Genomic DNA, 71,423 nt, shown 5'->3' with positions numbered 1-71,423 from the left:
GTGCTTTTTCTAGTTTTTAAAAATCAAGCTATTTTGGTGTCCTGGGAAGGAAATTCCTGTTGCCGGGGTCAGGGATTTTTGTGCCCAGGAGGCAATTTTTTTTTTGACCCAAATTTTAAAACGGACACCAGAATGAGATTCGGGGTTGAATTTCATGGTGAAAAATGGTGCTTTTTCTAGTTTTTAAAAATCAAGCTATTTTGGTGTCCTGGGAAGGAAATTCCTGATGCCGGGGGGGGTCAGGGATTTTTGTGCCCAGGAGGCAAAAATTTTTTTTGACCCAAATGTAAAAACGGACACCAGAATGAGATTCGGGGTTGAATTTCATGGTGAAAACTGGTGCTTTTTTTAGTTTTTAAAAATCAAGCTATTTTGGTGTCCTGGGAAGGAAATTCCTGCTGCCGGGGTCAGGGATTTTTGTGCCCAGGAGGCATTTTTTTTTGACCCAAATGTAAAAACGGACACCAGATTGAGATTCGGAGTTGAATTTCATGGTGAAAAATGGTGCTTTTTCTAGTTTTTAAAAATCAAGCTATTTTGGTGTCCTGGGAAGGAAATTCCTGATGCCGGGGTCAGGGATTTTTGTGCCCAGGAGGCAAAAAATTTCTTTGACTGAAATGTAAAAACAGACACCAGAATGAGATTCGGGGTTCAATGTCATGGTGAAAACTGGTGCTTTTTCTAGTTTTTAAAAATCAAGCTATTTTGGTGTCCTGGGAAGGAAATTCCTGCTGCCAGGGTCAGAGATTTTTGTGCCCAGGAGGCAAATTTTTTTTTGACCCAAATGTAAAAACGGACACCAGAACGAGATTCGGGGTTGAATTTCATGGTGAAAAATGGTGCTTATTCTAGTTTTTAAAAATCAAGCTATTTTGGTGTCCTGGGAGGGAAATTCCAGATGCCGGGGTCAGGGATTTTTGTGCCCAGGAGGCAAATTTTTTTTTGACCCAAATGTAAAAACGGACACCAGATTGAGATTCGGGGTTGAATTTCATGGTGAAAAATGGTGGTTTTTCTAGTTTTTAAAAATCAAGCTATTTTGGTGTCCTGGGAAGGAAATTCCTGCTGCCGGGGTCAGGGATTATTGTGCCCAGGAGGCATTTTTTTTTACCCAAATGTAAAAACGGACACCAGATTGAGATTCGGAGTTGAATTTCATGGTGAAAAATGGTGCTTTTTCTAGTTTTTAAAAATCAAGCTATTTTGGTGTCCTGGGAAGGAAATTCCTGCTGCCGGGGTCAGGGATTTTTGTGCCCAGGAGGCAAAAAATTTTTTTGACCGAAATGTAAAAACAGACACCAGAACGAGATTCGGGGTTCAATGTCATGGTGAAAACTGGTGCTTTTTCTAGTTTTTAAAAATCAAGCTATTTTGGTGTCCTGGGAAGGAAATTCCTGCTGCCAGGGTCAGAGATTTTTGTGCCCAGGAGGCAAATTTTTTTTTGACCCAAATGTAAAAACGGACACCAGAACGAGATTCGGGGTTGAATTTCATGGTGAAAAATGGTGCTTATTCTAGTTTTTAAAAATCAAGCTATTTTGGTGTCCTGGGAGGGAAATTCCAGATGCCGGGGTCAGGGATTTTTGTGCCCAGGAGGCAAATTTTTTTTTGACCCAAATGTAAAAACGGACACCAGATTGAGATTCGGGGTTGAATTTCATGGTGAAAAATGGTGGTTTTTCTAGTTTTTAAAAATCAAGCTATTTTGGTGTCCTGGGAAGGAAATTCCTGTTGCCGGGGTCAGGGATTTTTGTGCCCAGGAGGCAAATTTTTTTTTTGACCCAAATTTTAAAACGGACACCAGAATGAGATTCGGGGTTGAATTTCATGGTGAAAAATGGTGCTTTTTCTAGTTTTTAAAAATCAAGCTATTTTGGTGTCCTGGGAAGGAAATTCCTGATGCCGGGGGGGTCAGGGATTTTTGTGCCCAGGAGGCAAAAAATTTTTTTGACCCAAATGTAAAAACGGACACCAGAATGAGATTCGGGGTTGAATTTCATGGTGAAAACTGGTGCTTTTTCTAGTTTTTAAAAATCAAGCGATTTTGGTGTCCTGGGAAGGAAATTCCTGCTGCCGGGGTCAGGGATTATTGTGCCCAGGAGGCATTTTTTTTTACCCAAATGTAAAAACGGACACCAGATTGAGATTCGGAGTTGAATTTCATGGTGAAAAATGGTGCTTTTTCTAGTTTTTAAAAATCAAGCTATTTTGGTGTCCTGGGAAGGAAATTCCTGCTGCCGGGGTCAGGGATTTTTGTGCCCAGGAGGCAAAAAATTTTTTTGACCGAAATGTAAAAACAGACACCAGAACGAGATTCGGGGTTCAATGTCATGGTGAAAACTGGTGCTTTTTCTAGTTTTTAAAAATCAAGCTATTTTGGTGTCCTGAGAAGGAAATTCCTGATGGTCAGGGATTTTTGTGCCCAGGAGGGAAATTTTTTTTTTGACCCAAATGTAAAAACGGACACCAGAACGAGATTCGGGGTTGAATTTCATTGTGAAAACTGGTGCTTTTTCTAGTTTTTAAAAATCAAGCTATTTTGGTCTCCTGGGAAGGAAATTCCTGCTGCCGGGGTCAGGGATTTTTGTGCCCAGGAGGCAATTTTTTTTTTTGACCCAAATGTAAAAACGGACACCAGATTGAGATTCGGAGTTGAATTTCATAGTGAAAAATGGTGCTTTTTCTAGTTTTTAAAAATCAAGCTATTTTGGTGTCCTGGAAAAAAAATTCCTGATGCCGGGGTCAGGGATTTTTGTGCCCAGGAGGCAAAAAAAAATTATTCACCCAAATGTAAAAACGGACACCAGAACGAGATTCGGGGTTGAATTTCATGGTGAAAAATGGTGCGTTTTCTAGTTTTTAAAAATCAAGCTATTTTGGTGTCCTGGGAAGGAAATTCCTGATGCCGGGGTCAGGGATATTTTTGCCCAGGAGGCAAATTTTTTTTTGACCCAAATGTATAAACGGACACCAGAACGAGATTCGGGGTTGAATTTCATGTTGAAAAATGGTGCTTTTTCTAGTTTTTAAAAATCAAGCTATTTTGGTGTCCTGGGAAAAAAATTCCTGATGCAGGGGTCAGGGATTTTTGTGCCCAGGAGGCAAATTTTTTTTTGACCCAAATGTAAAAACGGACACCAGAACGAGATTCGGGGTTGAATTTCATGGTGAAAAATGGTGCTTTTTCTAGTTTTTAAAAATCAAGCTATTTTGGTGTCCTGGGAAGGAAATTCCTGCTGCCGGGGTAAGAGATTTTTTTGCCCAGGAGGGAAATTTTTTTTTGACCCAAATGTAAAAACGGACACCAGAACGTGATTCGGGGTTGAATTTCATGGTGAAAAATGGTGCGTTTTCTAGTTTTTAAAAATCAAGCTATTTTGGTGTCCTGGGAAGGAAATTCCTGATGCCGGGGTCAGGGATATTTTTGCCCAGGAGGCAAATTTTTTTTTGACCCAAATGTATAAACGGACACCAGAACGAGATTCGGGGTTGAATTTGATGGTGAAAAATGGTGATTTTTCTAGTTTTTAAAAATCAAGCTATTTTGGTGTCCTGGGAAGGAAATTCCTGCTGCCGGGGTCAGGGATTTTTGTGCCCAGGAGGGAAATATTTTTTTGGACCCAAATGTAAAAACGGACACCAGAACGAGATTCGGGGTTGAATTTCATGGTGAAAAATGGTGCTTTTTCTAGTTTTTAAAAATCAAGCTATTTTGGTGTCCTGGGAAGGAAATTCCTGATGCCGCGGTCAGGGATTTTTGTGCCCAGGAGGCAAATTTTTTTTTGACCGAAATGTAAAAACAGACACCAGAACGAGATTCGGGGTTGAATTTCATGGTGAAAAATGGTGCTTTTTCTAGTTTTTAAAAATCAAGCTATTTTGGTGTCCTGGGAAGGAAATTCCTGATGCCGGGGTCAGGGATTTTTGTGCCCAGGAGGCAAAAAATTTTTTTGACCCAAATGTAAAAACGGACACCAGAACGAGATTCGGGGTTGAATTTCATTGTGAAAACTGGTGCTTTTTCTAGTTTTTAAAAATCAAGCTATTTTGGTGTCCTGGGAAGGAAATTCCTGCTGCCGGGGTCAGGGATTTTTGTGCCCAGGAGGCAATTATTTTTTTTTTGACCCAAATGTAAAAACGGACACCAGATTGAGATTCGGAGTTGAATTTAATGGTGAAAAATGGTGCTTTTTCTAGTTTTTAAAAATCAAGCTATTTTGGTGTCCTGGAAAAAAAATTCCTGATGCCGGGGTCGGATTTTTGTGCCCAGGAGGCAAAAAAAAATTATTCACCCAAATGTAAAAACGGACACCAGAACGAGATTCGGGGTTAAATTTCATGGTGAAAAATGGTGCTTTTTCTAGTTTTTAAAAATCAAGGTATTTTGGTGTCCTGGGAAGGAAATTCCTGCTGCCGGGGTCAGGGATTTTTGTGCCCAGGAGGCAAATTTTTTTTTGACCCAAATATAAAAACGGACACCAGAACGAGATTCGGGGTTGAATGTCATGGTGAAAACTGGTGCTTTTTCTAGTTTTTAAAAATCAAGCTATTTTGGTGTCCTGGGAAGGAAATTCCTGATGCCGGGGTCAGGGATTTTTGTGCCCAGGAGGCAAATTTTTTTTTGACCCAAATGTAAAAACGGACACCAGAACGAGATTCGGGGTTGAATGTCATGGTGAAAACTGGTGCTTTTTCTAGTTTTTAAAAATCAAGCTATTTTGGTGTCCTGGGAAGGAAATTCCTGCTGCCGGGGTCAGGGATTTTTGTGCCCAGGAGGCAATTATTTTTTTTTGACCCAAATGTATAAACGGACACCAGAACGAGATTCGGGGTTGAATTTCATGGTGAAAAATGGTGCTTTTTCTAGTTTTTAAAAATCAAGCTATTTTGGTGTCCTGGGAAGGAAATTCCTGCTGCCGGGGTCAGGGATTTTTGTGCCCAGGAGGCAATTTTTTTTTTGACCCAAATGTATAAACGGACACCAGAACGAGATTCGGGGTTGAATTTCATGGTGAAAAATGCTGATTTTTCTAGTTTTTAAAAATCAAGCTATTTTGGTGTCCTGGGAAGGAAATTCCTGATGCCGGGGTCAGGGATTTTTGTGCCCAGGAGGCAAAAAAATTTTTTTGACCCAAATGTAAAAACGGACACCAGAACGAGATTCGGGGTTGAATTTCATGGTGAAAAATGGTGATTTTTCTAGTTTTTAAAAATCAAGCTATTTTGGTGTCCTGGGAAGGAAATTCCTGATGCCGGGGTCAGGGATTTTTGTGCCCAGGATGCAAATTTTTTTTTTGACCCAAATGTAAAAACGGACACCAGAACGAGATTCGGGGTTGAATTTCATGGTGAAAAATGGTGCTTTTTCTAGTTTTTAAAAATCAAGCTATTTTGGTGTCCTGGGAAGGAAATTCCTGATGCCGGGGTCAGGGATTTTTGTGCCCAGGAGGCAAAAAATTTTTTTGACCCAAATGTAAAAACGGACACCAGAACGAGATTCGGGGTTGAATTTCATTGTGAAAACTGGTGCTTTTTCTAGTTTTTAAAAATCAAGCTATTTTGGTGTCCTGGGAAGGAAATTCCTGCTGCCGGGGTCAGGGATTTTTGTGCCCAGGAGGCAATTATTTTTTTTTTGACCCAAATGTAAAAACGGACACCAGATTGAGATTCGGAGTTGAATTTCATGGTGAAAAATGGTGCTTTTTCTAGTTTTTAAAAATCAAGCTATTTTGGTGTCCTGGAAAAAAAATTCCTGATGCCGGGGTCGGATTTTTGTGCCCAGGAGGCAAAAAAAAATTATTCACCCAAATGTAAAAACGGACACCAGATTGAGATTCGGAGTTGAATTTCATGGTGAAAAATGGTGCTTTTTCTAGTTTTTAAAAATCAAGCTATTTTGGTGTCCTGGAAAAAAAATTCCTGATTGCCGCGGTCAGGGATTTTTGTGCCCAAGAGGCAAATTTTTTTTCACCCAAATTTTAAAACGAACACCAGAATGAGATTCGGGGTTGAATTTCATGGGGAAAAATGGTGCTTTTTCTAGTTTTTAAAAATCAAGCTATTTTGGTGTCCTGGGAAGGAAATTCCTGATGCCGGGGGGTCAGGGATTTTTGTGCCCAGGAGGCAAATTTTTTTTTGACCCAAATTTAAAAACGGACACCAGAATGAGATTCGGGGTTGAATTTCATGGTGAAAAATGGTGCTTTTTCTAGTTTTTAAAAATCAAGCTATTTTGGTGTCCTGGGAAGGAAATTCCTGATGCCGGGCGGGGTCAGGGATTTTTGTGCCCAGGAGGCAATTTTTTTTTTGACCCAAATGTAAAAATGGACACCAAAATGAGATTCGGGGTTGAATTTCATGGTGAAAAATGGTGCTTATTCTAGTTTTTAAAAATCAAGCTATTTTGGTGTCCTGGGAGGGAAATTCCAGATGCCGGGGTCAGGGATTTTTGTGCCCAGGAGGCAAATTATTTTTGACCCAAATGTAAAAACGGACACCAGATTGAGATTCGGGGTTGAATTTCATGGTGAAAAATGGTGCTTTTTCTAGTTTTTAAAAATCAAGCTATTTTGGTGTCCTGGGAAGGAAATTCCTGTTGCCGGGGTCAGGGATTTTTGTGCCCAGGAGGCAATTTTTTTTTTGACCCAAATTTTAAAACGGACACCAGAATGAGATTCGGGGTTGAATTTCATGGTGAAAAATGGTGCTTTTTCTAGTTTTTAAAAATCAAGCTATTTTGGTGTCCTGGGAAGGAAATTCCTGATGCCGGGGGGGTCAGGGATTTTTGTGCCCAGGAGGCAAAAATTTTTTTTGACCCAAATGTAAAAACGGACACCAGAATGAGATTCGGGGTTGAATTTCATGGTGAAAACTGGTGCTTTTTTTAGTTTTTAAAAATCAAGCTATTTTGGTGTCCTGGGAAGGAAATTCCTGCTGCCGGGGTCAGGGATTTTTGTGCCCAGGAGGCATTTTTTTTTGACCCAAATGTAAAAACGGACACCAGATTGAGATTCGGAGTTGAATTTCATGGTGAAAAATGGTGCTTTTTCTAGTTTTTAAAAATCAAGCTATTTTGGTGTCCTGGGAAGGAAATTCCTGATGCCGGGGTCAGGGATTTTTGTGCCCAGGAGGCAAAAAATTTTTTTGACTGAAATGTAAAAACAGACACCAGAATGAGATTCGGGGTTCAATGTCATGGTGAAAACTGGTGCTTTTTCTAGTTTTTAAAAATCAAGCTATTTTGGTGTCCTGGGAAGGAAATTCCTGCTGCCAGGGTCAGAGATTTTTGTGCCCAGGAGGCAAATTTTTTTTTGACCCAAATGTAAAAACGGACACCAGAACGAGATTCGGGGTTGAATTTCATGGTGAAAAATGGTGCTTATTCTAGTTTTTAAAAATCAAGCTATTTTGGTGTCCTGGGAGGGAAATTCCAGATGCCGGGGTCAGGGATTTTTGTGCCCAGGAGGCAAATTTTTTTTTGACCCAAATGTAAAAACGGACACCAGATTGAGATTCGGGGTTGAATTTCATGGTGAAAAATGGTGGTTTTTCTAGTTTTTAAAAATCAAGCTATTTTGGTGTCCTGGGAAGGAAATTCCTGTTGCCGGGGTCAGGGATTTTTGTGCCCAGGAGGCAAATTTTTTTTTTGACCCAAATTTTAAAACGGACACCAGAATGAGATTCGGGGTTGAATTTCATGGTGAAAAATGGTGCTTTTTCTAGTTTTTAAAAATCAAGCTATTTTGGTGTCCTGGGAAGGAAATTCCTGATGCCGGGGGGGTCAGGGATTTTTGTGCCCAGGAGGCAAAAAATTTTTTTGACCCAAATGTAAAAACGGACACCAGAATGAGATTCGGGGTTGAATTTCATGGTGAAAACTGGTGCTTTTTCTAGTTTTTAAAAATCAAGCGATTTTGGTGTCCTGGGAAGGAAATTCCTGCTGCCGGGGTCAGGGATTATTGTGCCCAGGAGGCATTTTTTTTTACCCAAATGTAAAAACGGACACCAGATTGAGATTCGGAGTTGAATTTCATGGTGAAAAATGGTGCTTTTTCTAGTTTTTAAAAATCAAGCTATTTTGGTGTCCTGGGAAGGAAATTCCTGCTGCCGGGGTCAGGGATTTTTGTGCCCAGGAGGCAAAAAATTTTTTTGACCGAAATGTAAAAACAGACACCAGAACGAGATTCGGGGTTCAATGTCATGGTGAAAACTGGTGCTTTTTCTAGTTTTTAAAAATCAAGCTATTTTGGTGTCCTGGGAAGGAAATTCCTGCTGCCAGGGTCAGAGATTTTTGTGCCCAGGAGGCAAATTTTTTTTTGACCCAAATGTAAAAACGGACACCAGAACGAGATTCGGGGTTGAATTTCATGGTGAAAAATGGTGCTTATTCTAGTTTTTAAAAATCAAGCTATTTTGGTGTCCTGGGAGGGAAATTCCAGATGCCGGGGTCAGGGATTTTTGTGCCCAGGAGGCAAATTTTTTTTTGACCCAAATGTAAAAACGGACACCAGATTGAGATTCGGGGTTGAATTTCATGGTGAAAAATGGTGGTTTTTCTAGTTTTTAAAAATCAAGCTATTTTGGTGTCCTGGGAAGGAAATTCCTGTTGCCGGGGTCAGGGATTTTTGTGCCCAGGAGGCAAATTTTTTTTTTGACCCAAATTTTAAAACGGACACCAGAATGAGATTCGGGGTTGAATTTCATGGTGAAAAATGGTGCTTTTTCTAGTTTTTAAAAATCAAGCTATTTTGGTGTCCTGGGAAGGAAATTCCTGATGCCGGGGGGGTCAGGGATTTTTGTGCCCAGGAGGCAAAAAAAATTTTTGACCCAAATGTAAAAACGGACACCAGAATGAGATTCGGGGTTGAATTTCATGGTGAAAACTGGTGCTTTTTCTAGTTTTTAAAAATCAAGCGATTTTGGTGTCCTGGGAAGGAAATTCCTGCTGCCGGGGTCAGGGATTATTGTGCCCAGGAGGCATTTTTTTTTACCCAAATGTAAAAACGGACACCAGATTGAGATTCGGAGTTGAATTTCATGGTGAAAAATGGTGCTTTTTCTAGTTTTTAAAAATCAAGCTATTTTGGTGTCCTGGGAAGGAAATTCCTGCTGCCGGGGTCAGGGATTTTTGTGCCCAGGAGGCAAAAAATTTTTTTGACCGAAATGTAAAAACAGACACCAGAACGAGATTCGGGGTTCAATGTCATGGTGAAAACTGGTGCTTTTTCTAGTTTTTAAAAATCAAGCTATTTTGGTGTCCTGAGAAGGAAATTCCTGATGGTCAGGGATTTTTGTGCCCAGGAGGGAAATTTTTTTTTTGACCCAAATGTAAAAACGGACACCAGAACGAGATTCGGGGTTGAATTTCATTGTGAAAACTGGTGCTTTTTCTAGTTTTTAAAAATCAAGCTATTTTGGTCTCCTGGGAAGGAAATTCCTGCTGCCGGGGTCAGGGATTTTTGTGCCCAGGAGGCAATTTTTTTTTTTGACCCAAATGTAAAAACGGACACCAGATTGAGATTCGGAGTTGAATTTCATAGTGAAAAATGGTGCTTTTTCTAGTTTTTAAAAATCAAGCTATTTTGGTGTCCTGGAAAAAAAATTCCTGATGCCGGGGTCAGGGATTTTTGTGCCCAGGAGGCAAAAAAAAATTATTCACCCAAATGTAAAAACGGACACCAGAACGAGATTCGGGGTTGAATTTCATGGTGAAAAATGGTGCTTATTCTAGTTTTTAAAAATCAAGCTATTTTGGTGTCCTGGGAGGGAAATTCCTGATGCCGGGGTCAGAGATTTTTGTGCCCAGGAGGCAAATTTTTTTTTGACCCAAATGTAAAAACGGACACCAGATTGAGATTCGGGGTTGAATTTCATGGTGAAAAATGGTGCTTTTTCTAGTTTTTAAAAATCAAGCTATTTTGGTGTCCTGGAAAAAAAATTCCTGATGCCGGGGTCAGGGATTTTTGTGCCCAGGAGGCAAAAAAAAATTATTCACCCAAATGTAAAAACGGACACCAGAACGAGATTCGGGGTTAAATTTCATGGTGAAAAATGGTGCTTTTTCTAGTTTTTAAAAATCAAGGTATTTTGGTGTCCTGTGAAGGAAATTCCTGCTGCCGGGGTCAGGGATTTTTGTGCCCAGGAGGCAAATTTTTTTTTGACCCAAATGTAAAAACGGACTCCAGAACGAGATTCGGGGTTGAATTTCATGGTGAAAAATGGTGCTTATTCTAGTTTTTAAAAATCAAGCTATTTTGGTGTCCTGGGAGGGAAATTCCTGATGCCGGGGTCAGAGATTTTTGTGCCCAGGAGGCAAATTTTTTTTTGACCCAAATGTAAAAACGGACACCAGATTGAGATTCGGGGTTGAATTTCATGGTGAAAAATGGTGCTTTTTCTAGTTTTTAAAAATCAAGCTATTTTGGTGTCCTGGGAAGGAAATTCCTGTTGCCGGGGTCAGGGATTTTTGTGCCCAGGAGGGAAATTTTTTTTTTGACCCAAATGTAAAAACGGACACCAGAACGAGATTCGGGGTTGAATTTCATTGTGAAAACTGGTGCTTTTTCTAGTTTTTAAAAATCAAGCTATTTTGGTGTCCTGGAAAGGAAATTCCTGCTGCCGGGGTCAGGGATTTTTGTGCCCAGGAGGCAATTATTTTTTTTTTCACCCAAATGTAAAAACGGACACCAGATTGAGATTCGGAGTTGAATTTCATGGTGAAAAATGGTGCTTTTTCTAGTTTTTAAAAATCAAGCTATTTTGGTGTCCTGGGAAGGAAATTCCTGATGCCGGGGTCAGGGATTTTTGTGCCCAGGAGGCAAAATTTTTTTTGACCCAAATGTAAAAACGGACACCAGAGCGAGATTCGGGGTTGAATGTCATGGTGAAAACTGGTGCTTTTTCTAGTTTTTAAAAATCAAGCTATTTTGGTGTCCTGGAAAGGAAATTCCTGCTGCCGGGGTCAGGGATTTTTGTGCCCAGGAGGCAATTATTTTTTTTTTGACCCAAATGTAAAAACGGACACCAGATTGAGATTCGGAGTTGAATTTCATGGTGAAAAATGGTGCTTTTTCTAGTTTTTAAAAATCAAGCTATTTTGGTGTCCTGGGAAGGAAATTCCTGATGCCGGGGTCAGGGATTTTTGTGCCCAGGAGGCAAATTTTTTTTTGACCCAAATGTAAAAACGGACACCAGAGCGAGATTCGGGGTTGAATGTCATGGTGAAAACTGGTGCTTTTTCTAGTTTTTAAAAATCAAGCTATTTTGGTGTCCTGGGAAGGAAATTCCTGCTGCCGGGGTCAGGGATTTTTGTGCCCAGGAGGCAATTATTTTTTTTTGACCCAAATGTATAAACGGACACCAGAACGAGATTCGGGGTTGAATTTCATGGTGAAAAATGGTGCTTTTTCTAGTTTTTAAAAATCAAGCTATTTTGGTGTCCTGGGAAGGAAATTCCTGATGCCGGGGTCAGGGATTTTTTTGCCCAGGAGGCAAATTTTTTTTTTGACCCAAATTTTAAAACGGACACCAGAATGAGATTCGGGGTTGAATTTCATGGTGAAAAATGGTGCTTTTTCTAGTTATTAAAAATCAAGCTATTTTGGTGTCCTGGGAAGGAAATTCCTGATGCCGGGGGGGTCAGGGATTTTTGTGCCCAGGAGGCAAAAAAATTTTTTGACCCAAATGTAAAAACGGACACCAGAATGAGATTTGGGGTTGAATTTCATGGTGAAAAATGGTGCTTTTTCTAGTTTTTAAAAATCAAGCTATTTTGGTGTCCTGGGAAGGAAATTCCTGATTTCGGGGTCAGGGACTTTTGTGCCCAGGAGGCATGTTTTTTTGACCCAAATGTAAAAACGGACACCAGAACGAGATTCGGGGTTGAATTTCATGGTGAAAAATGGTGCTTTTTCTAGTTTTTAAAAATCAAGATATTTTGATGTCCTGGGAAGGAAATTCCTGATGCCGGGTTCAGGGATTTTTGTGCCCAGGAGGGAAATTTTTTTTTGATCCAAATGTAAAAACGGACACCAGAACGAGATTCGGGGTTGAATTTCATGGTGAAAAATGGTGCTTTTTCTAGTTTTTAAAAATCAAGCTATTTTGGTGTCCTGGGAAGGAAATTCCTGATGCCGGGGTCAAGGATTTTTTTGCCCAGGAGGCAAAAAATTTTTTTGACCCAAATGTAAAAACGGACACCAGAACGAGATTCGGGGTTGAATATCATGTTGAAAAATGGTGCTTTTTCTAGTTTTTAAAAATCAAGCTATTTTGGTGTCCTGGGAAAAAAATTCCTGATGCCGGGGTCAGGGATTTTTGTGCCCAGGAGGCAAATTTTTTTTTGACCCAAATGTAAAAACGGACACCAGAACGAGATTCGGGGTTGAATTTCATGGTGAAAAATGGTGCTTTTTCTAGTTTTTAAAAATCAAGCTATTTTGGTGTCCTGGGAAGGAAATTCCTGCTGCCGGGGTAAGAGATTTTTTTGCCCAGGAGGGAAATTTTTTTTTGACCCAAATGTAAAAACGGACACCAGAACGTGATTCGGGGTTGAATTTCATGGTGAAAAATGGTGCTTTTACTAGTTTTTAAAAATCAAGCTATTTTGGTGTCCTGGGAAGGAAATTCCTGATGGTCAGGGATTTTTGTGCCCAGGAGGGAAATTTTTTTTTGACCCAAATGTAAAAACGGACACCAGAACGAGATTCGGGGTTGAATTTCATGGTGAAAAATGGTGCTTTTTCTAGTTTTTAAAAATCAAGCTATTTTGGTGTCCTGGGAAGGAAATTCCTGATGCCGGGGTCAAGGATTTTTTTGCCCAGGAGGCAAAAAATTTTTTTGACCCAAATGTAAAAACGGACACCAGAACGAGATTCGGGGTTGAATATCATGTTGAAAAATGGTGCTTTTTCTAGTTTTTAAAAATCAAGCTATTTTGGTGTCCTGGGAAAAAAATTCCTGATGCCGGGGTAAGAGATTTTTTTGCCCAGGAGGGAAATTTTTTTTTGACCCAAATGTAAAAACGGACACCAGAACGTGATTCGGGGTTGAATTTCATGGTGAAAAATGGTGCTTTTTCTAGTTTTTAAAAATCAAGCTATTTTGGTGTCCTGGGAAGGAAATTCCTGATGGTCAGGGATTTTTGTGCCCAGGAGGGAAATTTTTTTTTTGACCCAAATGTAAAAACGGACACCAGAACGAGATTCGGGGTTGAATTTCATGGTGAAAAATGGTGCTTTTTCTAGTTTTTAAAAATCAAGCTATTTTGGTGTCCTGAGAAGGAAATTCCTGATGCCGGTGAAAAATGATGCTTTTTCTAGTTTTTCTAGTTTTTAAAAATCAAGCTATTTTGGTGTCCTGGGAGGGAAATTCCTGATGCCGGGGTCAGGGATTTTTGTGCCCAGGAGGCAAATTTTTTTTTTGACCCAAATTTTAAAACGGACACCAGAATGAGATTCGGGGTTGAATTTCATGGTGAAAACTGGTGCTTTTTCTAGTTTTTAAAAATCAAGCTATTTTGGTGTCCTGGGAAGGAAATTCCTGATGCCGGGGGGGTCAGGGATTTTTGTGCCCAGGAGGCAAAAATATTTTTTGACCGAAATGTAAAAACGGACACCAGAACGAGATTCGGGGTTCAATTTCATGGTGAAAACTGGTGCTTTTTCTAGTTTTTAAAAATCAAGCTATTTTGGTGTCCTGGGAAGGAAATTCCTGATGCCGGGGTCAGGGATTTTTGTGCCCAGGAGGCAATTATTATTTTTTTGACCCAAATGTATAAACGGACACCAGAACGAGATTCGGGGTTGAATTTCATGGTGAAAAATGGTGCTTTATCTAGTTTTTAAAAATCAAGCTATTTTGGTGTCCTGGGAAGGAAATTCCTGATGCCGGGGTCAGGGATTTTTGTGCCCAGGAGGCAAAAAAATTTTTCACCCAAATTTTAAAACGAACACCAAAATGAGATTTGGGGTTGAATTTCATGGGGAAAAATGGTGCTTTTTCTAGTTTTTAAAAATCAAGCTATTTTGGTGTCCTGGGAAGGAAATTCCTGATGCCGGGGGGTCAGGGATTTTTGTGCCCAGGAGGCAAATTTTTTTTTTGACTCAAATTTAAAAACGGACACCAGAATGAGATTCGGGGTTGAATTTCATGGTGAAAAATGGTGCTTTTTCTAGTTTTTATAAATCAAGCTATTTTGGTGTCCTGGGAAGGAAATTCCTGATGCCGGGCGGGGTCAGGGATTTTTGTGCCCAGGAGGCAAATTTTTTTTTGACCCAAATGTAAAAATGGACACCAAAATGAGATTCGGGGTTGAATTTCATGGTGAAAAATGGTGCTTTTTCTAGTTTTTAAAAATCAAGCTATTTTGGTGTCCTGGGAAGGAAATTCCTGATGCCGGGGGGGTCAGGGATTTTTGTGCCCAGGAGGAAAAAATTTTTTTTGACCCAAATGTAAAAACGGACACCAGAATGAGATTCGGGGTTGAATTTCATGGTGAAAAATGGTGCTTTTTCTAGTTTTTAAAAATCAAGCTATTTTGGTGTCCTGGGAAGGAAATTCCTGCTGCCGGGGTCAGGGATTTTTGTGCCCAGGAGGCATTTTTTTTTGACCCAAATGTAAAAACGGACACCAGATTGAGATTCGGAGTTGAATTTCATGGTGAAAAATGGTGCTTTTTCTAGTTTTTAAAAATCAAGCTATTTTGGTGTCCTGGGAAGGAAATTCCTGATGCCGGGGTCAGGGATTTTTGTGCCCAGGAGGCAAAAAAATTTTTTGACCGAAATGTAAAAACAGACACCAGAACGAGATTCGGGGTTCAATGTCATGGTGAAAACTGGTGCTTTTTCTAGTTTTTAAAAATCAAGCTATTTTGGTGTCCTGGGAAGGAAATTCCTGCTGCCGGGGTCAGGGATTTTTGTGCCCAGGAGGCAATTATTTTTTTTGACACAAATATATAAACGGACACCAGAACGAGATTCGGGGTTGAATTTCATGGTGAAAAATGGTGCTTTTTCTAGTTTTTAAAAATCAAGCTATTTTGGTGTCCTGAGAAGGAAATTCCTGATGCCGGTGAAAAATGATGCTTTTTCTAGTTTTTCTAGTTTTTAAAAATCAAGCTATTTTGGTGTCCTGGGAGGGAAATTCCTGATGCCGGGGTCAGGGATTTTTGTGCCCAGGAGGCAAATTTTTTTTTTGACCCAAATTTTAAAACGGACACCAGAATGAGATTCGGGGTTGAATTTCATGGTGAAAAATGGTGCTTTTTCTAGTTTTTAAAAATCAAGCTATTTTGGTGTCCTAGGAAGGAAATTCCTGATGCCGGGGGGGTCAGGGATTTTTGTGCCCAGGAGGCAAAAATATTTTTTGACCGAAATGTAAAAACGGACACCAGAACGAGATTCGGGGTTCAATTTCATGGTGAAAACTGGTGCTTTTTCTAGTTTTTAAAAATCAAGCTATTTTGGTGTCCTGGGAAGGAAATTCCTGCTGCCGGGGTCAGGGATTTTTGTGCCCAGGAGGCAAAAAATTTTTTTGACCGAAATGTAAAAACAGACACCAGAACGAGATTCGGGGTTGAATTTCATGGTGAAAAATGGTGCTTTTTCTAGTTTTTAAAATTCAAGCTATTTTGGTGTCCTGGGAAGGAAATTCCTGATGCTGGGGTCAGGGATTTTTGTGCCAAGGAGGCAAATTTTTTTTTCACCCAAATTTTAAAACGAACTCCATAATGAGATTCGGGGTTGAATTTCATGGTGAAAAATGGTGCTTTTTCTAGTTTTTAAAAATCAAGCTATTTTGGTGTCCTGGGAAGGAAATTCCTGATGCCGGGGGGTCAGGGATTTTTGTGCCCAGGAGGCAAATTTTTTTTTTACCCAAATTTAAAAACAGACACCAGAATGAGATTCGGGGTTGAATTTCATGGTGAAAAATGGTGATTTTTCTAGTATTTAAAAATCAAGCTATTTTGGTGTCCTGGGAAGGAAATTCCTGATGCCGGGGTCAGGGATTTTTGTGCCCAGGATGCAAATTTTTTTTTGACCCAAATGTAAAAACGGACACCAGAACGAGATTCGGGGTTGAATTTCATGGTGAAAAATGGTGCTTTTTCAAGTTTTTAAAAATCAAGCTATTTTGTTGTCCTGGGAAGGAAATTCCTGATGCCGGGGTCAGGGATTTTTGTGCCCAGGAGGGAAATATTTTTTTTGACCCAAATGTAAAAACGGACACCAGAACGAGATTGAGATTCGGGGTTGAATTTCATGGTGAAAAATGGTGCTTTTTCTAGTTTTTAAAAATCAAGCTATTTTGGTGTCCTGGGAAGGAAATTCCTGATGCCGGGGTCAGGGATTTTTGTGCCCAGGAGGCAAAAATTTTTTTTGACCCAAATGTAAAAATGGACACCAGAATGAGATTCGGGGTTGAATTTCATGGTGAAAAATGGTGCTTTTTCTAGTTTTTAAAAATCAAGCTATTTTGGTGTCCTGGGAAGGAAATTCCTGATGCCGCGGTCAGGGATTTTTGAGCCCAAGAGGCAAATTTTTTTTTGACCGAAAAGTAAAAACAGACACCAGAACGAGATTCGGGGTTGAATTTCATGGTGAAAAATGGTGCTTTTTCTAGTTTTTAAAAATCAAGCTATTTTGGTGTCCTGGGAAGGGATTTTTGGCAAATTTTTTTTTGACCGAAAAGTAAAAACAGACACCAGAACGAGATTCGGGGTTGAATTTCATGGTGAAAAATGGTGCTTTTTCTAGTTTTTAAAAATCAAGCTATTTTGGTGTCCCCGGTCAGGGATTTTTGTGCCAAGGAGGCAAATTTTTTTTTCACCCAAATTTTAAAACGAACACCAGAATGAGATTCGGGGTTGAATTTCATGGGGAAAAATGGTGCTTTTTCTACTTTTTAAAAATCAAGCTATTTTGGTGTCCTGGGAAGGAAATTCCTGATGCCGGGGGGTCAGGGATTTTTGTGCCCAGGAGGCAAATTTTTTTTTTGACTCAAATTTAAAAACGGACACCAGAATGAGATTCGGGGTTGAATTTCATGGTGAAAAATGGTGCTTTTTCTAGTTTTTAAAAATCAAGCTATTTTGGTGTCCTGGGAAGGAAATTCCTGATGCCGGGCGGGGTCAGGGATTTTTGTGCCCAGGAGGCAAATTTTTTTTTGACCCAAATGTAAAAATGGACACCAAAATGAGATTCGGGGTTGAATTTCATGGTGAAAAATGGTGCTTATTCTATTTTTTAAAAATCAAGCTATTTTGGTGTCCTGGGAGGGAAATTCCAGATGCCGGGGTCAGGGATTTTTGTGCCCAGGAAGCAAATTTTTTTTTGACCCAAATGTAAAAACGGACACCAGATTGAGATTCGGGGTTGAATTTCATGGTGAAAAATGGTGCTTTTTCTAGTTTTTAAAAATCAAGCTATTTTGGTGTCCTGGGGTTGCCGGGTCCAGGGATTTTTGTGCCCAGGAGGCAAATTTTTTTTTTGACCCAAATGTAAAAACGGACACCAGAATGAGATTCGGGGTTGAATTTCATGGTGAAAAATGGTGCTTTTTCTAGTTTTTAAAAATCAAGCTATTTTGGTGTCCTGGGAAGGAAATTCCTGATGCCGGGGGGGTCAGGGATTTTTGTGCCCAGGAGGAAAAAAATTTTTTTGACCCAAATGTAAAAACGGACACCAGAATGAGATTCGGGGTTGAATTTCATGGTGAAAACTGGTGCTTTTTCTAGTTTTTAAAAATCAAGCTATTTTGGTGTCCTGGGAAGGAAATTCCTGCTGCCGGGGTCAGGGATTTTTGTGCCCAGGAGGCATTTTTTTTTGACCCAAATGTAAAAACGGACACCAGATTGAGATTCGGAGTTGAATTTCATGGTGAAAAATGGTGCTTTTTCTAGTTTTTAAAAATCAAGCTATTTTGGTGTCCTGGGAAGGAAATTCCTGATGCCGGGGTCAGGGATTTTTGTGCCCAGGAGGCAAAAATTTTTTTTGACCGAAATGTAAAAACAGACACCAGAACGAGATTCGGGGTTCAATGTCATGGTGAAAACTGGTGCTTTTTCTAGTTTTTAAAAATCAAGCTATTTTGGTGTCCTGGGAAGGAAATTCCTGCTGCCGGGGTCAGGGATTTTTGTGCCCAGGAGGCAATTATTTTTTTTGACACAAATATATAAACGGACACCAGAACGAGATTCGGGGTTGAATTTCATGGTGAAAAATGGTGCTTTTTCTAGTTTTTAAAAATCAAGCTATTTTGGTGTCCTGAGAAGGAAATTCCTGATGCCGGTGAAAAATGATGCTTTTTCTAGTTTTTCTAGTTTTTAAAAATCAAGCTATTTTGGTGTCCTGGGAGGGAAATTCCTGATGCCGGGGTCAGGGATTTTTGTGCCCAGGAGGCAAATTTTTTTTTTGACCCAAATTTTAAAACGGACACCAGAATGAGATTCGGGGTTGAATTTCATGGTGAAAAATGGTGCTTTTTCTAGTTTTTAAAAATCAAGCTATTTTGGTGTCCTGGGAAGGAAATTCCTGATGCCGGGGGGGTCAGGGATTTTTGTGCCCAGGAGGCAAAAATATTTTTTGACCGAAATGTAAAAACGGACACCAGAACGAGATTCGGGGTTCAATTTCATGGTGAAAACTGGTGCTTTTTCTAGTTTTTAAAAATCAAGCTATTTTGGTGTCCTGGGAAGGAAATTCCTGCTGCCGGGGTCAGGGATTTTTGTGCCCAGGAGGCAAAAAAACTTTTTTGACCCAAATGTAAAAACGGACACCAGAACGAGATTCGGGGTTGAATTTCATGGTGAAAAATGGTGATTTTTCTAGTTTTTAAAAATCAAGCTATTTTGGTGTCCTGGGAAGGAAATTCCTGATGCCGTGGTCAGGGATTTTTGTGCCCAAGAGGCAAATTTTTTTTTGACCGAAAAGTAAAAACAGACACCAGAACGAGATTCGGGGTTGAATTTCATGGTGAAAAATGGTGCTTTATCTAGTTTTTAAAAATCAAGCTATTTTGGTGTCCTGGGAAGGAAATTCCTGATGCCGGGGTCAGGGATTTTTGTGCCCAGGAGGCAAAAAATTTTTTCAACCAAATTTTAAAACGAACACCAGAATGAGATTTGGGGTTGAATTTCATGGGGAAAAATGGTGCTTTTTCTAGTTTTTAAAAATCAAGCTATTTTGGTGTCCTGGGAAGGAAATTCCTGATGCCGGGGGGTCAGGGATTTTTGTGCCCAGGAGGCAATTTTTTTTTTTGACTCAAATTTAAAAACGGACACCAGAATGAGATTCGGGGTTGAATTTCATGGTGAAAAATGGTGCTTTTTCTAGTTTTTAAAAATCAAGCTATTTTGGTGTCCTGGGAAGGAAATTCCTGATGCCGGGCGGGGTCAGGGATTTTTGTGCCCAGGAGGCAAATTTTTTTTTGACCCAAATGTAAAAATGGACACCAAAATGAGATTCGGGGTTGAATTTCATGGTGAAAAATGGTGCTTATTCTAGTTTTTAAAAATCAAGCTATTTTGGTGTCCTGGGAGGGAAATTCCAGATGCCGGGGTCAGGGATTTTTGTGCCCAGGAAGCAAATTTTTTTTTGACCCAAATGTAAAAACGGACACCAGATTGAGATTCGGGGTTGAATTTCATGGTGAAAAATGGTGCTTTTTCTAGTTTTTAAAAATCAAGCTATTTTGGTGTCCTGGGGTTGCCGGGTCCAGGGATTTTTGTGCCCAGGAGGCAAATTTTTTTTTTGACCCAAATGTAAAAACGGACACCAGAATGAGATTCGGGGTTGAATTTCATGGTGAAAAATGGTGCTTTTTCTAGTTTTTAAAAATCAAGCTATTTTGGTGTCCTGGGAAGGAAATTCCTGATGCCGGGGGGGTCAGGGATTTTTGTGCCCAGGAGGAAAAAAATTTTTTTGACCCAAATGTAAAAACGGACACCAGAATGAGATTCGGGGTTGAATTTCATGGTGAAAACTGGTGCTTTTTCTAGTTTTTAAAAATCAAGCTATTTTGGTGTCCTGGGAAGGAAATTCCTGCTGCCGGGGTCAGGGATTTTTGTGCCCAGGAGGCATTTTTTTTTGACCCAAATGTAAAAACGGACACCAGATTGAGATTCGGAGTTGAATTTCATGGTGAAAAATGGTGCTTTTTCTAGTTTTTAAAAATCAAGCTATTTTGGTGTCCTGGGAAGGAAATTCCTGATGCCGGGGTCAGGGATTTTTGTGCCCAGGAGGCAAAAAATTTTTTTGACCGAAATGTAAAAACAGACACCAGAACGAGATTCGGGGTTCAATGTCATGGTGAAAACTGGTGCTTTTTCTAGTTTTTAAAAATCAAGCTATTTTGGTGTCCTGGGAAGGAAATTCCTGCTGCCGGGGTCAGGGATTTTTGTGCCCAGGAGGCAATTATTTTTTTTGACACAAATATATAAACGGACACCAGAACGAGATTCGGGGTTGAATTTCATGGTGAAAAATGGTGCTTTTTCTAGTTTTTAAAAATCAAGCTATTTTGGTGTCCTGAGAAGGAAATTCCTGATGCCGGTGAAAAATGATGCTTTTTCTAGTTTTTCTAGTTTTTAAAAATCAAGCTATTTTGGTGTCCTGGGAGGGAAATTCCTGATGCCGGGGTCAGGGATTTTTGTGCCCAGGAGGCAAATTTTTTTTTTGACCCAAATTTTAAAACGGACACCAGAATGAGATTCGGGGTTGAATTTCATGGTGAAAAATGGTGCTTTTTCTAGTTTTTAAAAATCAAGCTATTTTGGTGTCCTGGGAAGGAAATTCCTGATGCCGGGGGGGTCAGGGATTTTTGTGCCCAGGAGGCAAAAATATTTTTTGACCGAAATGTAAAAACGGACACCAGAACGAGATTCGGGGTTCAATTTCATGGTGAAAACTGGTGCTTTTTCTAGTTTTTAAAAATCAAGCTATTTTGGTGTCCTGGGAAGGAAATTCCTGCTGCCGGGGTCAGGGATTTTTGTGCCCAGGAGGCAAAAAAACTTTTTTGACCCAAATGTAAAAACGGACACCAGAACGAGATTCGGGGTTGAATTTCATGGTGAAAAATGGTGATTTTTCTAGTTTTTAAAAATCAAGCTATTTTGGTGTCCTGGGAAGGAAATTCCTGATGCCGTGGTCAGGGATTTTTGTGCCCAAGAGGCAAATTTTTTTTTGACCGAAAAGTAAAAACAAACACCAGAACGAGATTCGGGGTTGAATTTCATGGTGAAAAATGGTGCTTTTTCTAGTTTTTAAAAATCAAGCTATTTTGGTGTCCTGGGAAGGAAATTCCTGATGCCGGGGTCAGGGATTTTTGTGCCAAGGAGGCAAATTTTTTTTTCACCCAAATTTTAAAACGAACACCAGAATGAGATTCGGGGTTGAATTTCATGGGGAAAAATGGTGCTTTTTCTACTTTTTAAAAATCAAGCTATTTTGGTGTCCTGGGAAGGAAATTCCTGATGCCGGGGGGTCAGGGATTTTTGTGCCCAGGAGGCAAATTTTTTTTTTGACCCAAATTTAAAAACGGACACCAGAATGAGATTCGGGGTTGAATTTCATGGTGAAAAATGGTGCTTTTTCTAGTTCTTAAAAATCAAGCTATTTTGGTGTCCTGGGAAGGAAATTCCTGATGCCGGGCGGGGTCAGGGATTTTTGTGCCCAGGAGGCAAATTTTTTTTGACCCAAATGTAAAAATGGACACCAAAATGAGATTCGGGGTTGAATTTCATGGTGAAAACTGGTGCTTTTTCTAGTTTTTAAAAATCAAGCTATTTTGGTGTCCTGGGAAGGAAATTCCTGCTGCCGGGGTCAGGGATTATTGTGCCCAGGAGGCATTTTTTTTGACCCAAATGTAAAAACGGACACCAGATTGAGATTCGGAGTTGAATTTCATGGTGAAAAATGGTGCTTTTTCTAGTTTTTAAAAATCAAGCTATTTTGGTGTCCTGGGAAGGAAATTCCTGATGCCGGGGTCAGGGATTTTTGTGCCCAGGAGGCAAAAAATTTTTTTGACCGAAATGTAAAAACAGACACCAGAACGAGATTCGGGGTTCAATGTCATGGTGAAAACTGGTGCTTTTTCTAGTTTTTAAAAATCAAGCTATTTTGGTGTCCTGGGAAGGAAATTCCTGCTGCCGGGGTCAGGGATTTTTGTGCCCAGGAGGCAATTATTTTTTTTGACACAAATATATAAACGGACACCAGAACGAGATTCGGGGTTGAATTTCATGGTGAAAAATGGTGCTTTTTCTAGTTTTTAAAAATCAAGCTATTTTGGTGTCCTGAGAAGGAAATTCCTGATGCCGGTGAAAAATGATGCTTTTTCTAGTTTTTCTAGTTTTTAAAAATCAAGCTATTTTGGTGTCCTGGGAGGGAAATTCCTGATGCCGGGGTCAGGGATTTTTGTGCCCAGGAGGCAAATTTTTTTTTTGACCCAAATTTTAAAACGGACACCAGAATGAGATTCGGGGTTGAATTTCATGGTGAAAAATGGTGCTTTTTCTAGTTTTTAAAAATCAAGCTATTTTGGTGTCCTGGGAAGGAAATTCCTGATGCCGGGGGGGTCAGGGATTTTTGTGCCCAGGAGGCAAAAATATTTTTTGACCGAAATGTAAAAACGGACACCAGAACGAGATTCGGGGTTCAATTTCATGGTGAAAACTGGTGCTTTTTCTAGTTTTTAAAAATCAAGCTATTTTGGTGTCCTGGGAAGGAAATTCCTGCTGCCGGGGTCAGGGATTTTTGTGCCCAGGAGGCAAAAATATTTTTTGACCGAAATGTAAAAACGGACACCAGAACGAGATTCGGGGTTCAATTTCATGGTGAAAACTGGTGCTTTTTCTAGTTTTTAAAAATCAAGCTATTTTGGTGTCCTGGGAAGGAAATTCCTGCTGCCGGGGTCAGGGATTTTTGTGCCCAGGAGGCAATTATTTTTTTTGACACAAATGTATAAACGGACACCAGAACGAGATTCGGGGTTGAATTTCATGGTGAAAAATGGTGCTTTTTCTAGTTTTTAAAAATCAAGCTATTTTGGTGTCCTGGGAAGGAAATTCCTGTTGCCGGGGTCAGGGATTTTTGTGCCCAGGAGGCAAATTTTTTTTTGACCCAAATTTTAAAACGGACACCAGAATGAGATTCGGGGTTGAATTTCATGGTGAAAAATGGTGCTTTTTCTAGTTTTTAAAAATCAAGCTATTTTGGTGTCCTGGGAAGGAAATTCCTGATGCCGGGGGGGTCAGGGATTTTTGTGCCCAGGAGGCAAAAAAATTTTTTGACCCAAATGTAAAAACGGACACCAGAATGAGATTCGGGGTTGAATTTCATGGTGAAAACTGGTGCTTTTTCTAGTTTTTAAAAATCAAGCTATTTTGGTGTCCTGGGAAGGAAATTCCTGCTGCCGGGGTCAGGGATTTTTGTGCCCAGGAGGCAAATTTTTTTTTGACCCAAATGTAAAAACGGACACCAGAACGAGATTCGGGGTTGAATTTCATGGTGAAAAATGGTGCTTATTCTAGTTTTTAAAAATCAAGCTATTTTGGTGTCCTGGGAGGGAAATTCCAGATGCCGGGGTCAGGGATTTTTGTGCCCAGGAGGCAAATTTTTTTTTGACCCAAATGTAAAAACGGACACCAGATTGAGATTCGGGGTTGAATTTCATGGTGAAAAATGGTGCTTTTTCTAGTTTTTAAAAATCAAGTTATTTTGGTGTCCTGGGAAGGAAATTCCTGTTGCCGGGGTCAGGGATTTTTGTGCCCAGGAGGCAAACTTTTTTTTGACCCAAATTTTAAAACGGACACCAGAATGAGATTCGGGGTTGAATTTCATGGTGAAAAATGGTGCTTTTTCTAGTTTTTAAAAATCAAGCTATTTTGGTGTCCTGGGGTTGCCGGGGCCAGGGATTTTTGTGCCCAGGAGGCAAATTTTTTTTTTGACCCAAATGTAAAAACGGACACCAGAATGAGATTCGGGGTTGAATTTCATGGTGAAAAATGGTGCTTTTTCTAGTTTTTAAAAATCAAGCTATTTTGGTGTCCTGGGAAGGAAATTCCTGATGCCGGGGGGGTCAAGGATTTTTGTGCCCAGGAGGAAAAAAATTTTTTTGACCCAAATGTAAAAACGGACACCAGAATGACATTCGGGGTTGAATTTCATGGTGAAAACTGGTGCTTTTTCTAGTTTTTAAAAATCAAGCTATTTTGGTGTCCTGGGAAGGAAATTCCTGCTGCCGGGGTCAGGGATTTTTGTGCCCAGGAGGCATTTTTTTTGACCCAAATGTAAAAACGGACACCAGATTGAGATTCGGAGTTGAATTTCATGGTGAAAAATGGTGCTTTTTCTAGTTTTTAAAAATCAAGCTATTTTGGTGTCCTGGGAAGGAAATTCCTGATGCCGGGGTCAGGGATTTTTGTGCCCAGGAGGCAAAAATTTTTTTTGACCGAAATGTAAAAACAGACACCAGAACGAGATTCGGGGTTCAATGTCATGGTGAAAACTGGTGCTTTTTCTAGTTTTTAAAAATCAAGCTATTTTGGTGTCCTGGGAAGGAAATTCCTGCTGCCGGGGTCAGGGATTTTTGTGCCCAGGAGGCAATTATTTTTTTTGACACAAATATATAAACGGACACCAGAACGAGATTCGGGGTTGAATTTCATGGTGAAAAATGGTGCTTTTTCTAGTTTTTAAAAATCAAGCTATTTTGGTGTCCTGAGAAGGAAATTCCTGATGCCGGTGAAAAATGATGCTTTTTCTAGTTTTTCTAGTTTTTAAAAATCAAGCTATTTTGGTGTCCTGGGAGGGAAATTCCTGATGCCGGGGTCAGGGATTTTTGTGCCCAGGAGGCAAATTTTTTTTTTGACCCAAATTTTAAAACGGACACCAGAATGAGATTCGGGGTTGAATTTCATGGTGAAAAATGGTGCTTTTTCTAGTTTTTAAAAATCAAGCTATTTTGGTGTCCTGGGAAGGAAATTCCTGATGCCGGGGGGGTCAGGGATTTTTGTGCCCAGGAGGCAAAAATATTTTTTGACCGAAATGTAAAAACGGACACCAGAACGAGATTCGGGGTTCAATTTCATGGTGAAAACTGGTGCTTTTTCTAGTTTTTAAAAATCAAGCTATTTTGGTGTCCTGGGAAGGAAATTCCTGCTGCCGGGGTCAGGGATTTTTGTGCCCAGGAGGCAAAAAAAATTTTTTGACCCAAATGTAAAAACGGACACCAGAACGAGATTCGGGGTTGAATTTCATGGTGAAAAATGGTGATTTTTCTAGTTTTTAAAAATCAAGCTATTTTGGTGTCCTGGGAAGGAAATTCCTGATGCCGGGGTCAGGGATTTTTGTGCCCAGGAGGGAAATATTTTTTTTGACCCAAATGTAAAAACGGACACCAGAACGAGATTCGGGGTTGAATTTCATGGTGAAAAATGGTGCTTTTTCAAGTTTTTAAAAATCAAGCTATTTTGGTGTCCTGGGAAGGAAATTCCTGATGCCGGGGTCAGGGATTTTTGTGCCCAGGAGGCAAAAATTTTTTTTGACCCAAATGTAAAAATGGACACCAGAATGAGATTCGGGGTTGAATTTCATGGTGAAAAATGGTGCTTTTTCTAGTTTTTAAAAATCAAGCTATTTTGGTGTCCTGGGAAGGAAATTCCTGATGCCGTGGTCAGGGATTTTTGTGCCCAAGAGGCAAATTTTTTTTTGACCGAAAAGTAAAAACAGACACCAGAACGAGATTCGGGGTTGAATTTCATGGTGAAAAATGGTGCTTTTTCTAGTTTTTAAAAATCAAGCTATTTTGGTGTCCTGGGAAGGAAATTCCTGATGCCGGGGTCAGGGATTTTTGTGCCAAGGAGGCAAATTTTTTTTTCACCCAAATTTTAAAACGAACACCAGAATGAGATTCGGGGTTGAATTTCATGGGGAAAAATGGTGCTTTTTCTACTTTTTAAAAATCAAGCTATTTTGGTGTCCTGGGAAGGAAATTCCTGATGCCGGGGGGTCAGGGATTTTTGTGCCCAGGAGGCAAATTTTTTTTTTGACCCAAATTTAAAAACGGACACCAGAATGAGATTCGGGGTTGAATTTCATGGTGAAAAATGGTGCTTTTTCTAGTTCTTAAAAATCAAGCTATTTTGGTGTCCTGGGAAGGAAATTCCTGATGCCGGGCGGGGTCAGGGATTTTTGTGCCCAGGAGGCAAATTTTTTTTGACCCAAATGTAAAAATGGACACCAAAATGAGATTCGGGGTTGAATTTCATGGTGAAAAATGGTGCTTATTCTAGTTTTTAAAAATCAAGCTATTTTGGTCTCCTGGGAGGGAAATTCCAGATGCCGGGGTCAGGGATTTTTGTGCCCAGGAGGCAATTTTTTTTTTGACCCAAATGTAAAAACGGACACCAGATTGAGATTCGGGGTTGAATTTCATGGTGAAAAATGGTGCTTTTTCTAGTTTTTAAAAATCAAGCTATTTTGGTGTCCTGGGAAGGAAATTCCTGTTGCCGGGGTCAGGGATTTTTGTGCCCAGGAGGCAATTTTTTTTTTGACCCAAATTTTAAAACGGACACCAGAATGAGATTCGGGGTTGAATTTCATGGTGGAAAATGGTGCTTTTTCTAGTTTTTAAAAATCAAGCTATTTTGGTGTCCTGGGAAGGAAATTCCTGATGCCGGGGAAGTCAGGGATTTTTGTGCCCAGGAGGCAAAAAATTTTTTTGACCCAAATTTTAAAACGGACACCAGAATGAGATTCAGGGTTGAATTTCATGGTGAAAACTGGTGCTTTTTCTAGTTTTTAAAAATCAAGCTATTTTGGTGTCCTGGGAAGGAAATTCCTGCTGCCGGGGTCAGGGATTATTGTGCCCAGGAGGCATTTTTTTTGACCCAAATGTAAAAACGGACACCAGAACGAGATTCGGGGTTGAATTTCATGGTGAAAAATGGTGCTTTTTCTAGTTTTTAAAAAGCAAGCTATTTTGGTGTCCTGGGAAGGAAATTCCTGATGCCGGGGTCAGGGATTTTTGTGCCAAGGAGGGAAATTTTTTTTTGACCCAAATGTAAAAACGGACACCAGAACAAGTTTCGGGGTTGAATTTCATGTTGAAAAATGTTGCTTTTTCTAGTTTTTAAAAATCAAGCTATTTTGGTGTCCTGGGAAGGAAATTCCTGATGCCGGGGTCAAGGATTTTTTTGCCCAGGAGGCAAAAAATTTTTTTGACCCAAATGTAAAAACGGACACCAGAACGAGATTCGGGGTTGAATTTCATGGTGAAAAATGGTGATTTTTCTAGTTTTTAAAAATCAAGCTATTTTGGTGTCCTGGGAAGGAAATTCCTGATGCCGGGGTCAGGGATTTTTGTGCCCAGGAGGCAAATTTTTTTTTTGACCCAAATGTAAAAACGGACACCAGAACGAGATTCGGGGTTGAATTTCATGGTGAAAAATGGTGCTTTTTCTAGTTTTTAAAAATCAAGCTATTTTGATGTCCTGGGAAGGAAATTCCTTATGCCGGGGTCAGGGATTTTTGTGCCCAGGAGGGAATTTTTTTTTTTGACCCAAATGTAAAAACGGACACCAGAACGAGATTCGGGGTTGAATTTCATGGTGAAAACTCGTGCTTTTTCTAGTTTTTAAAAATCAAGCTATTTTGGTGTCCTGGGAAGGAAATTCCTGCTGCCTGGGTCAGGGATTTTTGTGCCCAGGAGGCAATTATTATTTTTTTGACCCAAATGTATAAACGGACACCAGAACGAGATTCGGGGTTGAATTTCATGGTGAAAAATGGTGATTTTTCTAGTTTTTAAAAATCAAGCTATTTTGGTGTCCTGGGAAGGAAATTCCTGATGCCGGGGTCAAGGATTATTTTGCCCAGGAGGCAAAAAATTTTTTTGACCCAAATGTAAAAACGGACACCAGAACGAGATTCGGGGTTGAATTTCATGTTGAAAAATGGTGCTTTTTCTAATTTTTAAAAATCAAGCTATTTTGGTGTCCTGGGAAAAAAATTCCTGATGCAGGGGTCAGGGATTTTTGTGCCCAGGAGGCAAATTTTTTTTTTGACCCAAATGTAAAAACGGACACCAGAACGAGATTCGGGGTTGAATTTCATGGTGAAAAATGGTGCTTTTTCTAGTTTTTAAAAATCAAGCTATTTTGGTGTCCTAGGAAGGAAATTCCTGATGCCGGGGTCAGGGATTTTTGTGCCCAGGAGGCAAATTTTTTTTTTGACCCAAATGTAAAAACGGACACCAGAACGAGATTCGGGGTTGAATTTCATGGTGAAAAATGGTGCTTTTTCTAGTTTTTAAAAATCAAGCTATTTTGATGTCCTGGGAAGGAAATTCCTTATGCCGGGGTCAGGGATTTTTGTGCCCAGGAGGGAAATTTTTTTTTTGACCCAAATGTAAAAACGGACACCAGAACGAGATTCGGGGTTGAATTTCATGGTGAAAACTCGTGCTTTTTCTAGTTTTTAAAAATCAAGCTATTTTGGTGTCCTGGGAAGGAAATTCCTGCTGCCTGGGTCAGGGATTTTTGTGCCCAGGAGGCAATTATTATTTTTTTGACCCAAATGTATAAACGGACACCAGAACGAGATTCGGGGTTGAATTTCATGGTGAAAAATGGTGATTTTTCTAGTTTTTAAAAATCAAGCTATTTTGGTGTCCTGGGAAGGAAATTCCTGATGCCGGGGTCAAGGATTATTTTGCCCAGGAGGCAAAAAATTTTTTTGACCCAAATGTAAAAACGGACACCAGAACGAGATTCGGGGTTGAATTTCATGTTGAAAAATGGTGCTTTTTCTAGTTTTTAAAAATCAAGCTATTTTGGTGTCCTGGGAAAAAAATTCCTGATGCAGGGGTCAGGGATTTTTGTGCCCAGGAGGCAAATTTTTTTTTTGACCCAAATGTAAAAACGGACACCAGAACGAGATTCGGGGTTGAATTTCATGGTGAAAAATGGTGCTTTTTCTAGTTTTTAAAAATCAAGCTATTTTGGTGTCCAGGGAAGGAAATTCCTGCTGCCGGGGTCAGGGATTTTTGTGCCCAGGAGGCAATTATTTTTTTTTTGACCCAAATGTAAAAACGGACACCAGAACATGATTCGGGGTTGAATTTCATGGTGAAAAATGGTGATTTTTCTAGTTTTTAAAAATCAAGCTATTTTGGTGTCCTGGGAAGGAAATTCCTGATGCCGGGGTCAAGGATTTTTTTGCCCAGGAGGCAAAAAAATTTTTTGACCCAAATGTAAAAACGGACACCAGAACGAGATTCGGGGTTGAATTTCATGTTGAAAAATGGTGCTTTTTCTAGTTTTTAAAAATCAAGCTATTTTGGTGTCCTGGGAAAAAAATTCCTGATGCAGGGGTCAGGGATTTTTGTGCCCAGGAGGCAAATTTTTTTTTTGACCCAAATGTAAAAACGGACACCAGAACGAGATTCGGGGTTGAATTTCATGGTGAAAAATGGTGCTTTTTCTAGTTTTTAAAAATCAAGCTATTTTGGTGTCCTGGGAAGGAAATTCCTGCTGCCGGGGTAAGAGATTTTTTTGCCCAGGAGGGAAATTTTTTTTTGACCCAAATGTAAAAACGGACACCAGAACGTGATTCGGGGTTGAATTTCATTGTGAAAAATGGTGCTTTTTCTAGTTTTTAAAAATCAAGCTATTTTGGTGTCCTGGGAAGGAAATTCCTGATGGTCAGGGATTTTTGTGCCCAGGAGGGAAATTTTTTTTTTGACCCAAATGTAAAAACAGACACCAGAACGAGATTCGGGGTTGAATTTCATTGTGAAAACTGGTGCTTATTCTAGTTTTTAAAAATCAAGCTATTTTGGTGTCCTGGGAAGGAAATTCCTGCTGCCGGGGTCAGGGATTTTTGTGCCCAGGAGGCAATTATTTTTTTTTTTGACCCAAATGTAAAAACGGACACCAGATTGAGATTCGGAGTTGAATTTCATGGTGAAAAATGGTGCTTTTTCTAGTTTTTAAAAATCAAGCTATTTTGGTGTCCTGGGAAGGAAATTCCTGATGCCGGGGTCAGTGATTTTTGTGCCCAGGAGGCAAATTTTTTTTTTACCCAAATGTAAAAACGGACACCAGAACAAGATTCGGGGTTAAATTTCATGGTGAAAAATGGTGCTTTTTCTAGTTTTTAAAAATCAAGCTATTTTGGTGTCCTGGAAAAAAAATTCCTGATGCCGGGGTCACGGATTTTTGTGCCCAGGAGGCAAAAAAAAATTATTCACCCAAATGTAAAAACGGACACCACATTGAGATTCGGAGTTGAATTTCATGGTGAAAATTGGTGCTTTTTCTAGTTTTTAAAAATCAAGCTATTTTGGTGTCCTGGGAAGGAAATCCCTGTTGCCGGGGTCAGGGATTTTTGTGCCCAGGAGGGAAATTTTTTTTTTGACCCAAATGTAAAAACGGACACCAGAACGAGATTCGGGGTTGAATTTCATTGTGAAAACTGGTGCTTTTTCTAGTTTTTAAAAATCAAGCTATTTTGGTGTCCTGGAAAGGAAATTCCTGCTGCCGGGGTCAGGGATTTTTGTGCCCAGGAGGCAATTATTTTTTTTTTGACCCAAATGTAAAAACGGACACCAGATTGAGATTCGGAGTTGAATTTCATGGTGAAAAATGGTGCATTTTCTAGTTTTTAAAAATCAAGCTATTTTGGTGTCCTGGGAAGGAAATTCCTGATGCCGGGGTCAGGGATTTTTGTGCCCAGGAGGCAAATTTTTTTTTTACCCAAATGTAAAAACGGACACCAGAACGAGATTCGGGGTTGAATGTCATGGTGAAAACTGGTGCTTTTTCTAGTTTTTAAAAATCAAGCTATTTTGGTGTCCTGGGAAGGAAATTCCTGCTGCCGGGGTCAGGGATTTTTGTGCCCAGGAGGCAATTATTTTTTTTTGACCCAAATGTATAAACGGACACCAGAACGAGATTCGGGGTTGAATTTCATGGTGAAAACTGGTGCTTTTTCTAGTTTTTAAAAATCAAGCTATTTTGGTGTCCTGGGAAGGAAATTCCTGATGCCGGGGTCAGGGATTTTTGTGCCCAGGAAGCAAAAAAATTTTTTGACCGAAATGTAAAAACAGACACCAGAACGAGATTCGGGGTTGAATTTCATGGTTAAAAATGGTGCTTATTTTAGTTTTTAAAAATCAAGCTATTTTGGTGTCCTGAGAAGGAAATTCCTGATGCCGGTGAAAAATGATGCTTTTTCTAGTTTTTCTAGTTTTTAAAAATCAAGCTATTTTGGTGTCCTGGGAGGGAAATTCCTGATGCCGGGGTCAGGGATTTTTGTGCCCAGGAGGCAAATTTTTTTTTTGACCCAAATTTTAAAACGGACACCAGAATGAGATTCGGGGTTGAATTTCATGGTGAAAAATGGTGCTTTTTCTAGTTTTTAAAAATCAAGCTATTTTGGTGTCCTGGGAAGGAAATTCCTGATGCCGGGGGGGTCAGGGATTTTTGTGCCCAGGAGGCAAAAATATTTTTTGACCGAAATGTAAAAACGGACACCAGAACGAGATTCGGGGTTCAATTTCATGGTGAAAACTGGTGCTTTTTCTAGTTTTTAAAAATCAAGCTATTTTGGTGTCCTGGGAAGGAAATTCCTGATGCCGGGGTCAGGGATTTTTGTGCCAAGGAGGCAAATTTTTTTTTCACCCAAATTTTAAAACGAACACCAGAATGAGATTCGGGGTTGAATTTCATGGGGAAAAATGGTGCTTTTTCTACTTTTTAAAAATCAAGCTATTTTGGTGTCCTGGGAAGGAAATTCCTGATGCCGGGGGGTCAGGGATTTTTGTGCCCAGGAGGCAAATTTTTTTTTTGACCCAAATTTAAAAACGGACACCAGAATGAGATTCGGGGTTGAATTTCATGGTGAAAAATGGTGCTTTTTCTAGTTCTTAAAAATCAAGCTATTTTGGTGTCCTGGGAAGGAAATTCCTGATGCCGGGCGGGGTCAGGGATTTTTGTGCCCAGGAGGCAAATTTTTTTTGACCCAAATGTAAAAATGGACACCAAAATGAGATTCGGGGTTGAATTTCATGGTGAAAAATGGTGCTTATTCTAGTTTTTAAAAATCAAGCTATTTTGGTCTCCTGGGAGGGAAATTCCAGATGCCGGGGTCAGGGATTTTTGTGCCCAGGAGGCAATTTTTTTTTTGACCCAAATGTAAAAACGGACACCAGATTGAGATTCGGGGTTGAATTTCATGGTGAAAAATGGTGCTTTTTCTAGTTTTTAAAAATCAAGCTATTTTGGTGTCCTGGGAAGGAAATTCCTGTTGCCGGGGTCAGGGATTTTTGTGCCCAGGAGGCAATTTTTTTTTTGACCCAAATTTTAAAACGGACACCAGAATGAGATTCGGGGTTGAATTTCATGGTGGAAAATGGTGCTTTTTCTAGTTTTTAAAAATCAAGCTATTTTGGTGTCCTGGGAAGGAAATTCCTGATGCCGGGGAAGTCAGGGATTTTTGTGCCCAGGAGGCAAAAAATTTTTTTGACCCAAATTTTAAAACGGACACCAGAATGAGATTCAGGGTTGAATTTCATGGTGAAAACTGGTGCTTTTTCTAGTTTTTAAAAATCAAGCTATTTTGGTGTCCTGGGAAGGAAATTCCTGCTGCCGGGGTCAGGGATTATTGTGCCCAGGAGGCATTTTTTTTGACCCAAATGTAAAAACGGACACCAGAACGAGATTCGGGGTTGAATTTCATGGTGAAAAATGGTGCTTTTTCTAGTTTTTAAAAAGCAAGCTATTTTGGTGTCCTGGGAAGGAAATTCCTGATGCCGGGGTCAGGGATTTTTGTGCCAAGGAGGGAAATTTTTTTTTGACCCAAATGTAAAAACGGACACCAGAACAAGTTTCGGGGTTGAATTTCATGTTGAAAAATGTTGCTTTTTCTAGTTTTTAAAAATCAAGCTATTTTGGTGTCCTGGGAAGGAAATTCCTGATGCCGGCGTCAGGGATTTTTGTGCCCAGGGGGGAATTTTTTTTTGACCCAAATGTAAAAACGGACACCAGAACGAGATTCGGGGTTGAATTTCATGGTGAAAAATGGTGGTTTTTCTAGTTTTTAAAAATCAAGCTATTTTGGTGTCCTGGGAAGGAAATTCCTGCTGCCGGGGTCAGGGATTTTTGTGCCCAGGAGGCAATTTTTTTTTTTTGACCCAAATGTAAAAACGGACACCAGAACGAGATTCGGGGTTGAATGTCATGGTGAAAACTGGTGCTTTTTCTAGTTTTTAAAAATCAAGCTATTTTGGTGTCCTGGGAAGGAAATTCCTGCTGCCGGGGTCAGGGATTTTTGTGCCCAGGAGGCATGTTTTTTTGACCCAAATGTAAAAACGGACACCAGAACGAGATTCGGGGTTGAATTTCATGGTGAAAAATATTGCTTTTTCTAGTTTTTAAAAAGCAAGCTATTTTGGTGTCCTGGGAAGGAAATTCCTGATGCCGGGGTCAGGGATTTTTGTGCCAAGGAGGGAAATTTTTTTTTGACCCAAATGTAAAAACGGACACCAGCACGAGATTCGGGGTTGAATTTCATGGTGAAAAATGGTGCTTTTTCTAGTTTTTAAAAATCAAGCTATTTTGGTGTCCTGGGAAGGAAATTCCTGATGCCGGGGTCAGGGATTTTTGTGCCCAGGAGGCAAAAAAAAATTATTCACCCAAATGTAAAAACGGACACCAGAACGAGATTCGGGGTTAAATTTCATGGTGAAAAATGGTGCTTTTTCTAGTTTTTAAAAATCAAGGTATTTTGGTGTCCTGGGAAGGAAATTCCTGCTGCTGGGGTCAGGGATTTTTGTGCCCAGGAGGCAAATTTTTTTTTGACCCAAATGTAAAAACGGACACCAGATTGAGATTCGGGGTTGAATTTCATGGTGAAAAATGGTGCTTTTTCTAGTTTTTAAAAATCAAGCTATTTTGGTGTCCTGGGAAAGAAATCCCTGTTGCCGGGGTCAGGGATTTTTGTGCCCAGGAGGGAATTTTTTTTTTTTGACCCAAATGTAAAAACGGACACCAGAACGAGATTCGGGGTTGAATGTCATGGTGAAAACTGGTGCTTTTTCTAGTTTTTAAAAATCAAGCTATTTTGGTGTCCTGGGAAGGAAATTCCTGATGCCGGGGTCAGGGATTTTTGTGCCCAGGAGGCAATTATTTTTTTTTGACCCAAATGTATAAACGGACACCAGAACGAGATTCGGGGTTGAATTTCATGGTGAAAAATGGTGCTTTTTCTAGTTTTTAAAAATCAAGCTATTTTGGTGTCCTGGGAAGGAAATTCCTGATGCCGGGGTCAGGGATTTTTGTGCCCAGGAGGGAAATTTTTTTTTTGACCCAAATGTAAAAACGGACACCAGAACGAGATTCGGGGTTGAATTTCATGGTGAAAAATGGTGATTTTTCTAGTTTTTAAAAATCAAGCTATTTTGGTGTCCTGGGAAGGAAATTCCTGATGCCGGGGTCAAGGATTTTTTTGCCCAGGAGGCAAAAAATTTTTTTGACCCAAATGTAAAAACGGACACCAGAACGAGATTCGGGGTTGAATTTCATGGTGAAAAATGGTGATTTTTCTAGTTTTTAAAAATCAAGCTATTTTGGTGTCCTGGGAAGGAAATTCCTGATGCCGGGGTCAGGGATTTTTGTGCCCAGGAGGCAAATTTTTTTTTTGACCCAAATGTAAAAACGGACACCAGAACGAGATTCGGGGTTGAATTTCATGGTGAAAAATGGTGCTTTTTCTAGTTTTTAAAAATCAAGCTATTTTGATGTCCTGGGAAGGAAATTCCTTATGCCGGGGTCAGGGATTTTTGTGCCCAGGAGGGAATTTTTTTTTTTGACCCAAATGTAAAAACGGACACCAGAACGAGATTCGGGGTTGAATTTCATGGTGAAAACTCGTGCTTTTTCTAGTTTTTAAAAATCAAGCTATTTTGGTGTCCTGGGAAGGAAATTCCTGCTGCCTGGGTCAGGGATTTTTGTGCCCAGGAGGCAATTATTATTTTTTTGACCCAAATGTATAAACGGACACCAGAACGAGATTCGGGGTTGAATTTCATGGTGAAAAATGGTGATTTTTCTAGTTTTTAAAAATCAAGCTATTTTGGTGTCCTGGGAAGGAAATTCCTGATGCCGGGGTCAAGGATTATTTTGCCCAGGAGGCAAAAAATTTTTTTGACCCAAATGTAAAAACGGACACCAGAACGAGATTCGGGGTTGAATTTCATGTTGAAAAATGGTGCTTTTTCTAATTTTTAAAAATCAAGCTATTTTGGTGTCCTGGGAAAAAAATTCCTGATGCAGGGGTCAGGGATTTTTGTGCCCAGGAGGCAAATTTTTTTTTTGACCCAAATGTAAAAACGGACACCAGAACGAGATTCGGGGTTGAATTTCATGGTGAAAAATGGTGCTTTTTCTAGTTTTTAAAAATCAAGCTATTTTGGTGTCCTAGGAAGGAAATTCCTGATGCCGGGGTCAGGGATTTTTGTGCCCAGGAGGCAAATTTTTTTTTTGACCCAAATGTAAAAACGGACACCAGAACGAGATTCGGGGTTGAATTTCATGGTGAAAAATGGTGCTTTTTCTAGTTTTTAAAAATCAAGCTATTTTGATGTCCTGGGAAGGAAATTCCTTATGCCGGGGTCAGGGATTTTTGTGCCCAGGAGGGAAATTTTTTTTTTGACCCAAATGTAAAAACGGACACCAGAACGAGATTCGGGGTTGAATTTCATGGTGAAAACTCGTGCTTTTTCTAGTTTTTAAAAATCAAGCTATTTTGGTGTCCTGGGAAGGAAATTCCTGCTGCCTGGGTCAGGGATTTTTGTGCCCAGGAGGCAATTATTATTTTTTTGACCCAAATGTATAAACGGACACCAGAACGAGATTCGGGGTTGAATTTCATGGTGAAAAATGGTGATTTTTCTAGTTTTTAAAAATCAAGCTATTTTGGTGTCCTGGGAAGGAAATTCCTGATGCCGGGGTCAAGGATTATTTTGCCCAGGAGGCAAAAAATTTTTTTGACCCAAATGTAAAAACGGACACCAGAACGAGATTCGGGGTTGAATTTCATGTTGAAAAATGGTGCTTTTTCTAGTTTTTAAAAATCAAGCTATTTTGGTGTCCTGGGAAAAAAATTCCTGATGCAGGGGTCAGGGATTTTTGTGCCCAGGAGGCAAATTTTTTTTTTGACCCAAATGTAAAAACGGACACCAGAACGAGATTCGGGGTTGAATTTCATGGTGAAAAATGGTGCTTTTTCTAGTTTTTAAAAATCAAGCTATTTTGGTGTCCAGGGAAGGAAATTCCTGCTGCCGGGGTCAGGGATTTTTGTGCCCAGGAGGCAATTATTTTTTTTTTGACCCAAATGTAAAAACGGACACCAGAACATGATTCGGGGTTGAATTTCATGGTGAAAAATGGTGATTTTTCTAGTTTTTAAAAATCAAGCTATTTTGGTGTCCTGGGAAGGAAATTCCTGATGCCGGGGTCAAGGATTTTTTTGCCCAGGAGGCAAAAAAAATTTTTGACCCAAATGTAAAAACGGACACCAGAACGAGATTCGGGGTTGAATTTCATGTTGAAAAATGGTGCTTTTTCTAGTTTTTAAAAATCAAGCTATTTTGGTGTCCTGGGAAAAAAATTCCTGATGCAGGGGTCAGGGATTTTTGTGCCCAGGAGGCAAATTTTTTTTTTGACCCAAATGTAAAAACGGACACCAGAACGAGATTCGGGGTTGAATTTCATGGTGAAAAATGGTGCTTTTTCTAGTTTTTAAAAATCAAGCTATTTTGGTGTCCTGGGAAGGAAATTCCTGCTGCCGGGGTAAGAGATTTTTTTGCCCAGGAGGGAAATTTTTTTTTGACCCAAATGTAAAAACGGACACCAGAACGTGATTCGGGGTTGAATTTCATTGTGAAAAATGGTGCTTTTTCTAGTTTTTAAAAATCAAGCTATTTTGGTGTCCTGGGAAGGAAATTCCTGATGGTCAGGGATTTTTGTGCCCAGGAGGGAAATTTTTTTTTTGACCCAAATGTAAAAACAGACACCAGAACGAGATTCGGGGTTGAATTTCATTGTGAAAACTGGTGCTTATTCTAGTTTTTAAAAATCAAGCTATTTTGGTGTCCTGGGAAGGAAATTCCTGCTGCCGGGGTCAGGGATTTTTGTGCCCAGGAGGCAATTATTTTTTTTTTTGACCCAAATGTAAAAACGGACACCAGATTGAGATTCGGAGTTGAATTTCATGGTGAAAAATGGTGCTTTTTCTAGTTTTTAAAAATCAAGCTATTTTGGTGTCCTGGGAAGGAAATTCCTGATGCCGGGGTCAGTGATTTTTGTGCCCAGGAGGCAAATTTTTTTTTTACCCAAATGTAAAAACGGACACCAGAACAAGATTCGGGGTTAAATTTCATGGTGAAAAATGGTGCTTTTTCTAGTTTTTAAAAATCAAGCTATTTTGGTGTCCTGGAAAAAAAATTCCTGATGCCGGGGTCACGGATTTTTGTGCCCAGGAGGCAAAAAAAAATTATTCACCCAAATGTAAAAACGGACACCACATTGAGATTCGGAGTTGAATTTCATGGTGAAAATTGGTGCTTTTTCTAGTTTTTAAAAATCAAGCTATTTTGGTGTCCTGGGAAGGAAATCCCTGTTGCCGGGGTCAGGGATTTTTGTGCCCAGGAGGGAAATTTTTTTTTTGACCCAAATGTAAAAACGGACACCAGAACGAGATTCGGGGTTGAATTTCATTGTGAAAACTGGTGCTTTTTCTAGTTTTTAAAAATCAAGCTATTTTGGTGTCCTGGAAAGGAAATTCCTGCTGCCGGGGTCAGGGATTTTTGTGCCCAGGAGGCAATTATTTTTTTTTTGACCCAAATGTAAAAACGGACACCAGATTGAGATTCGGAGTTGAATTTCATGGTGAAAAATGGTGCATTTTCTAGTTTTTAAAAATCAAGCTATTTTGGTGTCCTGGGAAGGAAATTCCTGATGCCGGGGTCAGGGATTTTTGTGCCCAGGAGGCAAATTTTTTTTTTACCCAAATGTAAAAACGGACACCAGAACGAGATTCGGGGTTGAATGTCATGGTGAAAACTGGTGCTTTTTCTAGTTTTTAAAAATCAAGCTATTTTGGTGTCCTGGGAAGGAAATTCCTGCTGCCGGGGTCAGGGATTTTTGTGCCCAGGAGGCAATTATTTTTTTTTGACCCAAATGTATAAACGGACACCAGAACGAGATTCGGGGTTGAATTTCATGGTGAAAACTGGTGCTTTTTCTAGTTTTTAAAAATCAAGCTATTTTGGTGTCCTGGGAAGGAAATTCCTGATGCCGGGGTCAGGGATTTTTGTGCCCAGGAAGCAAAAAAATTTTTTGACCGAAATGTAAAAACAGACACCAGAACGAGATTCGGGGTTGAATTTCATGGTTAAAAATGGTGCTTATTTTAGTTTTTAAAAATCAAGCTATTTTGGTGTCCTGAGAAGGAAATTCCTGATGCCGGTGAAAAATGATGCTTTTTCTAGTTTTTCTAGTTTTTAAAAATCAAGCTATTTTGGTGTCCTGGGAGGGAAATTCCTGATGCCGGGGTCAGGGATTTTTGTGCCCAGGAGGCAAATTTTTTTTTTGACCCAAATTTTAAAACGGACACCAGAATGAGATTCGGGGTTGAATTTCATGGTGAAAAATGGTGCTTTTTCTAGTTTTTAAAAATCAAGCTATTTTGGTGTCCTGGGAAGGAAATTCCTGATGCCGGGGGGGTCAGGGATTTTTGTGCCCAGGAGGCAAAAATATTTTTTGACCGAAATGTAAAAACGGACACCAGAACGAGATTCGGGGTTCAATTTCATGGTGAAAACTGGTGCTTTTTCTAGTTTTTAAAAATCAAGCTATTTTGGTGTCCTGGGAAGGAAATTCCTGCTGCCGGGGTCAGGGATTTTTGTGCCCAGGAGGCAAAAAAACTTTTTTGACCCAAATGTAAAAACGGACACCAGAACGAGATTCGGGGTTGAATTTCATGGTGAAAAATGGTGATTTTTCTAGTTTTTAAAAATCAAGCTATTTTGGTGTCCTGGGAAGGAAATTCCTGATGCCGTGGTCAGGGATTTTTGTGCCCAAGAGGCAAATTTTTTTTTGACCGAAAAGTAAAAACAGACACCAGAACGAGATTCGGGGTTGAATTTCATGGTGAAAAATGGTGCTTTATCTAGTTTTTAAAAATCAAGCTATTTTGGTGTCCTGGGAAGGAAATTCCTGATGCCGGGGTCAGGGATTTTTGTGCCCAGGAGGCAAAAAATTTTTTCAACCAAATTTTAAAACGAACACCAGAATGAGATTTGGGGTTGAATTTCATGGGGAAAAATGGTGCTTTTTCTAGTTTTTAAAAATCAAGCTATTTTGGTGTCCTGGGAAGGAAATTCCTGATGCCGGGGGGTCAGGGATTTTTGTGCCCAGGAGGCAATTTTTTTTTTTGACTCAAATTTAAAAACGGACACCAGAATGAGATTCGGGGTTGAATTTCATGGTGAAAAATGGTGCTTTTTCTAGTTTTTAAAAATCAAGCTATTTTGGTGTCCTGGGAAGGAAATTCCTGATGCCGGGCGGGGTCAGGGATTTTTGTGCCCAGGAGGCAAATTTTTTTTTGACCCAAATGTAAAAATGGACACCAAAATGAGATTCGGGGTTGAATTTCATGGTGAAAAATGGTGCTTATTCTAGTTTTTAAAAATCAAGCTATTTTGGTGTCCTGGGAGGGAAATTCCAGATGCCGGGGTCAGGGATTTTTGTGCCCAGGAAGCAAATTTTTTTTTGACCCAAATGTAAAAACGGACACCAGATTGAGATTCGGGGTTGAATTTCATGGTGAAAAATGGTGCTTTTTCTAGTTTTTAAAAATCAAGCTATTTTGGTGTCCTGGGGTTGCCGGGTCCAGGGATTTTTGTGCCCAGGAGGCAAATTTTTTTTTTGACCCAAATGTAAAAACGGACACCAGAATGAGATTCGGGGTTGAATTTCATGGTGAAAAATGGTGCTTTTTCTAGTTTTTAAAAATCAAGCTATTTTGGTGTCCTGGGAAGGAAATTCCTGATGCCGGGGGGGTCAGGGATTTTTGTGCCCAGGAGGAAAAAAATTTTTTTGACCCAAGTGTAAAAACGGACACCAGAATGAGATTCGGGGTTGAATTTCATGGTGAAAACTGGTGCTTTTTCTAGTTTTTAAAAATCAAGCTATTTTGGTGTCCTGGGAAGGAAATTCCTGCTGCCGGGGTCAGGGATTTTTGTGCCCAGGAGGCATTTTTTTTTGACCCAAATGTAAAAACGGACACCAGATTGAGATTCGGAGTTGAATTTCATGGTGAAAAATGGTGCTTTTTCTAGTTTTTAAAAATCAAGCTATTTTGGTGTCCTGGGAAGGAAATTCCTGATGCCGGGGTCAGGGATTTTTGTGCCCAGGAGGCAAAAAATTTTTTTGACCGAAATGTAAAAACAGACACCAGAACGAGATTCGGGGTTCAATGTCATGGTGAAAACTGGTGCTTTTTCTAGTTTTTAAAAATCAAGCTATTTTGGTGTCCTGGGAAGGAAATTCCTGCTGCCGGGGTCAGGGATTTTTGTGCCCAGGAGGCAATTATTTTTTTTGACACAAATATATAAACGGACACCAGAACGAGATTCGGGGTTGAATTTCATGGTGAAAAATGGTGCTTTTTCTAGTTTTTAAAAATCAAGCTATTTTGGTGTCCTGAGAAGGAAATTCCTGATGCCGGTGAAAAATGATGCTTTTTCTAGTTTTTCTAGTTTTTAAAAATCAAGCTATTTTGGTGTCCTGGGAGGGAAATTCCTGATGCCGGGGTCAGGGATTTTTGTGCCCAGGAGGCAAATTTTTTTTTTGACCCAAATTTTAAAACGGACACCAGAATGAGATTCGGGGTTGAATTTCATGGTGAAAAATGGTGCTTTTTCTAGTTTTTAAAAATCAAGCTATTTTGGTGTCCTGGGAAGGAAATTCCTGATGCCGGGGGGGTCAGGGATTTTTGTGCCCAGGAGGCAAAAATATTTTTTGACCGAAATGTAAAAACGGACACCAGAACGAGATTCGGGGTTCAATTTCATGGTGAAAACTGGTGCTTTTTCTAGTTTTTAAAAATCAAGCTATTTTGGTGTCCTGGGAAGGAAATTCCTGCTGCCGGGGTCAGGGATTTTTGTGCCCAGGAGGCAAAAAAACTTTTTTGACCCAAATGTAAAAACGGACACCAGAACGAGATTCGGGGTTGAATTTCATGGTGAAAAATGGTGATTTTTCTAGTTTTTAAAAATCAAGCTATTTTGGTGTCCTGGGAAGGAAATTCCTGATGCCGTGGTCAGGGATTTTTGTGCCCAAGAGGCAAATTTTTTTTTGACCGAAAAGTAAAAACAGACACCAGAACGAGATTCGGGGTTGAATTTCATGGTGAAAAATGGTGCTTTTTCTAGTTTTTAAAAATCAAGCTATTTTGGTGTCCTGGGAAGGAAATTCCTGATGCCGGGGTCAGGGATTTTTGTGCCAAGGAGGCAAATTTTTTTTTCACCCAAATTTTAAAACGAACACCAGAATGAGATTCGGGGTTGAATTTCATGGGGAAAAATGGTGCTTTTTCTACTTTTTAAAAATCAAGCTATTTTGGTGTCCTGGGAAGGAAATTCCTGATGCCGGGGGGTCAGGGATTTTTGTGCCCAGGAGGCAAATTTTTTTTTTGACCCAAATTTAAAAACGGACACCAGAATGAGATTCGGGGTTGAATTTCATGGTGAAAAATGGTGCTTTTTCTAGTTCTTAAAAATCAAGCTATTTTGGTGTCCTGGGAAGGAAATTCCTGATGCCGGGCGGGGTCAGGGATTTTTGTGCCCAGGAGGCAAATTTTTTTTGACCCAAATGTAAAAATGGACACCAAAATGAGATTCGGGGTTGAATTTCATGGTGAAAACTGGTGCTTTTTCTAGTTTTTAAAAATCAAGCTATTTTGGTGTCCTGGGAAGGAAATTCCTGCTGCCGGGGTCAGGGATTATTGTGCCCAGGAGGCATTTTTTTTGACCCAAATGTAAAAACGGACACCAGATTGAGATTCGGAGTTGAATTTCATGGTGAAAAATGGTGCTTTTTCTAGTTTTTAAAAATCAAGCTATTTTGGTGTCCTGGGAAGGAAATTCCTGATGCCGGGGTCAGGGATTTTTGTGCCCAGGAGGCAAAAAATTTTTTTGACCGAAATGTAAAAACAGACACCAGAACGAGATTCGGGGTTCAATGTCATGGTGAAAACTGGTGCTTTTTCTAGTTTTTAAAAATCAAGCTATTTTGGTGTCCTGGGAAGGAAATTCCTGCTGCCGGGGTCAGGGATTTTTGTGCCCAGGAGGCAATTATTTTTTTTGACACAAATATATAAACGGACACCAGAACGAGATTCGGGGTTGAATTTCATGGTGAAAAATGGTGCTTTTTCTAGTTTTTAAAAATCAAGCTATTTTGGTGTCCTGAGAAGGAAATTCCTGATGCCGGTGAAAAATGATGCTTTTTCTAGTTTTTCTAGTTTTTAAAAATCAAGCTATTTTGGTGTCCTGGGAGGGAAATTCCTGATGCCGGGGTCAGGGATTTTTGTGCCCAGGAGGCAAATTTTTTTTTTGACCCAAATTTTAAAACGGACACCAGAATGAGATTCGGGGTTGAATTTCATGGTGAAAAATGGTGCTTTTTCTAGTTTTTAAAAATCAAGCTATTTTGGTGTCCTGGGAAGGAAATTCCTGATGCCGGGGGGGTCAGGGATTTTTGTGCCCAGGAGGCAAAAATATTTTTTGACCGAAATGTAAAAACGGACACCAGAACGAGATTCGGGGTTCAATTTCATGGTGAAAACTGGTGCTTTTTCTAGTTTTTAAAAATCAAGCTATTTTGGTGTCCTGGGAAGGAAATTCCTGCTGCCGGGGTCAGGGATTTTTGTGCCCAGGAGGCAAAAAAACTTTTTTGACCCAAATGTAAAAACGGACACCAGAACGAGATTCGGGGTTGAATTTCATGGTGAAAAATGGTGATTTTTCTAGTTTTTAAAAATCAAGCTATTTTGGTGTCCTGGGAAGGAAATTCCTGATGCCGTGGTCAGGGATTTTTGTGCCCAAGAGGCAAATTTTTTTTTGACCGAAAAGTAAAAACAGACACCAGAACGAGATTCGGGGTTGAATTTCATGGTGAAAAATGGTGCTTTTTCTAGTTTTTAAAAATCAAGCTATTTTGGTGTCCTGGGAAGGAAATTCCTGATGCCGGGGTCAGGGATTTTTGTGCCAAGGAGGCAAATTTTTTTTTCACCCAAATTTTAAAACGAACACCAGAATGAGATTCGGGGTTGAATTTCATGGGGAAAAATGGTGCTTTTTCTACTTTTTAAAAATCAAGCTATTTTGGTGTCCTGGGAAGGAAATTCCTGATGCCGGGGGGTCAGGGATTTTTGTGCCCAGGAGGCAAATTTTTTTTTTGACCCAAATTTAAAAACGGACACCAGAATGAGATTCGGGGTTGAATTTCATGGTGAAAAATGGTGCTTTTTCTAGTTTTTAAAAATCAAGCTATTTTGGTGTCCTGAGAAGGAAATTCCTGATGCCGGTGAAAAATGATGCTTTTTCTAGTTTTTCTAGTTTTTAAAAATCAAGCTATTTTGGTGTCCTGGGAGGGAAATTCCTGATGCCGGGGTCAGGGATTTTTGTGCCCAGGAGGCAAATTTTTTTTTTGACCCAAATTTTAAAACGGACACCAGAATGAGATTCGGGGTTGAATTTCATGGTGAAAAATGGTGCTTTTTCTAGTTTTTAAAAATCAAGCTATTTTGGTGTCCTGGGAAGGAAATTCCTGATGCCGGGGGGGTCAGGGATTTTTGTGCCCAGGAGGCAAAAATATTTTTTGACCGAAATGTAAAAACGGACACCAGAACGAGATTCGGGGTTGAATTTCATGGTGAAAAATGGTGCTTTTTCTAGTTTTTAAAAATCAAGCTATTTTGGTGTCCTGGGAAGGAAATTCCTGCTGCCGGGGTCAGGGATTTTTGTGCCCAGGAGGCAAAAATATTTTTTGACCGAAATGTAAAAACGGACACCAGAACGAGATTCGGGGTTCAATTTCATGGTGAAAACTGGTGCTTTTTCTAGTTTTTAAAAATCAAGCTATTTTGGTGTCCTGGGAAGGAAATTCCTGCTGCCGGGGTCAGGGATTTTTGTGCCCAGGAGGCAATTATTTTTTTTGACACAAATGTATAAACGGACACCAGAACGAGATTCGGGGTTGAATTTCATGGTGAAAAATGGTGCTTTTTCTAGTTTTTAAAAATCAAGCTATTTTGGTGTCCTGGGAAGGAAATTCCTGTTGCCGGGGTCAGGGATTTTTGTGCCCAGGAGGCAAATTTTTTTTTGACCCAAATTTTAAAACGGACACCAGAATGAGATTCGGGGTTGAATTTCATGGTGAAAAATGGTGCTTTTTCTAGTTTTTAAAAATCAAGCTATTTTGGTGTCCTGGGAAGGAAATTCCTGATGCCGGGGGGGTCAGGGATTTTTGTGCCCAGGAGGCAAAAAAATTTTTTGACCCAAATGTAAAAACGGACACCAGAATGAGATTCGGGGTTGAATTTCATGGTGAAAACTGGTGCTTTTTCTAGTTTTTAAAAATCAAGCTATTTTGGTGTCCTGGGAAGGAAATTCCTGCTGCCGGGGTCAGGGATTTTTGTGCCCAGGAGGCAAATTTTTTTTTGACCCAAATGTAAAAACGGACACCAGAACGAGATTCGGGGTTGAATTTCATGGTGAAAAATGGTGCTTATTCTAGTTTTTAAAAATCAAGCTATTTTGGTGTCCTGGGAGGGAAATTCCAGATGCCGGGGTCAGGGATTTTTGTGCCCAGGAGGCAAATTTTTTTTTGACCCAAATGTAAAAACGGACACCAGATTGAGATTCGGGGTTGAATTTCATGGTGAAAAATGGTGCTTTTTCTAGTTTTTAAAAATCAAGTTATTTTGGTGTCCTGGGAAGGAAATTCCTGTTGCCGGGGTCAGGGATTTTTGTGCCCAGGAGGCAAACTTTTTTTTGACCCAAATTTTAAAACGGACACCAGAATGAGATTCGGGGTTGAATTTCATGGTGAAAAATGGTGCTTTTTCTAGTTTTTAAAAATCAAGCTATTTTGGTGTCCTGGGGTTGCCGGGGCCAGGGATTTTTGTGCCCAGGAGGCAAATTTTTTTTTTGACCCAAATGTAAAAACGGACACCAGAATGAGATTCGGGGTTGAATTTCATGGTGAAAAATGGTGCTTTTTCTAGTTTTTAAAAATCAAGCTATTTTGGTGTCCTGGGAAGGAAATTCCTGATGCCGGGGGGGTCAAGGATTTTTGTGCCCAGGAGGAAAAAAATTTTTTTGACCCAAATGTAAAAACGGACACCAGAATGACATTCGGGGTTGAATTTCATGGTGAAAACTGGTGCTTTTTCTAGTTTTTAAAAATCAAGCTATTTTGGTGTCCTGGGAAGGAAATTCCTGCTGCCGGGGTCAGGGATTTTTGTGCCCAGGAGGCATTTTTTTTGACCCAAATGTAAAAACGGACACCAGATTGAGATTCGGAGTTGAATTTCATGGTGAAAAATGGTGCTTTTTCTAGTTTTTAAAAATCAAGCTATTTTGGTGTCCTGGGAAGGAAATTCCTGATGCCGGGGTCAGGGATTTTTGTGCCCAGGAGGCAAAAATTTTTTTTGACCGAAATGTAAAAACAGACACCAGAACGAGATTCGGGGTTCAATGTCATGGTGAAAACTGGTGCTTTTTCTAGTTTTTAAAAATCAAGCTATTTTGGTGTCCTGGGAAGGAAATTCCTGCTGCCGGGGTCAGGGATTTTTGTGCCCAGGAGGCAATTATTTTTTTTGACACAAATATATAAACGGACACCAGAACGAGATTCGGGGTTGAATTTCATGGTGAAAAATGGTGCTTTTTCTAGTTTTTAAAAATCAAGCTATTTTGGTGTCCTGAGAAGGAAATTCCTGATGCCGGTGAAAAATGATGCTTTTTCTAGTTTTTCTAGTTTTTAAAAATCAAGCTATTTTGGTGTCCTGGGAGGGAAATTCCTGATGCCGGGGTCAGGGATTTTTGTGCCCAGGAGGCAAATTTTTTTTTTGACCCAAATTTTAAAACGGACACCAGAATGAGATTCGGGGTTGAATTTCATGGTGAAAAATGGTGCTTTTTCTAGTTTTTAAAAATCAAGCTATTTTGGTGTCCTGGGAAGGAAATTCCTGATGCCGGGGGGGTCAGGGATTTTTGTGCCCAGGAGGCAAAAATATTTTTTGACCGAAATGTAAAAACGGACACCAGAACGAGATTCGGGGTTCAATTTCATGGTGAAAACTGGTGCTTTTTCTAGTTTTTAAAAATCAAGCTATTTTGGTGTCCTGGGAAGGAAATTCCTGCTGCCGGGGTCAGGGATTTTTGTGCCCAGGAGGCAAAAAAAATTTTTTGACCCAAATGTAAAAACGGACACCAGAACGAGATTCGGGGTTGAATTTCATGGTGAAAAATGGTGATTTTTCTAGTTTTTAAAAATCAAGCTATTTTGGTGTCCTGGGAAGGAAATTCCTGATGCCGGGGTCAGGGATTTTTGTGCCCAGGAGGGAAATATTTTTTTTGACCCAAATGTAAAAACGGACACCAGAACGAGATTCGGGGTTGAATTTCATGGTGAAAAATGGTGCTTTTTCAAGTTTTTAAAAATCAAGCTATTTTGGTGTCCTGGGAAGGAAATTCCTGATGCCGGGGTCAGGGATTTTTGTGCCCAGGAGGCAAAAATTTTTTTTGACCCAAATGTAAAAATGGACACCAGAATGAGATTCGGGGTTGAATTTCATGGTGAAAAATGGTGCTTTTTCTAGTTTTTAAAAATCAAGCTATTTTGGTGTCCTGGGAAGGAAATTCCTGATGCCGTGGTCAGGGATTTTTGTGCCCAAGAGGCAAATTTTTTTTTGACCGAAAAGTAAAAACAGACACCAGAACGAGATTCGGGGTTGAATTTCATGGTGAAAAATGGTGCTTTTTCTAGTTTTTAAAAATCAAGCTATTTTGGTGTCCTGGGAAGGAAATTCCTGATGCCGGGGTCAGGGATTTTTGTGCCAAGGAGGCAAATTTTTTTTTCACCCAAATTTTAAAACGAACACCAGAATGAGATTCGGGGTTGAATTTCATGGGGAAAAATGGTGCTTTTTCTACTTTTTAAAAATCAAGCTATTTTGGTGTCCTGGGAAGGAAATTCCTGATGCCGGGGGGTCAGGGATTTTTGTGCCCAGGAGGCAAATTTTTTTTTTGACCCAAATTTAAAAACGGACACCAGAATGAGATTCGGGGTTGAATTTCATGGTGAAAAATGGTGCTTTTTCTAGTTCTTAAAAATCAAGCTATTTTGGTGTCCTGGGAAGGAAATTCCTGATGCCGGGCGGGGTCAGGGATTTTTGTGCCCAGGAGGCAAATTTTTTTTGACCCAAATGTAAAAATGGACACCAAAATGAGATTCGGGGTTGAATTTCATGGTGAAAAATGGTGCTTATTCTAGTTTTTAAAAATCAAGCTATTTTGGTCTCCTGGGAGGGAAATTCCAGATGCCGGGGTCAGGGATTTTTGTGCCCAGGAGGCAATTTTTTTTTTGACCCAAATGTAAAAACGGACACCAGATTGAGATTCGGGGTTGAATTTCATGGTGAAAAATGGTGCTTTTTCTAGTTTTTAAAAATCAAGCTATTTTGGTGTCCTGGGAAGGAAATTCCTGTTGCCGGGGTCAGGGATTTTTGTGCCCAGGAGGCAATTTTTTTTTTGACCCAAATTTTAAAACGGACACCAGAATGAGATTCGGGGTTGAATTTCATGGTGGAAAATGGTGCTTTTTCTAGTTTTTAAAAATCAAGCTATTTTGGTGTCCTGGGAAGGAAATTCCTGATGCCGGGGAAGTCAGGGATTTTTGTGCCCAGGAGGCAAAAAATTTTTTTGACCCAAATTTTAAAACGGACACCAGAATGAGATTCAGGGTTGAATTTCATGGTGAAAACTGGTGCTTTTTCTAGTTTTTAAAAATCAAGCTATTTTGGTGTCCTGGGAAGGAAATTCCTGCTGCCGGGGTCAGGGATTATTGTGCCCAGGAGGCATTTTTTTTGACCCAAATGTAAAAACGGACACCAGAACGAGATTCGGGGTTGAATTTCATGGTGAAAAATGGTGCTTTTTCTAGTTTTTAAAAAGCAAGCTATTTTGGTGTCCTGGGAAGGAAATTCCTGATGCCGGGGTCAGGGATTTTTGTGCCAAGGAGGGAAATTTTTTTTTGACCCAAATGTAAAAACGGACACCAGAACAAGTTTCGGGGTTGAATTTCATGTTGAAAAATGTTGCTTTTTCTAGTTTTTAAAAATCAAGCTATTTTGGTGTCCTGGGAAGGAAATTCCTGATGCCGGCGTCAGGGATTTTTGTGCCCAGGGGGGAATTTTTTTTTGACCCAAATGTAAAAACGGACACCAGAACGAGATTCGGGGTTGAATTTCATGGTGAAAAATGGTGGTTTTTCTAGTTTTTAAAAATCAAGCTATTTTGGTGTCCTGGGAAGGAAATTCCTGCTGCCGGGGTCAGGGATTTTTGTGCCCAGGAGGCAATTTTTTTTTTTTTGACCCAAATGTAAAAACGGACACCAGAACGAGATTCGGGGTTGAATGTCATGGTGAAAACTGGTGCTTTTTCTAGTTTTTAAAAATCAAGCTATTTTGGTGTCCTGGGAAGGAAATTCCTGCTGCCGGGGTCAGGGATTTTTGTGCCCAGGAGGCATGTTTTTTTGACCCAAATGTAAAAACGGACACCAGAACGAGATTCGGGGTTGAATTTCATGGTGAAAAATATTGCTTTTTCTAGTTTTTAAAAAGCAAGCTATTTTGGTGTCCTGGGAAGGAAATTCCTGATGCCGGGGTCAGGGATTTTTGTGCCAAGGAGGGAAATTTTTTTTTGACCCAAATGTAAAAACGGACACCAGCACGAGATTCGGGGTTGAATTTCATGGTGAAAAATGGTGCTTTTTCTAGTTTTTAAAAATCAAGCTATTTTGGTGTCCTGGGAAGGAAATTCCTGATGCCGGGGTCAGGGATTTTTGTGCCCAGGAGGCAAAAAAAAATTATTCACCCAAATGTAAAAACGGACACCAGAACGAGATTCGGGGTTAAATTTCATGGTGAAAAATGGTGCTTTTTCTAGTTTTTAAAAATCAAGGTATTTTGGTGTCCTGGGAAGGAAATTCCTGCTGCTGGGGTCAGGGATTTTTGTGCCCAGGAGGCAAATTTTTTTTTGACCCAAATGTAAAAACGGACACCAGATTGAGATTCGGGGTTGAATTTCATGGTGAAAAATGGTGCTTTTTCTAGTTTTTAAAAATCAAGCTATTTTGGTGTCCTGGGAAAGAAATCCCTGTTGCCGGGGTCAGGGATTTTTGTGCCCAGGAGGGAATTTTTTTTTTTTGACCCAAATGTAAAAACGGACACCAGAACGAGATTCGGGGTTGAATGTCATGGTGAAAACTGGTGCTTTTTCTAGTTTTTAAAAATCAAGCTATTTTGGTGTCCTGGGAAGGAAATTCCTGATGCCGGGGTCAGGGATTTTTGTGCCCAGGAGGCAATTATTTTTTTTTGACCCAAATGTATAAACGGACACCAGAACGAGATTCGGGGTTGAATTTCATGGTGAAAAATGGTGCTTTTTCTAGTTTTTAAAAATCAAGCTATTTTGGTGTCCTGGGAAGGAAATTCCTGATGCCGGGGTCAGGGATTTTTGTGCCCAGGAGGGAAATTTTTTTTTTGACCCAAATGTAAAAACGGACACCAGAACGAGATTCGGGGTTGAATTTCATGGTGAAAAATGGTGATTTTTCTAGTTTTTAAAAATCAAGCTATTTTGGTGTCCTGGGAAGGAAATTCCTGATGCCGGGGTCAAGGATTTTTTTGCCCAGGAGGCAAAAAATTTTTTTGACCCAAATGTAAAAACGGACACCAGAACGAGATTCGGGGTTGAATTTCATGGTGAAAAATGGTGATTTTTCTAGTTTTTAAAAATCAAGCTATTTTGGTGTCCTGGGAAGGAAATTCCTGATGCCGGGGTCAGGGATTTTTGTGCCCAGGAGGCAAATTTTTTTTTTGACCCAAATGTAAAAACGGACACCAGAACGAGATTCGGGGTTGAATTTCATGGTGAAAAATGGTGCTTTTTCTAGTTTTTAAAAATCAAGCTATTTTGATGTCCTGGGAAGGAAATTCCTTATGCCGGGGTCAGGGATTTTTGTGCCCAGGAGGGAATTTTTTTTTTTGACCCAAATGTAAAAACGGACACCAGAACGAGATTCGGGGTTGAATTTCATGGTGAAAACTCGTGCTTTTTCTAGTTTTTAAAAATCAAGCTATTTTGGTGTCCTGGGAAGGAAATTCCTGCTGCCTGGGTCAGGGATTTTTGTGCCCAGGAGGCAATTATTATTTTTTTGACCCAAATGTATAAACGGACACCAGAACGAGATTCGGGGTTGAATGTCATGGTGAAAACTGGTGCTTTTTCTAGTTTTTAAAAATCAAGCTATTTTGGTGTCCTGGGAAGGAAATTCCTGATGCCGGGGTCAGGGATTTTTGTGCCCAGGAGGCAATTATTTTTTTTTGACCCAAATGTATAAACGGACACCAGAACGAGATTCGGGGTTGAATTTCATGGTGAAAAATGGTGCTTTTTCTAGTTTTTAAAAATCAAGCTATTTTGGTGTCCTGGGAAGGAAATTCCTGATGCCGGGGTCAGGGATTTTTGTGCCCAGGAGGGAAATTTTTTTTTTGACCCAAATGTAAAAACGGACACCAGAACGAGATTCGGGGTTGAATTTCATGGTGAAAAATGGTGATTTTTCTAGTTTTTAAAAATCAAGCTATTTTGGTGTCCTGGGAAGGAAATTCCTGATGCCGGGGTCAAGGATTTTTTTGCCCAGGAGGCAAAAAATTTTTTTGACCCAAATGTAAAAACGGACACCAGAACGAGATTCGGGGTTGAATTTCATGGTGAAAAATGGTGATTTTTCTAGTTTTTAAAAATCAAGCTATTTTGGTGTCCTGGGAAGGAAATTCCTGATGCCGGGGTCAGGGATTTTTGTGCCCAGGAGGCAAATTTTTTTTTTGACCCAAATGTAAAAACGGACACCAGAACGAGATTCGGGGTTGAATTTCATGGTGAAAAATGGTGCTTTTTCTAGTTTTTAAAAATCAAGCTATTTTGATGTCCTGGGAAGGAAATTCCTTATGCCGGGGTCAGGGATTTTTGTGCCCAGGAGGGAATTTTTTTTTTTGACCCAAATGTAAAAACGGACACCAGAACGAGATTCGGGGTTGAATTTCATGGTGAAAACTCGTGCTTTTTCTAGTTTTTAAAAATCAAGCTATTTTGGTGTCCTGGGAAGGAAATTCCTGCTGCCTGGGTCAGGGATTTTTGTGCCCAGGAGGCAATTATTATTTTTTTGACCCAAATGTATAAACGGACACCAGAACGAGATTCGGGGTTGAATTTCATGGTGAAAAATGGTGATTTTTCTAGTTTTTAAAAATCAAGCTATTTTGGTGTCCTGGGAAGGAAATTCCTGATGCCGGGGTCAAGGATTATTTTGCCCAGGAGGCAAAAAATTTTTTTGACCCAAATGTAAAAACGGACACCAGAACGAGATTCGGGGTTGAATTTCATGTTGAAAAATGGTGCTTTTTCTAATTTTTAAAAATCAAGCTATTTTGGTGTCCTGGGAAAAAAATTCCTGATGCAGGGGTCAGGGATTTTTGTGCCCAGGAGGCAAATTTTTTTTTTGACCCAAATGTAAAAACGGACACCAGAACGAGATTCGGGGTTGAATTTCATGGTGAAAAATGGTGCTTTTTCTAGTTTTTAAAAATCAAGCTATTTTGGTGTCCTAGGAAGGAAATTCCTGATGCCGGGGTCAGGGATTTTTGTGCCCAGGAGGCAAATTTTTTTTTGACCCAAATGTAAAAACGGACACCAGAACGAGATTCGGGGTTGAATTTCATGGTGAAAAATGGTGCTTTTTCTAGTTTTTAAAAATCAAGCTATTTTGATGTCCTGGGAAGGAAATTCCTTATGCCGGGGTCAGGGATTTTTGTGCCCAGGAGGGAAATTTTTTTTTTGACCCAAATGTAAAAACGGACACCAGAACGAGATTCGGGGTTGAATTTCATGGTGAAAACTCGTGCTTTTTCTAGTTTTTAAAAATCAAGCTATTTTGGTGTCCTGGGAAGGAAATTCCTGCTGCCTGGGTCAGGGATTTTTGTGCCCAGGAGGCAATTATTATTTTTTTGACCCAAATGTATAAACGGACACCAGAACGAGATTCGGGGTTGAATTTCATGGTGAAAAATGGTGATTTTTCTAGTTTTTAAAAATCAAGCTATTTTGGTGTCCTGGGAAGGAAATTCCTGATGCCGGGGTCAAGGATTATTTTGCCCAGGAGGCAAAAAATTTTTTTGACCCAAATGTAAAAACGGACACCAGAACGAGATTCGGGGTTGAATTTCATGTTGAAAAATGGTGCTTTTTCTAGTTTTTAAAAATCAAGCTATTTTGGTGTCCTGGGAAAAAAATTCCTGATGCAGGGGTCAGGGATTTTTGTGCCCAGGAGGCAAATTTTTTTTTTGACCCAAATGTAAAAACGGACACCAGAACGAGATTCGGGGTTGAATTTCATGGTGAAAAATGGTGCTTTTTCTAGTTTTTAAAAATCAAGCTATTTTGGTGTCCAGGGAAGGAAATTCCTGCTGCCGGGGTCAGGGATTTTTGTGCCCAGGAGGCAATTATTTTTTTTTTGACCCAAATGTAAAAACGGACACCAGAACATGATTCGGGGTTGAATTTCATGGTGAAAAATGGTGATTTTTCTAGTTTTTAAAAATCAAGCTATTTTGGTGTCCTGGGAAGGAAATTCCTGATGCCGGGGTCAAGGATTTTTTTGCCCAGGAGGCAAAAAAATTTTTTGACCCAAATGTAAAAACGGACACCAGAACGAGATTCGGGGTTGAATTTCATGTTGAAAAATGGTGCTTTTTCTAGTTTTTAAAAATCAAGCTATTTTGGTGTCCTGGGAAAAAAATTCCTGATGCAGGGGTCAGGGATTTTTGTGCCCAGGAGGCAAATTTTTTTTTTGACCCAAATGTAAAAACGGACACCAGAACGAGATTCGGGGTTGAATTTCATGGTGAAAAATGGTGCTTTTTCTAGTTTTTAAAAATCAAGCTATTTTGGTGTCCTGGGAAGGAAATTCCTGCTGCCGGGGTAAGAGATTTTTTTGCCCAGGAGGGAAATTTTTTTTTGACCCAAATGTAAAAACGGACACCAGAACGTGATTCGGGGTTGAATTTCATTGTGAAAAATGGTGCTTTTTCTAGTTTTTAAAAATCAAGCTATTTTGGTGTCCTGGGAAGGAAATTCCTGATGGTCAGGGATTTTTGTGCCCAGGAGGGAAATTTTTTTTTTGACCCAAATGTAAAAACAGACACCAGAACGAGATTCGGGGTTGAATTTCATTGTGAAAACTGGTGCTTATTCTAGTTTTTAAAAATCAAGCTATTTTGGTGTCCTGGGAAGGAAATTCCTGCTGCCGGGGTCAGGGATTTTTGTGCCCAGGAGGCAATTATTTTTTTTTTGACCCAAATGTAAAAACGGACACCAGATTGAGATTCGGAGTTGAATTTCATGGTGAAAAATGGTGCTTTTTCTAGTTTTTAAAAATCAAGCTATTTTGGTGTCCTGGGAAGGAAATTCCTGATGCCGGGGTCAGTGATTTTTGTGCCCAGGAGGCAAATTTTTTTTTTACCCAAATGTAAAAACGGACACCAGAACAAGATTCGGGGTTAAATTTCATGGTGAAAAATGGTGCTTTTTCTAGTTTTTAAAAATCAAGCTATTTTGGTGTCCTGGAAAAAAAATTCCTGATGCCGGGGTCACGGATTTTTGTGCCCAGGAGGCAAAAAAAAATTATTCACCCAAATGTAAAAACGGACACCACATTGAGATTCGGAGTTGAATTTCATGGTGAAAATTGGTGCTTTTTCTAGTTTTTAAAAATCAAGCTATTTTGGTGTCCTGGGAAGGAAATCCCTGTTGCCGGGGTCAGGGATTTTTGTGCCCAGGAGGGAAATTTTTTTTTTGACCCAAATGTAAAAACGGACACCAGAACGAGATTCGGGGTTGAATTTCATTGTGAAAACTGGTGCTTTTTCTAGTTTTTAAAAATCAAGCTATTTTGGTGTCCTGGAAAGGAAATTCCTGCTGCCGGGGTCAGGGATTTTTGTGCCCAGGAGGCAATTATTTTTTTTTTGACCCAAATGTAAAAACGGACACCAGATTGAGATTCGGAGTTGAATTTCATGGTGAAAAATGGTGCATTTTCTAGTTTTTAAAAATCAAGCTATTTTGGTGTCCTGGGAAGGAAATTCCTGATGCCGGGGTCAGGGATTTTTGTGCCCAGGAGGCAAATTTTTTTTTTACCCAAATGTAAAAACGGACACCAGAACGAGATTCGGGGTTGAATGTCATGGTGAAAACTGGTGCTTTTTCTAGTTTTTAAAAATCAAGCTATTTTGGTGTCCTGGGAAGGAAATTCCTGCTGCCGGGGTCAGGGATTTTTGTGCCCAGGAGGCAATTATTTTTTTTTGACCCAAATGTATAAACGGACACCAGAACGAGATTCGGGGTTGAATTTCATGGTGAAAACTGGTGCTTTTTCTAGTTTTTAAAAATCAAGCTATTTTGGTGTCCTGGGAAGGAAATTCCTGATGCCGGGGTCAGGGATTTTTGTGCCCAGGAAGCAAAAAAATTTTTTGACCGAAATGTAAAAACAGACACCAGAACGAGATTCGGGGTTGAATTTCATGGTTAAAAATGGTGCTTATTTTAGTTTTTAAAAATCAAGCTATTTTGGTGTCCTGGGAGGGAAATTCCTGATGCCGGGGTCAGGGATTTTTGTGCCCAGGAGGCAAATTTTTTTTTGACCCAAATGTAAAAACGGACACCAGATTGAGATTCGGGGTTGAATTTCATGGTGAAAAATGGTGCTTTTTCTAGTTTTTAAAAATCAAGCTATTTTGGTGTCCTGGGAAGGAAATTCCTGTTGCCGGGGTCAGGGATTTTTGTGCCCAGGAGGCAAAAAATTTTTTTGACCCAAATGTAAAAACGGACACCAGAACGAGATTCGGGGTTGAATTTCATGGTGAAAAATGTTGCTTTTTCTAGTTTTTAAAAATCAAGCTATTTTAGTGTCCTGGGAAGGAAATTCCTGATGCCGGGGTCAGGGATTTTTGTGCCAAGGAGGGAAAATTTTTTTTGACCCAAATGTAAAAACGGACACCAGAACAAGATTCGGGGTTGAATTTCATGTTGAAAAATGTTGCTTTTTCTAGTTTTTAAAAATCAAGCTATTTTGGTGTCCTGGGAAGGAAATTCCTGATGCCGGCGTCAGGGATTTTTGTGCACAGGGGGGAATTTTTTTTTGACCCAAATGTAAAAACGGACACCAGAACGAGATTCGGGGTTGAATTTCATGGTGAAAAATGGTGGTTTTTCTAGTTTTTAAAAATCAAGCTATTTTGGTGTCCTGGGAAGGAAATTCCTGATGCCGGGGTCAGGGATTTTTGTGCCCAGGAGGCAATTATTTTTTTTTTGACCCAAATGTAAAAACGGACACCAGAACGAGATTCGGGGTTGAATTTCATGGTGAAAAATGGTGCTTTTTCTAGTTTTTAAAAATCAAGCTATTTTGATGTCCTGGGAAGGAAATTCCTGATGCCGGGGTCAGGGATTTTTGTGCCCAGGAGGGAAATTTTTTTTTTGACCCAAATGTAAAAACGGACACCAGAACAAGATTCGGGGTTAAATTTCATGGTGAAAAATGGTGCTTTTTCTAGTTTTTAAAAATCAAGCTATTTTGGTGTCCTGGAAAAAAAATTCCTGATGCCGGGGTCACGGATTTTTGTGCCCAGGAGGCAAAAAAAAATTATTCACCCAAATGTAAAAACGGACACCACATTGAGATTCGGAGTTGAATTTCATGGTGAAAATTGGTGCTTTTTCTAGTTTTTAAAAATCAAGCTATTTTGGTGTCCTGGGAAGGAAATCCCTGTTGCCGGGGTCAGGGATTTTTGTGCCCAGGAGGGAAATTTTTTTTTTGACCCAAATGTAAAAACGGACACCAGAACGAGATTCGGGGTTGAATTTCATTGTGAAAACTGGTGCTTTTTCTAGTTTTTAAAAATCAAGCTATTTTGGTGTCCTGGAAAGGAAATTCCTGCTGCCGGGGTCAGGGATTTTTGTGCCCAGGAGGCAATTATTTTTTTTTTGACCCAAATGTAAAAACGGACACCAGATTGAGATTCGGAGTTGAATTTCATGGTGAAAAATGGTGCATTTTCTAGTTTTTAAAAATCAAGCTATTTTGGTGTCCTGGGAAGGAAATTCCTGATGCCGGGGTCAGGGATTTTTGTGCCCAGGAGGCAAATTTTTTTTTTACCCAAATGTAAAAACGGACACCAGAACGAGATTCGGGGTTGAATGTCATGGTGAAAACTGGTGCTTTTTCTAGTTTTTAAAAATCAAGCTATTTTGGTGTCCTGGGAAGGAAATTCCTGCTGCCGGGGTCAGGGATTTTTGTGCCCAGGAGGCAATTATTTTTTTTTGACCCAAATGTATAAACGGACACCAGAACGAGATTCGGGGTTGAATTTCATGGTGAAAACTGGTGCTTTTTCTAGTTTTTAAAAATCAAGCTATTTTGGTGTCCTGGGAAGGAAATTCCTGATGCCGGGGTCAGGGATTTTTGTGCCCAGGAAGCAAAAAAATTTTTTGACCGAAATGTAAAAACAGACACCAGAACGAGATTCGGGGTTGAATTTCATGGTTAAAAATGGTGCTTATTTTAGTTTTTAAAAATCAAGCTATTTTGGTGTCCTGGGAGGGAAATTCCTGATGCCGGGGTCAGGGATTTTTGTGCCCAGGAGGCAAATTTTTTTTTGACCCAAATGTAAAAACGGACACCAGATTGAGATTCGGGGTTGAATTTCATGGTGAAAAATGGTGCTTTTTCTAGTTTTTAAAAATCAAGCTATTTTGGTGTCCTGGGAAGGAAATTCCTGTTGCCGGGGTCAGGGATTTTTGTGCCCAGGAGGCAAAAAATTTTTTTGACCCAAATGTAAAAACGGACACCAGAACGAGATTCGGGGTTGAATTTCATGGTGAAAAATGTTGCTTTTTCTAGTTTTTAAAAATCAAGCTATTTTAGTGTCCTGGGAAGGAAATTCCTGATGCCGGGGTCAGGGATTTTTGTGCCAAGGAGGGAAAATTTTTTTTGACCCAAATGTAAAAACGGACACCAGAACAAGATTCGGGGTTGAATTTCATGTTGAAAAATGTTGCTTTTTCTAGTTTTTAAAAATCAAGCTATTTTGGTGTCCTGGGAAGGAAATTCCTGATGCCGGCGTCAGGGATTTTTGTGCACAGGGGGGAATTTTTTTTTGACCCAAATGTAAAAACGGACACCAGAACGAGATTCGGGGTTGAATTTCATGGTGAAAAATGGTGGTTTTTCTAGTTTTTAAAAATCAAGCTATTTTGGTGTCCTGGGAAGGAAATTCCTGATGCCGGGGTCAGGGATTTTTGTGCCCAGGAGGCAATTATATTTTTTTTGACCCAAATGTAAAAACGGACACCAGAACGAGATTCGGGGTTGAATTTCATGGTGAAAAATGGTGCTTTTTCTAGTTTTTAAAAATCAAGCTATTTTGATGTCCTGGGAAGGAAATTCCTGATGCCGGGGTCAGGGATTTTTGTGCCCAGGAGGGAAATTTTTTTTTTGACCCAAATGTAAAAACGGACACCAGAACGAGATTCGGGGTTGAATTTCATGGTGAAAACTCGTGCTTTTTCTAGTTTTTAAAAATCAAGCTATTTTGGTGTCCTGGGAAGGAAATTCCTGATGCCGGGGTCAAGGATTTTTTTGCCCAGGAGGCAAAAAAATTTTTTGACCCAAATGTAAAAACGGACACCAGAACGAGATTCGGGGTTGAATTTCATGGTGAAAAATGGTGCTTTTTCTAGTTTTTAAAAATCAAGCTATTTTGGTGTCCTGGGAAAAAAATTCCTGATGCAGGGGTCAGGGATTTTTGTGCCCAGGAGGCAAATTTTGTTTTTGACCCAAATGTAAAAACGGACACCAGAACGAGATTCGGGGTTGAATTTCATGGTGAAAAATGGTGCTTTTTCTAGTTTTTAAAAATCAAGCTATTTTGGTGTCCTGGGAAGGAAATTCCTGCTGCCGGGGTAAGAGATTTTTTTGCCCAGGAGGGAAATTTTTTTTTGACCCAAATGTAAAAACGGACACCAGAACGTGATTCGGGGTTGAATTTCATGGTGAAAAATGGTGCTTTTTCTAGTTTTTAAAAATCAAGCTATTTTGGTGTCCTGGGAAGGAAATTCCTCATGGTCAGGGATTTTTGTGCCCAGGAGGGAAATTTTTTTTTTGACCCAAATGTAAAAACGGACACCAGAACGAGATTCGGGGTTGAATTTCACGGTGAAAAATGGTGCTTTTTCTAGTTTTTAAAAATCAAGCTATTTTGGTGTCCTGGGAAGGAAATTCCTGCTGCCGGGGTCAGGGATTTTTGTGCCCAGGAGGCAAATTTTTTTTTGACCCAAATGTAAAAACGGACACCAGAACGAGATTCGGGGTTGAATTTCATTGTGAAAAATGGTGCTTTTTCTAGTTTTTAAAAATCAAGCTATTTTGGTGTCCTGAGAAGGGAATTCCTGATGCTGGGGTCAGGGATTTTTGTGCCCAGGAGGCAAATTTTTTTTTGACCCAAATATAAAAACGGACACCAGAACGAGATTCGGGGTTAAATTTCATGGTGAAAAATGGTGCTTTTTCTAGTTTTTAAAAATCAAGCTATTTTGGTGTCCTGGGAAGGAAATTCCTGATGCTGGGGTCAGGGATTTTTGTGCCCAGGAGGCAATTTTTTTTTTACCCAAATATAAAAACGGACACCAGAACGAGATTCGGGGTTAAATTTCATGGTGAAATATTGTGCTTTTTCTAGTTTTTAAAAATAAAGCTATTTTGGTGTGCTGGGAAGGAAATTCCTGCTGCCGGGGTCAGGGAATTTTTTGCCCAGGAGGGATTTTTTTTTTGACCCAAATGTAAAAACGGACACCAGAACGAGATTCGGGGTTGAATTTCATGGTGAAAAATGTTGCTTTTTCTAGTTTTTAAAAATCAAGCTATTTTGGTGTCCTGGGAAGGAAATTCCTGATGCCGGGTCAGGGATTTTTGTGCCGAGGAGGGAAATATTTTTTTTGACCCAAATGTATAAACGGACACCAGAACGAGATTCGGGGTTGAATTTCATGGTGAAAACTCGTGCTTTTTCTAGTTTTTAAAAATCAAGCTATTTTGGTGTCCTGGGAAGGAAATTCCTGCTGCCGGGGTCAGGGATTTTTGTGCCCAGGAGGCAATTATTTTTTTTTGACCCAAATGTAAAAACGGACACCAGAACGAGATTCGGGGTTGAATTTCATGGTGAAAACTCGTGATTTTTCTAGTTTTTAAAAATCAAGCTATTTTGGTGTCCTGGGAAGGAAATTCCTGAAGCCGGGGTCAAGGATTTTTTTGCCCAGGAGGCAAAAATTTTTTTTGACCCAAATGTAAAAACGGACACCAGAACGAGATTCGGGGTTGAATTTCATGTTGAAAAATGGTGCTTTTTCTAGTTTTTAAAAATCAAGCTATTTTGGTGTCCTGGGAAAAAAATTCCTGATGCAGGGGTCAGGGATTTTTGTGCCCAGGAGGCAAATTTTTTTTTTGACCCAAATGTAAAAACGGACACCAGAACGATATTTGGGGTTGAATTTCATGGTGAAAAATGGTGCTTTTTCTAGTTTTTAAAAATCAAGCTATTTTGGTGTCCTGGGAAGGAAATTCCTGCTGCCGGGGTAAGAGATTTTTTTGCCCAGGAGGGAAATTTTTTTTTGACCCAAATGTAAAAACGGACACCAGAACGATATTCGGGGTTGAATTTCATGGTGAAAAATGGTGCTTTTTCTAGTTTTTAAAAATCAAGCTATTTTGGTGTCCTGGGAAGGAAATTCCTGCTGCCGGGGTAAGAGATTTTTTTGCCCAGGAGGGAAATTTTTTTTTGACCCAAATGTAAAAACGGACACCAGAACGATATTCGGGGTTGAATTTCATGGTGAAAAATGGTGCTTTTTCTAGTTTTTAAAAATCAAGCTATTTTGGTGTCCTGGGAAGGAAATTCCTGCTGCCGGGGTAAGAGATTTTTTTGCCCAGGAGGGAAATTTTTTTTTGACCCAAATGTAAAAACGGACACCAGAACGTGATTCGGGGTTGAATTTCATGGTGAAAAATGGTGCTTTTTCTAGTTTTTAAAAATCAAGCTATTTTGGTGTCCTGGGAAGGAAATTCCTGATGGTCAGGGATTTTTGTGCCCAGGAGGGAAATTTTTTTTTTGACCCAAATGTAAAAACGGACACCAGAACGAGATTCGGGGTTGAATTTCATTGTGAAAACTGGTGCTTTTTCTAGTTTTTAAAAATCAAGCTATTTTGGTGTCCTGGGAAGGAAATTCCTGCTGCCGGGGTCAGGGATTTTTGTGCCCAGGAGGCAAATTTTTTTTTTTGACCCAAATGTAAAAACGGACACCAGAACGAGATTCGGGGTTGAATTTCATGGTGAAAAATGGTGCTTTTTCTAGTTTTTAAAAATCAAGCTATTTTGGTGTCCTGGGAAGGAAATTCCAGCTGCCGGGGTAAGAGATTTTTTTGCCCAGGAGGGAAATTTTTTTTTGACCCAAATGTAAAAACGGACACCAGAACGTGATTCGGGGTTGAATTTCATGGTGAAAAATGGTGCTTTTTCTAGTTTTTAAAAATCAAGCTATTTTGGTGTCCTGGGAAGGAAATTCCTCATGGTCAGGGATTTTTGTGCCCAGGAGGGAAATTTTTTTTTTGACCCAAATGTAAAAACGGACACCAGAACGAGATTCGGGGTTGAATTTCACGGTGAAAAATGGTGCTTTTTCTAGTTTTTAAAAATCAAGCTATTTTGGTGTCCTGGGAAGGAAATTCCTGCTGCCGGGGTCAGGGATTTTTGTGCCCAGGAGGCAAATTTTTTTTTGACCCAAATGTAAAAACGGACACCAGAACGAGATTCGGGGTTGAATTTCATTGTGAAAAATGGTGCTTTTTCTAGTTTTTAAAAATCAAGCTATTTTGGTGTCCTGGGAAGGATATTCCTGATGCTGGGGTCAGGGATTTTTGTGCCCAGGAGGCAAATTTTTTTTTGACCCAAATATAAAAACGGACACCAGAACGAGATTCGGGGTTAAATTTCATGGTGAAAAATGGTGCTTTTTCTAGTTTTTAAAAATCAAGCTATTTTGGTGTCCTGGGAAGGAAATTCCTGATGCTGGGGTCAGGGATTTTTGTGCCCAGGAGGCAATTTTTTTTTTTACCCAAATATAAAAACGGACACCAGAACGAGATTCGGGGTTAAATTTCATGGTGAAATATGGTGCTTTTTCTAGTTTTTAAAAATAAAGCTATTTTGGTGTGCTGGGAAGGAAATTCCTGCTGCCGGGGTCAGGGAATTTTTTGCCCAGGAGGGATTTTTTTTTTGACCCAAATGTAAAAACGGACACCAGAACGAGATTCGGGGTTGAATTTCATGGTGAAAAATGTTGCTTTTTCTAGTTTTTAAAAATCAAGCTATTTTGGTGTCCTGGGAAGGAAATTCCTGATGCCGGGTCAGGGATTTTTGTGCCGAGGAGGGAAATATTTTTTTTGACCCAAATGTATAAACGGACACCAGAACGAGATTCGGGGTTGAATTTCATGGTGAAAACTCGTGCTTTTTCTAGTTTTTAAAAATCAAGCTATTTTGGTGTCCTGGGAAGGAAATTCCTGCTGCCGGGGTCAGGGATTTTTGTGCCCAGGAGGCAATTATTTTTTTTTGACCCAAATGTAAAAACGGACACCAGAACGAGATTCGGGGTTGAATTTCATGGTGAAAACTCGTGATTTTTCTAGTTTTTAAAAATCAAGCTATTTTGGTGTCCTGGGAAGGAAATTCCTGAAGCCGGGGTCAAGGATTTTTTTGCCCAGGAGGCAAAAATTTTTTTTGACCCAAATGTAAAAACGGACACCAGAACGAGATTCGGGGTTGAATTTCATGTTGAAAAATGGTGCTTTTTCTAGTTTTTAAAAATCAAGCTATTTTGGTGTCCTGGGAAAAAAATTCCTGATGCAGGGGTCAGGGATTTTTGTGCCCAGGAGGCAAATTTTTTTTTTGACCCAAATGTAAAAACGGACACCAGAACGATATTCGGGGTTGAATTTCATGGTGAAAAATGGTGCTTTTTCTAGTTTTTAAAAATCAAGCTATTTTGGTGTCCTGGGAAGGAAATTCCTGCTGCCGGGGTAAGAGATTTTTTTGCCCAGGAGGGAAATTTTTTTTTGACCCAAATGTAAAAACGGACACCAGAACGATATTCGGGGTTGAATTTCATGGTGAAAAATGGTGCTTTTTCTAGTTTTTAAAAATCAAGCTATTTTGGTGTCCTGGGAAGGAAATTCCTGCTGCCGGGGTAAGAGATTTTTTTGCCCAGGAGGGAAATTTTTTTTTGACCCAAATGTAAAAACGGACACCAGAACGTGATTCGGGGTTGAATTTCATGGTTTAAAATGGTGCTTTTTCTAGTTTTTAAAAATCAAGCTATTTTGGTGTCCTGGGAAGGAAATTCCTGATGGTCAGGGATTTTTGTGCCCAGGAGGGAAATTTTTTTTTTGACCCAAATGTAAAAACGGACACCAGAACGAGATTCGGGGTTGAATTTCATTGTGAAAACTGGTGCTTTTTCTAGTTTTTAAAAATCAAGCTATTTTGGTGTCCTGGGAAGGAAATTCCTGCTGCCGGGGTCAGGGATTTTTGTGCCCAGGAGGCAAATTTTTTTTTTGACCCAAATGTAAAAACGGACACCAGAACGAGATTCGGGGTTGAATTTCATGGTGAAAAATGGTGCTTTTTCTAGTTTTTAAAAATCAAGCTATTTTGGTGTCCTGGGAAGGAAATTCCTGCTGCCGGGGTAAGAGATTTTTTTGCCCAGGAGGGAAATTTTTTTTTGACCCAAATGTAAAAATGGACACCAGAACGTGATTCGGGGTTGAATTTCATGGTGAAAAATGGTGCTTTTTCTAGTTTTTAAAAATCAAGCTATTTTGGTGTCCTGGGAAGGAAATTCCTCATGGTCAGGGATTTTTGTGCCCAGGAGGGAAATTTTTTTTTTGACCCAAATGTAAAAACGGACACCAGAACGAGATTCGGGGTTGAATTTCACGGTGAAAAATGGTGCTTTTTCTAGTTTTTAAAAATCAAGCTATTTTGGTGTCCTGGGAAGGAAATTCCTGCTGCCGGGGTCAGGGATTTTTGTGCCCAGGAGGCAAATTTTTTTTTGACCCAAATGTAAAAACGGACACCAGAACAAGATTCGGGGTTAAATTTCATGGTGAAAAATGGTGCTTTTTCTAGTTTTTAAAAATCAAGCTATTTTGGTGTCCTGGAAAAAAAATTCCTGATGCCGGGGTCACGGATTTTTGTGCTCAGGAGGCAAAAAAAAATTATTCACCCAAATGTAAAAACGGACACCAGATTGAGATTCGGAGTTGAATTTCATGGTGAAAATTGGTGCTTTTTCTAGTTTTTAAAAATCAAGCTATTTTGGTGTCCTGGGAAGTAAATCCCTGTTGCCGGGGTCAGGGATTTTTGTGCCCAGGAGGGAAATTTTTTTTTTGACCCAAATGTAAAAACGGACACCAGAACGAGATTCGGGGTTGAATTTCATTGTGAAAACTGGTGCTTTTTCTAGTTTTTAAAAATCAAGCTATTTTGGTGTCCTGGAAAGGAAATTCCTGCTGCCGGGGTCAGGGATTTTTGTGCCCAGGAGGCAATTATTTTTTTTTTGACCCAAATGTAAAAACGGACACCAGATTGAGATTCGGAGTTGAATTTCATGGTGAAAAATGGTGCTTTTTCTAGTTTTTAAAAATCAAGCTATTTTGGTGTCCTGGGAAGGAAATTCCTGATGCCGGGGTCAGGGATTTTTGTGCCCAGGAGGCAAATTTTTTTTTGACCCAAATGTAAAAACGGACACCAGAACGAGATTCGGGGTTGAATGTCATGGTGAAAACTGGTGCTTTTTCTAGTTTTTAAAAATCAAGCTATTTTGGTGTCCTGGGAAGGAAATTCCTGCTGCCGGGGTCAGGGATTTTTGTGCCCAGGAGGCAATTATTTTTTTTTGACCCAAATGTATAAACGGACACCAGAACGAGATTCGGGGTTGAATTTCATGGTGAAAAATGGTGCTTTTTCTAGTTTTTAAAAATCAAGCTATTTTGGTGTCCTGGGAAGGAAATTCCTGATGCCGGGGTCAGGGATTTTTGTGCCCAGGAGGCAAAAAAATTTTTTGACCGAAATGTAAAAACAGACACCAGAACGAGATTCGGGGTTGAATTTCATGGTTAAAAATGGTGCTTATTTTAGTTTTTAAAAATCAAGCTATTTTGGTGTCCTGGGAGGGAAATTCCTGATGCCGGGGTCAGGGATTTTTGTGCCCAGGAGGCAAATTTTTTTTTGACCCAAATGTAAAAACGGACACCAGATTGAGATTCGGGGTTGAATTTCATGGTGAAAAATGGTGCTTTTTCTAGTTTTTAAAAATCAAGCTATTTTGGTGTCCTGGCAAGGAAATTCCTGATGCCGGGGTCAGGGATTTTTGTGCCCAGGAGGCAAAAAATTTTTTTGACCCAAATGTAAAAACGGACACCAGAACGAGATTCGGGGTTGAATTTCATGGTGAAAAATGTTGCTTTTTCTAGTTTTTAAAAATCAAGCTATTTTGGTGTCCTGGGAAGGAAATTCCTGATGCCGGGGTCAGGGATTTTTGTGCCCAGGAGGCAAATTGTTTTTTGACCCAAATGTAAAAACGGACACCAGAACAAGATTCGGGGTTGAATTTCATGGTGAAAAATGTTGCTTTTTCTAGTTTTTAAAAATCAAGCTATTTTGGTGTCCTGGGAAGGAAATTCCTGATGCCGGCGTCAGGGATTTTTGTGCCCAGGGGGGAATTATTTTTTGACCCAAATGTAAAAACGGACACCAGAACGAGATTCGGGGTTGAATTTCATGGTGAAAAATGGTGGTTTTTCTAGTTTTTAAAAATCAAGCTATTTTGGTGTCCTGGGAAGGAAATTCCTGCTGCCGGGGTCAGGGATTTTTGTGCTTAGGAGGCAATTATTTTTTTTTTTACCCAAATGTATAAACGGACACCAGAACGAGATTCGGGGTTGAATTTCATGGTGAAAAATGGTGATTTTTCTAGTTTTTAAAAATCAAGCTATTTTGGTGTCCTGAGAAGGAAATTCCTGATGCCGGGGTCAGGGATTTTTGTGCCCAGGAGGCAAATTTTTTTTTTGACCCAAATGTAAAAACGGACACCAGAACGAGATTCGGGGTTGAATTTCATGGTGAAAACTCGTGCTTTTTCTAGTTTTTAAAAATCAAGCTATTTTGGTGTCCTGGGAAGGAAATTCCTGCTGCCGGGGTCAGGGATTTTTGTGCCCAGGAGGCAATTATTATTTTTTTGACCCAAATTTATAAACGGACACCAGAACGAGATTCGGGGTTGAATTTCATGGTGAAAAATGGTGATTTTTCTAGTTTTTAAAAATCAAGCTATTTTGGTGTCCTGGGAAGGAAATTCCTGATGCCGGGGTCAAGGATTTTTTTGCCCAGGAGGCAAAAAATTTTTTTGACCCAAATGTAAAAACGGACACCAGAACGAGATTCGGGGTTGAATTTCATGTTGAAAAATGGTGCTTTTTCTAGTTTTTAAAAATCAAGCTATTTTGGTGTCCTGGGAAGGAAATTCCTGATGCCGGCGTCAGGGATTTTTGTGCCCAGGGGGGAATTATTTTTTGACCCAAATGTAAAAACGGACACCAGAACGAGATTCGGGGTTGAATTTCATGGTGAAAAATGGTGGTTTTTCTAGTTTTTAAAAATCAAGCTATTTTGGTGTCCTGGGAAGGAAATTCCTGCTGCCGGGGTCAGGGATTTTTGTGCTTAGGAGGCAATTATTTTTTTTTTTACCCAAATGTATAAACGGACACCAGAACGAGATTCGGGGTTGAATTTCATGGTGAAAAATGGTGATTTTTCTAGTTTTTAAAAATCAAGCTATTTTGGTGTCCTGAGAAGGAAATTCCTGATGCCGGGGTCAGGGATTTTTGTGCCCAGGAGGCAAATTTTTTTTTTGACCCAAATGTAAAAACGGACACCAGAACGAGATTCGGGGTTGAATTTCATGGTGAAAACTCGTGCTTTTTCTAGTTTTTAAAAATCAAGCTATTTTGGTGTCCTGGGAAGGAAATTCCTGCTGCCGGGGTCAGGGATTTTTGTGCCCAGGAGGCAATTATTATTTTTTTGACCCAAATTTATAAACGGACACCAGAACGAGATTCGGGGTTGAATTTCATGGTGAAAAATGGTGATTTTTCTAGTTTTTAAAAATCAAGCTATTTTGGTGTCCTGGGAAGGAAATTCCTGATGCCGGGGTCAAGGATTTTTTTGCCCAGGAGGCAAAAAATTTTTTTGACCCAAATGTAAAAACGGACACCAGAACGAGATTCGGGGTTGAATTTCATGTTGAAAAATGGTGCTTTTTCTAGTTTTTAAAAATCAAGCTATTTTGGTGTCCTGGGAAGGAAATTCCTGATGCAGGGGTCAGGGATTTTTGTGCCCAGGAGGCAAAAAAATTTTTTGACCGAAATGTAAAAACAGACACCAGAACGAGATTCGGGGTTGAATTTCATGGTTAAAAATGGTGCTTATTTTAGTTTTTAAAAATCAAGCTATTTTGGTGTCCTGGGAGGGAAATTCCTGATGCCGGGGTCAGGGATTTTTGTGCCCAGGAGGCAAATTTTTTTTTGACCCAAATGTAAAAACGGACACCAGAACGAGATTCGGGGTTGAATTTCATGGTGAAAAATGGTGCTTTTTCTAGTTTTTAAAAATCAAGCTATTTTGGTGTCCTGGCAAGGAAATTCCTGATGCCGGGGTCAGGGATTTTTGTGCCCAGGAGGCAAAAAATTTTTTTGACCCAAATGTAAAAACGGACACCAGAACGAGATTCGGGGTTGAATTTCATGGTGAAAAATGTTGCTTTTTCTAGTTTTTAAAAATCAAGCTATTTTGGTGTCCTGGGAAGGAAATTCCTGATGCCGGGGTCAGGGATTTTTGTGCCCAGGAGGCAAATTGTTTTTTGACCCAAATGTAAAAACGGACACCAGAACAAGATTCGGGGTTGAATTTCATGGTGAAAAATGTTGCTTTTTCTAGTTTTTAAAAATCAAGCTATTTTGGTGTCCTGGGAAGGAAATTCCTGATGCCGGCGTCAGGGATTTTTGTGCCCAGGGGGGAATTATTTTTTGACCCAAATGTAAAAACGGACACCAGAACGAGATTCGGGGTTGAATTTCATGGTGAAAAATGGTGGTTTTTCTAGTTTTTAAAAATCAAGCTATTTTGGTGTCCTGGGAAGGAAATTCCTGCTGCCGGGGTCAGGGATTTTTGTGCTTAGGAGGCAATTATTTTTTTTTTTACCCAAATGTATAAACGGACACCAGAACGAGATTCGGGGTTGAATTTCATGGTGAAAAATGGTGATTTTTCTAGTTTTTAAAAATCAAGCTATTTTGGTGTCCTGGGAAGGAAATTCCTGATGCCGGGGTCAGGGATTTTTGTGCCCAGGAGGCAAATTTTTTTTTTGACCCAAATGTAAAAACGGACACCAGAACGAGATTCGGGGTTGAATTTCATGGTGAAAACTCGTGCTTTTTCTAGTTTTTAAAAATCAAGCTATTTTGGTGTCCTGGGAAGGAAATTCCTGCTGCCGGGGTCAGGGATTTTTGTGCCCAGGAGGCAATTATTATTTTTTTGACCCAAATTTATAAACGGACACCAGAACGAGATTCGGGGTTGAATTTCATGGTGAAAAATGGTGATTTTTCTAGTTTTTAAAAATCAAGCTATTTTGGTGTCCTGGGAAGGAAATTCCTGATGCCGGGGTCAAGGATTTTTTTGCCCAGGAGGCAAAAAATTTTTTTGACCCAAATGTAAAAACGGACACCAGAACGAGATTCGGGGTTGAATTTCATGTTGAAAAATGGTGCTTTTTCTAGTTTTTAAAAATCAAGCTATTTTGGTGTCCTGGGAAAAAAATTCCTGATGCAGGGGTCAGGGATTTTTGTGCCCAGGAGGCAAATTTTTTTTTTGACCCAAATGTAAAAACGGACACCAGAACGAGATTCGGGGTTGAATTTCATGGTGAAAAATGGTGCTTTTTCTAGTTTTTAAAAATCAAGCTATTTTGGTGTCCTGGGAAGGAAATTCCTGATGGTCAGGGATTTTTGTGCCCAGGAGGGAAATTTTTATTTTGACCCAAATGTAAAAACGGACACCAGAACGAGATTCGGGGTTGAATTTCATGGTGAAAACTGGTGCTTTTTCTAGTTTTTAAAAATCAAGCTATTTTGGTGTCCTGGGAAGGAAATTCCTGCTGCCGGGGTCAGGGATTTTTGTGCCCAGGAGGCAATTATTTTTTTTTTGACCCAAATGTAAAAACGGACACCAGAACATGATTCGGGGTTGAATTTCATGGTGAAAAATGGTGATTTTTCTAGTTTTTAAAAATCAAGCTATTTTGGTGTCCTGGGAAGGAAATTCCTGATGCTGGGGTCAAGGATTTTTTTGCCCAGGAGGCAAAAAAATTTTTTGACCCAAATGTAAAAACGGACACCACAACGAGATTCGGGGTTGAATTTCATGTTGAAAAATGGTGCTTTTTCTAGTTTTTAAAAATCAAGCTATTTTGGTGTCCTGGGAAAAAAAATCCTGATGCAGGGGTCAGGGATTTTTGTGCCCAGGAGGCAAATTTTTTTTTTGACCCAAATGTAAAAACGGACACCAGAACGAGATTCGGGGTTGAATTTCATGGTGAAAAATGGTGCTTTTTCTAGTTTTTAAAAATCAAGCTATTTTGGTGTCCTGGGAAGGAAATTCCTGTTGCCGGGGTCAGGGATTTTTTTGCCAAGGAGGCAAATTTTTTTTTTGACCCAAATTTTAAAACGGACACCAGAATGAGATTCGGGGTTGAATTTCATGGTGAAAAATGGTGCTTTTTCTAGTTTTTAAAAATCAAGCTATTTTGGTGTCCTGGGAAGGAAATTCCTGATGCCAGGGGGGTCAGGGATTTTTGTGCCCAGGAGGCAAAAAAATTTTTTGACCCAAATGTAAAAACGGACACCAGAATGAGATTCGGGGTTGAATTTCATGGTGAAAAATGGTGCTTTTTCTAGTTTTTAAAAATCAAGCTATTTTGGTGTCCTGGGAAGGAAATTCCTGATGCCGGCGTCAGGGATTTTTGTGCCCAGGGGGGAATTATTTTTTGACCCAAATGTAAAAACGGACACCAGAACGAGATTCGGGGTTGAATTTCATGGTGAAAAATGGTGGTTTTTCTAGTTTTTAAAAATCAAGCTATTTTGGTGTCCTGGGAAGGAAATTCCTGCTGCCGGGGTCAGGGATTTTTGTGCTTAGGAGGCAATTATTTTTTTTTTTACCCAAATGTATAAACGGACACCAGAACGAGATTCGGGGTTGAATTTCATGGTGAAAAATGGTGATTTTTCTAGTTTTTAAAAATCAAGCTATTTTGGTGTCCTGGGAAGGAAATTCCTGATGCAGGGGTCAGGGATTTTTGTGCCCAGGAGGCAAATTTTTTTTTTGACCCAAATGTAAAAACGGACACCAGAACGAGATTCGGGGTTGAATTTCATGGTGAAAAATGGTGCTTTTTCTAGTTTTTAAAAATCAAGCTATTTTGGTGTCCTGGGAAGGAAATTCCTGTTGCCGGGGTCAGGGATTTTTTTGCCAAGGAGGCAAATTTTTTTTTTGACCCAAATTTTAAAACGGACACCAGAATGAGATTCGGGGTTGAATTTCATGGTGAAAAATGGTGCTTTTTCTAGTTTTTAAAAATCAAGCTATTTTGGTGTCCTGGGAAGGAAATTCCTGATGCCAGGGGGGTCAGGGATTTTTGTGCCCAGGAGGCAAAAAAATTTTTTGACCCAAATGTAAAAACGGACACCAGAATGAGATTCGGGGTTGAATTTCATGGTGAAAAATGGTGCTTTTTCTAGTTTTTAAAAATCAAGCTATTTTGGTGTCCTGGGAAGGAAATTCCTGATGCCGGCGTCAGGGATTTTTGTGCCCAGGGGGGAATTATTTTTTGACCCAAATGTAAAAACGGACACCAGAACGAGATTCGGGGTTGAATTTCATGGTGAAAAATGGTGGTTTTTCTAGTTTTTAAAAATCAAGCTATTTTGGTGTCCTGGGAAGGAAATTCCTGCTGCCGGGGTCAGGGATTTTTGTGCTTAGGAGGCAATTATTTTTTTTTTTACCCAAATGTATAAACGGACACCAGAACGAGATTCGGGGTTGAATTTCATGGTGAAAAATGGTGATTTTTCTAGTTTTTAAAAATCAAGCTATTTTGGTGTCCTGGGAAGGAAATTCCTGATGCCGGGGTCAGGGATTTTTGTGCCCAGGAGGCAATTATTATTTTTTTGACCCAAATTTATAAACGGACACCAGAACGAGATTCGGGGTTGAATTTCATGGTGAAAAATGGTGATTTTTCTAGTTTTTAAAAATCAAGCTATTTTGGTGTCCTGGGAAGGAAATTCCTGATGCCGGGGTCAAGGATTTTTTTGCCCAGGAGGCAAAAAATTTTTTTGACCCAAATGTAAAAACGGACACCAGAACGAGATTCGGGGTTGAATTTCATGTTGAAAAATGGTGCTTTTTCTAGTTTTTAAAAATCAAGCTATTTTGGTGTCCTGGGAAAAAAATTCCTGATGCAGGGGTCAGGGATTTTTGTGCCCAGGAGGCAAATTTTTTTTTTGACCCAAATGTAAAAACGGACACCAGAACGAGATTCGGGGTTGAATTTCATGGTGAAAAATGGTGCTTTTTCTAGTTTTTAAAAATCAAGCTATTTTGGTGTCCTGGGAAGGAAATTCCTGATGGTCAGGGATTTTTGTGCCCAGGAGGGAAATTTTTATTTTGACCCAAATGTAAAAACGGACACCAGAACGAGATTCGGGGTTGAATTTCATGGTGA

Source organism: Vipera berus (assembly GCF_964194415.1).
Source record: "Vipera berus genome assembly, chromosome: 5".
Lineage (NCBI taxonomy): Eukaryota > Metazoa > Chordata > Lepidosauria > Squamata > Viperidae > Vipera > Vipera berus.
The sequence above is the reverse complement of the archived record's forward strand: the minus strand, read 5'-3'. Positions refer to the sequence as shown.